This window comes from Doryrhamphus excisus, chromosome 18 (assembly GCF_030265055.1).
Source record: "Doryrhamphus excisus isolate RoL2022-K1 chromosome 18, RoL_Dexc_1.0, whole genome shotgun sequence".
Lineage (NCBI taxonomy): Eukaryota > Metazoa > Chordata > Actinopteri > Syngnathiformes > Syngnathidae > Doryrhamphus > Doryrhamphus excisus.
Genome location: NC_080483.1, coordinates 14,022,981 through 14,095,069, shown reverse-complemented (window position 1 = coordinate 14,095,069; position 72,089 = coordinate 14,022,981). Strand labels below are relative to the sequence as shown.

Here is a 72,089-nt window from a genome sequence, read left to right as displayed (position 1 = left end):
AATTAAGCATTTTCAGGCATAAAAAAGAGTAAATAAAGTAAATTACGAATACATTCTAAGGGATGGAAGGATGTTGATGAACTGTAGTCTACACTGGCCACTAGGTGTCGCTAATAACACAAACTAGACTTGTTTACTGTCAACAATTATTGTAGGTTTGAATGATGTCACATGAGGCACAAAAATAACAATAATACTAATAATCACCATCATAATAATAACATGCGGTATCGTTGTGGTTGTACTCCAACTAAAACTGAATCCCTGACATCACTTCCTGTCCACACGTCCGGGAGGAATTTACTGAAATGCCCATAAGTAATAATAAATGACCAGTCTTTAGTGGCATATTTTCTCTGATTATATGTACTATATTGGGTAATATGAGTCTAAAGGTTATAAACGGCGGTCCACGGTCCATTTGGTGCTGCTCCTCCTGGCGGATTCCGAGGCGTTCCCATGCCAATTGAGAGACACATTTTCTCCAATTTGTCCTGGGTCTTCCCCGAGGCCTCCTACTGGTTGGATGTGCTCCGAACACCCCTATGGGGAGGTGTCCAGGAGGCGTTCTGACCAAATGCCCAAGCCAGCTCATCTGGCTCGTCTCAATGCGGAGGAGCAGCGGTTCTACTCCGAGTTTCTCCTGGATGACAGAGCTTCTCACCTTATCTCAACGGGAGAGCCAAGCCACCCTGCGGAGTAAACTCATTGCGGGAGCTTTTTCTTTCTCCCTCTTCACCACAACGGCTGTGACAATAGAAGAAGAAACTCTTAGCATCTCCTCGTGTTCAAAGTTGTAACGTGTTGTTTGTAGGAGCTGAAGGGTTTGTTGCTGGAAGCCCAGAAAGGTCCAGAAAGCCTGCAGGAAGCCCTCAAAGTCCAAGCAGGAAACCACCGCTCCCAGCAGGACGAGCTGCGTGCCCTCATCGACACCCTCAGGGTCACCATAAATGACCCTAAGGGTCCGAGTCCTGCCTCACCCATCAGGCCTTCTTCAACCTTGAGTGAAGTCCGCAGTAGCAACCAAAGGACTGAATCCCTGATGCAGTCTCTTTTGCCACAAGTGGGTCAGCTCCAGCAAGGACTCGCCAAGGTCCACAACGAGCTTTGTGGTCTGAGAAACCTGCTGGAAACCGCACTGCAGGCTCGCAGGGAAACACCGGAGAGGCCGGTCGGTATCGAGAGAGCGGGAGCAGACGAGGTTCTGGGGTCGGAGTCAATGTTTCAGACTCTAGAGGACACTCAGAGGACGTTGGGGGAGCGTATCAGCCGCAGCACCCTCTATAACGCCACCTTCACGTACACGGCCACCGCTATCACCATTGCCGCCGTGTACATTCTCCTGCGAGGAGGCTCTTAGGCGACGTTCACACTGCAGCTCGATTCCAATATCAAATGTTTTCCCATGTCAGTGTGAATAGTAAAATCCATTTTTTTAGCTTTAGAGACCAATCAAACTTATTTAAATGATTTAAATGTGGTCACCATGGCAACATGGACCAAATATTACTGACATACTTGAACATATAATATCATGCTGCACTGAAACCATTTATGATCACATCATTAAAAAAAACACTGAATCTCTATGGCGTTACAACTGTTGTCTGTGCACTGGTTATTCCAATACTTGCCAACAGAGGGCAGCAACCACTTACATTTTTAGGCTTCAGTGAACCCAATCCTGCCCGCCACGTTTTCATCTCTAGTGTTTTCACCAGTGACATGCAATGAGGTTCATGGCTGGTGAGGAACAGATTCCTTAGGAGTTTCCTAAGGTTAATAAATTAATAGGTTAAGTTGGGGATTAAGAAGATAACTAAAAAGAGTTGCAAGTGTTGGATTTGATTTTCTATTTGCTAGTGCTTGAATTACATAGAATGTAGAAAGTCATGGTGTATAATAAATATTTCTGCAACATTATTGGCGACATGCTGACAAACAGAAACTGGCCAACTCAGTGTGCACACACGATGTTCTCACCTTTGGGTTCTTCCCTGTATTGGAGCAGGATATCTGCAATTTCCTAAATTTTCTATAAGAAAATATTTAAAAAGATAATAAATAAATATATTTTTAAAATAAATAAATAAATAAATAAATATTTTTATACAGTTAAATGGCCAAATATTAATGTATTTGGTGTTAGTACATGTTTTTATATTTTATAAAGTATTAAAAAAGATGAATAAAATAAATAAATAAATATATTAAAAATAAAATAATATTTTTACACAGTTAAATGGACAAATATTAATGTTTATTTGGTGTTAGTACTTGTTTTTATATTTTATAAAATATTTAAAAAGATGAATAAAATAAATAAATATAAATATATTAAAAATAAAAAATAAATATTTTCTATACAGTTAAATGGACAAATATTAATGTTTATTTGGTGTTAGTACTTGTTTTTATATTTTATAAAATATTTAAAAAGATAAATAAAATAAATAAATAATTATAAATATATTAAAAATAAATATTTTTATACAGTTAAATGGACAAATATTAATGTTTATTTTGTGTTAGTACCTGTTTTTATATTTTATAAAATATTTAAAAAGATAAATAAAATAAATAAATAATTATAAATATATTAAAAATAAATATTTTTTATACAGTTAAATGGACAAATATTAATGTTTATTTGGTGTTAGTACTCTGTTTTTGTATTTTTCTCTGCCTCACATGCCTCCTCTTACCGCACATGACTATTTTTTTTTTACACATCTTGTCAATTATTGTGGTATCACTTTCAATATATCAGCCTTTAGACTACACTCGGTCATCCACGGACGCTAAACTGTTTTTCTGGGAACATTCGAAACGGCAAATATTAATTCTTGTTATCCATTCCTTCATTCACTCACTAATTTACTTTTTACTGCCTACTGTCAGGCACTTAGAAGTAGGTTTTTTTTTTTTACATTTGTATGTACCTTGCATGTGTTTGTAAAGCCTCACCTCTCTGTTTGTTACCAAGCCGAGGGCGATTACAAGTTTTACATACTTTACATTTACCGACAACTCTTGAAAGAGACAGGGTACATCCATCCCGTGTCATTGAATTTAAGCACAGACTTGTAAATTCTCCAAACCTTTTGCAGGATGATATCCTAATTGAAATTTGTTATTAGAAATCACATAAAGTGGCTTTTATCTCATACAATCTTAATTGATTTTTTTGCAATATTACTTTTTAGTGATTAGAAATATGGAGTAACTTGTCTGTGCATTTATTCTGGAAATGTGTGAGGCATTATTGGAACTACACATGAAGTGCTTGATGTACACCTTGCAATCCAACATACCTCAGTGCGGCTCTTTTTGTCCAAGCAGAAGCTGTAGTGATTCTACATTTGATAAAAGTTACTTAATATTTGTCTGATCAAAAGAAACAGTTGTTCGGAATTGTCTTTACCCTTACTCACATAGTTGTATTTACGCTCGTTATATTTGGCCGAGGGCAGCACTGGCGGCAAGGACGTGTCTCGGCCAGGGACGCTAGGGCGATGAGTTGCAAATTTAGTATTATGACTTTTTACATTTGTATGCTAGTTAAGGTTTTATGATGGCAACACATGATTTATAATCCATTTATATTGCATTATTTCCCGTGGCGTCCCGTGTGTTTGACTTTTTAAAATGTCCACCTGAGTTTAACGCGACCCCTCCAGCATTGGGAGGATCAAAGACTCGGCTGTACAAACTAGCATTGTGGAGAAACAGGATGGATGTCGCTGCAGGCGACAAAAGAATTTCACCTTTCATTTCATCATCATTTGGCTGCGTTCAGGTGTCGGTATACTGTACGTTTGAACTTTACTTTCTGTCTGTGTGTGTGTGTGTGTGTGTTTGTGTGCACGCTAGTAAATCCTCTGCAGCAGCTGCTGAGTCTTTTCTTAGCACAATCATCATTCCATGCTCAATCTCTTTAACACACACACAGACACAGTTTTACTTTTGTATTTAGGGTGTGTTCACATTTTGAACAATTTTTAATGCTTATAAAGCAATTTGACGGATTTGAAAATAAGTGTTGACATGCATGTTTAGTTGATTATTTTCTTTCCCGTAACAATGCATGATATTCTTTACTGTTGGTGCAACTAGCACGTGAAATGTCTTCATCAGAAAGTCAATGTTTGTTTGCAAGTTAGCTTAGGGAAAGTTACAACAGGTCGTTAACATCACATGGAGGGGGAAAAAAAGAGATGCTTGATTTGCTTAACTGCACAGTACCGGTAGTTCTTTGTAAATGAGCAGTTATTAGAGGTATTTTGAATGCTGTGCTGTTGGAAAAACTGTTTATTTCCCTTTTTAAAGTATGAGGAACAAGTAATTATAGGCTCAGCAGCACCAATGAGTATGTGGGTGGCCAAAGTGCAAAGCTAATTTTTAATCTGTGCACATTCTGAAAGTACAATGTGTAACATTTATTCATTTTCTACCACTTGTCCTCACGAGGGTCGCAGAGGGGTGCTGGAGCCTATCCCAGCTGTCTTTATTTGATCTGGTGGCCAGCCAATCACAGGGCACATATAGACAAACAACCATTCACACTCACATTCATACCTATGGACAATTTGGAGTCACCAATTAACCTAGCATGTTTTTGGAATGTGGGAGGAAACCAGAGTACCCGGAGAAAACCCACGCATGCACGGGGAGAACATGCAAACTCCACACAGACATAGCCGAGGGTGGAATTGAACTCTGGTCTCCTAGCTGTGAGGTCTGCGTGCCAACCACTCGACCGCCGTGCAGCTTATTTTCACAGTTAAAGGAGAAAAAACATTATTAGAGCCCTCTAGTCATGAACTAACACCCCTATAGTCACCTTTACACTTGTAATACCAGATATAGTAGACATAATAAGGGACAGAAATAAGACTTGTGATCGTAGGTGTTGTTGTTGATGTTATAAATGTGTGAAATGTGTTATAAAAGGGAAGCGCGAGGGTGGAATTGAACTCAGGTCTCATAGCTGTGTAGCCTGCGCGCTAACCACTCGGCTAGCATCATATTCATTTTTACATAATAAAGAATGTCAAAATGGGGAGCTCCATTTAGGTTTTGTGTGTGTACTGCCGCAAAATTCCCGTAATTTTACTATGCTAATGTTAGCAGGTATGACACAAACACAAAGCTAACACGTTTATTATTAAACAAAGAGCAGTTACTTCCACAGGAATGCAATGGAAACAATGCAAAATGAATGAAGACTTGTATTATAAAGACAATTCACCGTTAATTTTGTGTTGCTTTTTTTTTACAGACCGAGTCGCTAATTTGTGTTGTGTTGCGTCAACACAAAAGAAGCAAGACAATCCAGGAAGGAAAAAGTTTGAAAAGGTGCGTCACCTCACATGACAGTGCAATTCATGTCGCCATCTGTAATATATTTACAACACCGGTAATCAAGTGAAGGTCATGTTTTTATTGACACACTTGGAAACAATATGGATCCTTTCATGACTTCCTACTGCTGTTGCACTCATTGGCTGTCAGAAAGAGCTGTGTCATATTTCATATTTGAGTGCAAACATGTGATGCCGGTCGCTCCCCGAGGCCTTTTTTCCGTTTCCATAATGTATGAATGTATGTTGTGGTGAATGAAAGCTAATTGGAGTTTCACGTATAAACAATCTGCGTTCAGTGCGTGCTTCAGCGGGAACCAAAATAGCCAGGAGCATTAAAAGAAAACAGGAATTACTCAGTACTAAATCCTTTTATTGGAATGTTATTTACTAAAGGCGGAATCTGTGGCCTAATATGTGATCTAAATATGATACGTTATATTACAATTTACTTCACACTACCAGTCAAAAGTTTTCAAACACTCTCAATTTCTCTGTAGGAAAAAAACGACCTAGCAATACAGCAACAAATAAGGTTTTGCAAAAAAAAACAAAAAAACGCATTTATTAAAAACAAAAATATTTTAAAAACTTCGCTTTGGTTCCAATTTTCTACAAGAAAATCTCTGATAAAACATTCCACTGTTCTCAAATATCTTACTTTTTATTTTTCTACACAAAATAAGATGAAAAATAAATAAACAAATCAAGAATAAAGAAAACCAATCAATCAGTAATAAATAAATAAATATAATAATAATAATAAAACGGCAAATAATAAAAACTTAAGAAACCACATATAGTTGGTGGGTAGACAAATTATTTTTTTCAGATTAAAATGAACAAAGCATTATTAGAGCCCTGTAGACATGACAAAACACGACTATAGTCACATTTATACTCTTTTTTTTATTTACAACATATTGCGCAACTGCAGGGTCTTGAGACACATGCTAACTCGCAAACTAGAGAGCTAGCGACCTAAACGGTAGCCTTCAAGTTATTTCCTTTAAACTTGCCTGGCCAAAAACTTACCACTTCCACACGGATAGGGAGGATAACTATTAACAGTTATTTAACCTTTAACATGAACATGAATCCAACGTAAGAATTTTTTCTGGGTACATGATACCATACAGCATCCATATCAAACATTAAACTTTCATATCATGGCGGGGGCCTCAAACTAGTGTCCTGCGGGCCACATTTGGCTCGCGGGGCGCGTGTTTGAGACCCGTGCTATAAATGCTCCAGAAGTGGGAACCCATGTAGGAATTAGTCGCACCGCCCGCCAAGTCTTGATCAGCCTCCCTTTGTGCAGAGCAGCTTTAAATTGTTGACCCAGTTTGTGATCCCTGATCCAGGCCGCTTAGCTTAGCATTTCAGGCTATTCATTGGACTTGAACGACTTCAGTTTTAATACATAACTTGGAAAATCAGCTAGTGTGCATCAAATATTATGTAAATATGGTAAATAAGGGGTATACAAAATATATATTTTAGGTAAATTAGGTAAATATGCAGTGGCGGAGCTGGGGGGGGGGCGTGTCACTCTTTGGCCACCCCATTGGCCATCCAGGTATCAACTTATTGCCCCCCCCCAATGAAACATTTCTGGCTCTGCCACTGTAAATATGTAAATATGGTATATTAGAGGTACATAAAGTGTGATGTAAGTATGGTACATAAGAGGACTAAATAACTAAATAAATAAGGACTAAATACTTAATACATAAAAATAATAATAGAATACAATATAAAAATACATAATTACATAATGAAAATAAATAAATAATTAAAAAAAAAAATTAAATAATTAAAAATACATAATAAATACATAAATACTAAATACATACTATTTTCTCATGCCTTTTGCTGTCTGTCTCTTACTGTCTTATTTTTACCTCTTTTTATTAGCTTATTTATTTTATTTTTTAAATAAATATAATAAAAATAAATATAATATAATATTTCTATACTGTACATTAGAGGTGGATAAATATGATAAAAATGTGATACATGATGGGTACATTAAATGTGATGATGATGTAAATATCATACTTAGTACATAAAATGTGACGTAAATGTAGAAAATTATACTTCCATTAATTATGGTGCAGGGCTGCACGGCGGTCAAGTGGTTAGCGCGCAGACCTCACAGCTAGGAGACCCGAGTTCAATTCCACCCTCGGCCATCTCTGTGTGGAGTTTGCATGTTCTCCCCGTGCATGCGTGGGTTTTCTCCGGGTACTCCGGTTTCCTCCCACATTCCAAAAACATGCTAGGTTAATTAGCGACTCCAAATTGTCCATAGGTATGAATGTGAGTGTGAATGGTTGTTTGTCTATATGTACCCTGTGATTGGCTGGCCACCAGTCCAGGGTGTACCCCGAAGAGAGGTTTTCAGTAAATGTAAACATTGATATTGTATAATATATGGATGATTTTGAAAGTAGCTGTACAGTAAATCCAAAAGTGATGGACAAAGACTCGTCATGTGTTTGAAGTACTGAAGTACCGTGAGGTCAGCAAGTTCAGCTGAGTGAAGGATTAGTGTGTGTGTGTGTGTGTGTGTATGTTTGACCTTCCTGCTGACACAGGGTCATGGGATCAAACATGTGAGTCAGCATGTCTAGACGTGTCCCTATATGTGTGTGTGTGTGTTCCTGTATCTCTACTTTTGTGAGGGCGAGTATTGAGGATTTAGCTGTGGAAATTGGGGGACATTTTGTCCTCACCATAAGGCCCCTGGGAAATTGCCTTTGAATAAATGCAGTGAGGGATTGACATAGTGGGGTGGGGGGGTGGGGAGAGTATGCTGTGGGGGGGGGGGGGGGGGGGTGATGCTGTGACACAAAGGAACTTAGACCAGCTTCTCAATTACCGTATTTTCCGGACTACAAGTCGCACTTTTTTTCATAGGTTGGCTGTTCCTGCCACTTATACTCCAGAGCGACTTATAAATGGACACCTTTTCTGTTCATGTTTATTTTTTGTGTAGCTGAATAAGCATTGTGTTAGCATATCTTACACCTATTCAGCCTGTTCTCTATTCTTTTATTGTTAGAACTTGCCTTCCAAGAGGACGTAATGTCTGTTTTGGTCAAGTAGTTAATTACCCGCAAAAAATGCGACTTATACTCCAGTGCGACTTATGTATGTTTTTTCTACAAATCATGCATTTCTGGCATAGAAAATACATTAAAATAAAATACATACAAAAAAATACATACAAAAAAATACATAGAAAATCCAGTTTAAAAAAATACATCCAAAAAAATACAAAAATACATAGAAAATCCAGAAAATAGGGTTTACAGTCAAGTAGTTTGAAAAGTAAATTACCCACAAAAAATGCGACTTATACTCCAGTGCGACTTATGTATGTTTTTTTCTACATAATTATGCATTTCTGGCACAGAAAATACGTTAAAATAAAATACATACAAAAAAATACATACAAAACAATACATGGAAAATCCAGTTTAAAAAAATACATACAAAAAAACAAAATTACATACAAAATCCAGAAAATACGGTTTACAGTCAAGTAGTTTGAAAAATAAATTACCCACAAAAAATGCAACTTATACTCCAGTGCGACTCCAGTGCGTTTTTTTCTACATAATTATGCATTTCTGGCATAGAAAATACGTTAAAATAAAATACATACAAAAAAATACATACAAAAAAAATATAAAAATACATAGAAAATCCAGTTTAGAAAAATACATACAAAAAAAACAAAAATACATAGAAAATCCAGTTTAGAAAAATACATACAAAAAAAACAAAAATACATAGAAAATCCAGAAAATAAGGTTTACAGTCAAGTAGTTTGAAAAATAAATTACCCACAAAAAATCCGACTTATGTATGTTTTTTTCTACATAATTATGAATTTTTAGCCTTGTGCGATTTATACTCCGGAGCGACTTTTAGTCCAAAAAATACGACATATCAATGACCTTGTTTGTCCTTAACTGTAATATGCATTCAATGGGACATTTACAGAGATCCTGAACAAACACTGATAACAAGCATGGTCGCCTAAAGTATCTTTTAACGATATTCTAATCCAGGGGTGTCTACGCTGAAAAATGAAAGGACATTTGGAAAATATAAAAACCCATATAGAATTCCACAGATGTTTTCTAGGTTTAAAGAAAAAAGCAGGCTGCATCTCCAAAAGCATATTATTAGTATGAACTTTTTTTTCTTACATTATTACATTTTTGTGCTTTTTTTTCCTTTTTTTCCAATGCTTTAAAAAAATTGTAAAATTATGTCTTTATTCTCATAATATTTTGGCAATTATAGAACTTTATATAGAACCTTCAGTTTGTGTAAGGAAGTCAGTTGGCTAAAATTTAACACCAACCCCCCCCAGTCAAACATTTTTAGAGATGAAGCGGGGTCACTGGGGTGCGGTGTCCTCATGCAACTGCAGCACCGCCAGATTTCATTCTGTGTATTTTACACACAAGCACGTCAAAGAAAAGACATCTGGAAGCCACATCCAGGGAGAGGCGTCCATTCATTCCGATGAAAGTCACTGAGTGTAACGTGACACAGATGGATATTTTTTCCATGTCCGCCTGCTGATGTTTAATCCTAACTGACAGTACTGGCAGGTGGGCCTGTACTCCTAGTTTGCCTATAGAGCACACGACCACGCATTTCCAGGTGCGGCCTCAAACACACCATCAACCACCCAGGAATGTCGGAACAATCCTGCTCTTTGTCTTTTTCTCCCATTTGTCAACGCAGTGAGTCCGCCCGCTCGCAGCTTGTGTCGAATTCGTCTTTTTTCTACTGTTGAACCCTTCAATGCTTCGCTCGTCTTCTGTTGACGGAGAAAAAGACTCGGATTTTCCTGCTGACTAACTTATGTAACTTACTGTATGTGTCATTACACTCATACTAACTTATGTAACAGGGTGGCATTGTATCCGATATGACAGGCTCGCACCATTTGTATGCGGTCATGGGAATTTTTTTTTTGATAATATAAGTATTAATATTTGTTCATTCATTCATTCATTTTCTACCGCTTATCCTCGCAAGGGTCACGGAGGGTGCTGAAGCCTATCCCAGCTGTCTTCGGGTGAGAGGCGGGGTACACCCTGGACTGGTGACCAGCCAATCACAGGGCACATATAGACAAACAACCATTCACACTCACATTCATACCTATGGACAATTTGGAGTCGCTAATTAACCTAGCATGTTTTTGGAATGTGGGAGGAAACCGGAGTACCCGGAGAAAACCCATGTATGCATGCACAGGGAGAACATGCAAAGAGATGGCCGAGGGTGGAATCAAACTCTGGTCTCCACGCTGTGAGGTCTGCGTGCTAACCACTAGACCGCCGTGCAGCCAAAACAACAAAACAAAAAAGGCAAAAATGTACCACTTCCACACGCAATAGGAGAACTTCTTTTCACTCTATCATGTTGGACATGCTGGAGCCTATCCCAGCTGTCTTCGGGCGAGAGGCGGGGTACACCCTGGACTGGTGGCCAGCCAATCACAGGGCACATAGAGACAAACAACCATTCACACTCACATTCATACCTATGGGCAATTTGGAGTCGCTAATTAACCTAGCATGTTTTTGGAATGTGGGAGGAAACCGGAGTACCTGGAGAAAACCCGCGCATGCATGGGGAGAACATGCAAAGAGATGGGTGGAATCAAACTCGGGTCTCCTCGCTGCGTGCTAACCACTCGGCGGCCGTGCAACACAAGTTTCCAACAGGTTCTACAAAATATCAAACACCGATCTTTTGCTGTGAATAAGAATACGGAGGCTCGTAAATGGCCCTGGGGCCGCACTTTGGACACGCCTTTGTTAACTGAATCAAACCGACGAGGCTTTCAAAAGGTTTCTGGATTTCATTAAGCGAATTAAATTTAGAGTCCTAAAATTTGGGCTAATTGCTTAACCTTCACATAGTTCTGTGGTTGAATAATTATAATGAACACTAATAAAATTAAGATTATAACCAGTAGTGATTGACATTAATCTATTTAGATATCAAGATGTCTGCTTAAAGACTATCACCGTGTTTTCATTCATGCAAGCATAAAAGTGACAAAGCAAAGTGACAAAGCATGTTTCTTCACTGTCCTTCAGTGGAAGAATACCAAAAGATAGATCCCTAATCATTAACTGCAAACGAGCGGCAGGAATTTTACTAAGTGATTGTAAAATATCTGTCAGCTGAGCGATAGCAGGAAAGTGGAGGATAGGAAGTCAGGAAAGGTCAAATCACGGCATTGAACAATGACACTCAAGCAGCCATTGTCATGTTTTTACACACACACAGCTGCTTCTGTAAACATCATTTTTAAGAATAAATAATTTAATAAAAGACACCTAAAATAAAAAAAATGACGTCATCACTGACTTTCCTCACAATGAGTGTTACATAAGCTTATTTATGTAATATCTTAATCCACACCATAGGCAACTCAGTGGTGGGAGCGGGCATTAATCGGGTCACAGCATCAGCAACATGGGTGACACGGAACTAAAACAAGCTTAGACTATGATACTGTGAGGTTAGTCACAAATCAGTCCAACTTTATTTGATTGGCAGCTTTCTTTAAAAAAAAAAAATTAAATTAATCTGTTCTATGGTCAAGCTGTGGTCATCATAAAACCTTCATTAACTGCACAGGCAATGTAACAAAGTCACATTTTAGTCATTATATAAGTGCCAAAAGTAGGATTACTACTAAATATGTGTTTTAACATTGTTAGAGTCTCTGGACATGAACTAACACCCCTATAGTCCTCTTCACACTCATATTACCTAATATTGTAGACACAATAAGAATAAATATGCCATTCAAGACATAAATAAGGGCTGCACGGCGGGTGAGTGGTTAGCGCGCAGACCTCACAGCTTGGAGACCCGAGTTCAATCCCACCCTCGGCCATCTCTGTGTGGAGTTCTCCCCGTGCATGCGTGGGTTTTCTCCGCCCACATTCCAAAAACATGCTAGGTTAATTGGCAAAATTCCAAATTGTCCATAGGTATGAATGTGAGTGTGAATGGTTGTTTGTCTATATGTGCCCTGTGATTGGCTGGCGACCGAAGACAGCTGGGATACATGACCCTCTTGAGGATAAGAGGTAGAAAATTAATGACTGAATGAATATGAGGCTAAGAAGTTATATACAAAAACAGCTTTATGTTATTAGCATCAATATTTTGACTTCTTATGTTACACATTGTGGGCTGCACGGTGGTCGAGTGGTTAGCACGCAGACTTTACAGCTAGAAAACCTGAGTTCAATTCCCTCGGCCATCTCTGTTTTCTCCGGGTACTTTGGTTTCCTCCCACATTCCAAAAACATGCTAGGTTAATTGGCGACTCCAAATTGTCCATAGGTATGAATGTGAGTGTGAATGGTTGTTTGTCTATATGTGCCCTGTGATTGGCTGGCCACCAGTCCAGGGTGTACCCCGCCTCTCGCCCGAAGACAGCTGGGATAGGCTCCAGCATGTCCCGCGACCCTCATGAGGATAAGCGGTAGAAAATGAATGAATGAATGAAAGACATAAATAAGACCCAGAAAGTGTCCTTGAATCACACAAAAAAAGCCAAATAACAAGCAAAGCACACTGCTCAGCTCACCAGATTTTCTGATATCACGCATGATGATGATGATTTGAACTCAAAGGCAAATTTTTGGAGAACATTTTGTACCACTCTTGGGGCGTTCCACTGTATTCTGAGAGCCCCTTTTATATGTGAATGGCCCCCATTGTCATCCATTTGAATCCTATGAGTTTACACATCCTGTATGCAAAAGAAGACTAAAACAGGATCCAAACTGAAACAAGGAACATAAGTAAAAATCAGGTACCGTGACATTCCCTCCATATTGTCCGCTTTTCCTCATGATTTCTCAAAAAAAAAAAAAAAATGGCGGGGCACCATGTTTGCAAGACCAGTTGTTGCTAGGCAGACTTTGTGGAGCTGTTTCAACACAGCAGACAAAGGATGCAAAGAGTTGGCAGGAACCCAGACAGACACACATATTAAGGACGGTATTAGCAACCGAGTCACTACTCTGCATTCAATATAAAATATGCATTTGAAGAAACATATAAAGTAACAAGCTTTTTATTTGTTTCTTTTGGCTTTTTCCTGGTTACCGAGTCGCCACAACGGATTCCAGCAACCTCATATGCCAACATGTGTACTCGCTGACGCAAGAGGAGTATGATTTACTTTGTAATCTCATTTTGCGTACTTTGAAACACTCGCTGTCGAAAGCAAGGAAAACGGGATTAAGGTCAAAGTGGACCAAGTGCCCCAAGACTTCTTTAGACCCTGAGAACATTGATAGTGGAATCTTCCTGGAAGAGTTCAAACATTTGCAGTCAGAGTACTTAAGTTACTGCAAAACAAGCTCATCTGGTAAAGCAGCTGGATTGGCCAGAATAAACTGAAGAGTTTGAAGTCAGGATTACAGGAAATGTTCCTGAAAAGAAATTCAATTAGATTAGAACTTGAAAACGCCTTGATGAAAATCAAATGGAAAAGGATGTTTTACTTTAAATAAAGTAAAAAATACAAATACAGTAGAAGGCATCCTGAATGTGCATTCAAATATGCTGTAAAAAAAACCCATTGCTGTACCAATGGGGGTTTGCGTACCCTACTTTGGGAACACAGAGTGTAGAGTATTGTTACTGCACTGTTGACTTGATCGCCACACCAACAGGATTTTATTGTAGGTTTGAAATATCTCACAAGAGCCCCACAAAAATCCCGAAATTAAAACTCAGGCTACTCTTGCTGCTCACCTCTGAACCCCGATGTCCACCACCGCCCGTCCACCACTCAGAACACATTTATAACAACACCTACGATCACAAGTCTTATTTATGTCCCTTATTATGTCTACTATATCTGGTATTACAAGTGTAAATGTGACTATAGGGGTGTTAGTTCATGACTAGAGGGCTCTAATAATGCTTTTTCTCCTTTAACTATGAAAATAGTCTGCACGGCGGTCGAGTGGTTAGCATGTAGACCTCACAGCTAGGAGTTCAATCCCCCCCTCGGCTATCTCTGTGTGGAGTTTGCATGTTCAGTTAACAAAGTGGTGTCCAAAGTGCGGCCCCAGGGCCATTTACAGCTTGTTTTTATTTGCTTGTGGCGCATTGTAGAAGTAAAATAAAAAAAAAATGGGAACAAAAGAGCAAAGGAGCCTAAGTATTGTTATTCACAGCAAAAGATCGGTGTTTGATATTTTGTTGGAAACTTGGGTTGCACGGGCGCCAAGTAGTTAGCACGCAGCGAGGAGACCAGAGTTTGATTCCACCCTCTGAATATTATAATTTCTCCGGGTACTCCGGTTTCCTCCCACATTCCAAAAACATGCTAGGTTAATTAGCGACTCCAAATTGTCCATAGGTATGAATGTGAGTGTGAATGGTTGTTTGTCTATATGTGCCCTGTGATTGGCTGGCCACCAGTCCAGGGTGAGGGAAAAGCAGTAGAAAATGAATGAATGAATGAAAAAGATAAACGAGGGATGACGGACATGTTGTGTTTACACCACTAGCAGGGTAAATACCAGAGTACCCGCTGCTCCATTGTCCTAGCAAAACGTGTTCAAACGTGGATACCATCACCTTTGTTACCAAAGAAGATTTTTTTTCCTTCCCGGGGAAAACAGGAGGGTTGACTAGGGTTGCCATATCTATTGTATAAATAGATATCCTAGATAGAAGGATAGATAGACAGACCATACTTCCACTGTCCTCCTGTCGCATGTAATGTTTCTTTTTGACATATTAAAATGTCATGCTATTTCTGAAACATGATCACATGATCATTACTGTCCATCCAGACAAGTCGGTGCATGTAAATGTTGCCTGAAGCTCAGGCAGCCCAGTACTGTACATTCTGTTCTGCTATACTTACGTTTCAAATCCACGCCATGACATCTGCATTCCATTAGGTCTTTCCAAGACCGAGCATATGGATGCTGGCGCTTAGATAGCTAGCACCAAGCTAATTCCCGCATTCACTTAAAGACTTTTGTTCTTCCTCAGAAAACATAGACTGATTTTAAACATAAATACACTCCAATGATGTGGTCTCATGACTTGTTTCAAGCACACTCTGATTGATTGGCGGGTGCACGCTCTCATGCTTTATTCATGTTATGTGTTCATTGAAAGGCTTTTAGGACTGTTTGTTGTTTTGTTGTAGCGTACATTACAGAAGCAGCAACTGTAGCTCAGCTGACTAGCCAGAAGGCTGCACTCCGAAGTTACTCCCTGAATTGGGGCACCCTAGAGACAGTGAATGTTGGAATGCATTCAGTGGAAAATTGAGTGATTTTGAACTAAATGTACAACATAATAGCACATATTGTTCTTGGTGTTATCAGCCAGTCATGTGGCTATAAATGCATGTGGTCATTGCATCGCAATCCAAATCAAATTCATTGTAAAGGAACCCAATTTCCTTGATATCCTTTGATGAAAAACATTGAAAAGCTTATATATAATCAATCACACATGCAGTATCATGCATGGAAGATAATTCATGCCTTTGTAATGAAATAAAATACAATCCTGCGCGTCAGTGTTTGCATGACCGGAATTTATGGGGCATGACTTTATTGAAGCACTTCTCTGCATTAAATATAAAATTACATTTGAGAGACATATACAGTAACTTCTTCAACCTGGTGCCATCTACCGCCCAATTTGCTACTAATACTAAATCTAAATTATTGAATTTAAATTACAGAAATAATTGTAATTTACTCATGTACAATTGTAATTGTAATTTACTCATGTTATACTGTGTATAAATGAATGAATGTTGTATTTTAACGTATCTTTTACACTGTTTACTTGTTTTTACTCCATTTTTCTGTAAAGTGTCTTTGAGTATTTTGAAAAAATAATATGTAAAAAAATAAAAAATAAAATGTATTATTATAAGATAAGAGAAACTTTCACCATCATTTGTCAAAGCAAATGCTGTGAAAATGACATTGACAATGGCACTTAAATAAATAAAACTAGTATTTTTTATGGCTTAATTATTATTATTGTTATTATTTAATGTTTCTGCGTTTAAAAAGATGTCATAGTTTGTCACGAGGTACGGATAGATTGTGCAAACAGGAAATGGTTATTATTTTTGCATTGTCTGGTGAGTATTGTATTGAAACCGCCTTCTCTTCACAGCGTCGTGGAGCTTCGGACTCTTCCCCGAGTGTGGACGATCTTCGTCACCTTGGCAACACAAAGGGGCGGGCGCGAGGAGGCGGAGTGCGGGTTCCGGAGCTCGCCGCTGATTGGTCGCCGTGACGACAGCTCCTTCTGGGTATATAATGTGTGAACGTGCAGCGGTGAGCGGCACCTTCACGCCTCCTGTCCAAAAAGCAAGAAAGCCAAGCCCGATATGAGCGACTGAGAAGCCGGGAGACGACAAGATAAATCCCGGTCGCTTCTTTGTGGAGAGTCTCTTGTTCACCGGGAGCTACGTTGGACCAGGAAATACCGGTGAGTGAGTGAGTGTTCTGTGTTTGACTGTCATGTCTGTTGGGGGTGCGCATGCGCAAGGGAAACTTGGTGACTGACAATGGAGTCCAATGCACGTACATGCACATGCAGCCGAGTGACGCAGTGAGCCGGCGTTTTGGCTCGTGAATGAGCGCGTGCGTGTGCACATGCGCGAGGGGGGCCGTGGGCTGAAGTGTCGAGCTGGCTCCTCTCTCACATTCCGCTAATACACTTTTTTTAGTAACTTTAGTAACTCATTTAAAATAATAACATGATACAATAACGCATTATACACGTGACTTGTGTACACTTTAGCATAAACAAGCGGTATATTATATTATAGCCTATATGATGTATGTGGAGTTGGAATGTCATGGTTATGTAACTCCTGTATCGTCCAGCACCTTATATATTTGCATAAATGCAAACTGCTTAGTGTTTACATACATGCTTTTAAGCATAAAATCATAATTTTATGAAAAAATATTTTAATTCATTATTTTTAAGGATATCAAGTTTCTTAGTGGATTCACGCCCAGCAAAATTTGGAGGTCAACGGTCTCCAATTTTTTTTGCGCTATGACAGCGACTTTGCCAAAATGAAAACATTTATTTGATTATACTTTTATTTTCAAATAAAAGCCACACACACACTTGAAAATGATCTGAGAGTACTGGAAAACTGTTACAACTAAATGACAAGCTAATTTGTTTCATCATTCCTTATGAAATTTGCTATCTGAAATAAGGTCATGGTATGTCATGTGACCTAAAACATTGCCAGAGCACATTTAAAATTGTTTTCAAATGACAACAATTTTGGAAGTCACACCGCAACACAGTCACACCTGCATCCAAAGGCATGAAGCTAAAAACCGCAGCCGGTGTGTAATCAAACACCTTAGTTGCATGCATTGGAGCGCCGAATGCAAATCGAGAAATTGTCCTAAATAAACCCAGAAAACACAAATCCTATCATAATCTTTGTATTGTCATCTGATTTCTCTTGCGAGTCTAAGACAAAATAGTCCTTGAGTTGGAAAGAGAAGTCAAAGAAGTAAACAGCACCGCTTGATATGCGCCTCAAGGCCAAAAGGCGAATTTGTACTTGAATAACCAGAAGGTCCGTTTTGAGTCATATCGCTGCAATTCCAGACCTGATCGAAATCTTAACACCAGTTGAAAAATAGCTTGAATTCATCGCTTCATTCATTCATTCATTCGCTTCAACATCTGCACACAACCGCTCGCCGTTTGACGACCATGCACCAACTGAAGTGCAAGCGTTCCACTTTTTTTTTCCACCTTTCAATGTCCCGTGTTTGATGCTCCCTGGTAAAAGTCTTAACGGGCATTTTTGTGGCATTGAAGGAGACGAGGTCTTTGAATTATTTTTTTTTGTTTTTGAAACCCTTTTCCCGCAGATGTCGTGTGATCAGAATCAGATTCAGAATTGCCTTTATTGTCATTGTATTGCATACAATGAAATTTGAGGATACATTTTGTAGAAAATAAAAACAGAACAAGGAAAAGAATAAAAATAAAACGAGGAATAAAAATATAAATATAAAAGTGGCAGGTGTTGTTCAGAATAAATGTAATTGCAGTAACCAAAAATGTGGAATTGCAGTAAACAAAAGGTAGTATTGCATATATTATACCTGAGTTTAATTTGAATGAATGAATCGATTTCACATAAGGCCCGTATTGCCCATTTTGAAGCTTATTGTACATAACAGTGAAGTCGGCAAATTAAGGGCCTTAATTTGGGTGGAGGACCTCCCTGTGTCTTGACGGACAGCCAATCGGATCCTCCGACTTAGTGCAGGTTTATTTTTTTGGGGTCTACCACTTGACTTTTTTGTTCCTCAATACTCAGTAAAACATTTAGAATGACTGATATCTTACTACGTCCAACCTCAGCAGCAATGGCACGCTGCTAGAGTCCGGTAATGAATGATTGCTTCCATATGGACAGCTGCTTTACGGGCCTAATCGGCACATAATTCCAATCTGGCTATCCATTGGGCCCAGACGAGGATGGCAGGTGGGCGGCAATCTGCAAGACGGTGTTGGGAAATAAAGCATATGGAGGAGTGTCGCCGCACTTAAGTACCCGCAGGACGTCAACAAATACTAACTTGGCTAAGTCGTGCTACCGACTCGGTTTAATTGAACGACTCTGAAGAGTTGCAGAACCAGGTTTTGACACAGATCAGTTCTGTTGGACGTGGCCAACAAAGTCAAACTTGTCAAGGCACGTTCATGGAAGTTGACGATGGGGTCATTTCTCTGGGGGGGGTCCCACAGAGAGAGTATTTAGACAACGCACTCGGTTACCAGTTTTGGACACTTTTCCAGGAAGTCATTCATGTCAACATGTAGAAGTTTTGTTGGCATGACCTTAGAATAGTGGAATGCATGTGCGAGTGCAATCAGACAATGTTAGCTGAAAGATGTCAGATGGTATCGGTGTTGCCACGGAGACCAATAATGAGCATCCTGACAAACTCTCTCTGTGGTCTTTGTGCTCAAAAGTGGATCACTGGAACTTAAAATAGTTTTTTTTGCCCGAAAGGGAAAAAAAGAATGTTCTAGAATGTTGAGCTATCTCCTTCAGAGCCGGGCAGGACATGACATGGAGCCCCATGTTTGAGTGACATCCAGGTGGACGAGAGTTGTATAAATAAAGGGGGCGGGGGGCAATGGCAGGCAAGCTCACAGATGGACGGCTGCCAAGCGCTAGAACGGACGGGCGCCTCCCAGTGCCCCCCCCCCCCCCCCCTCCCCCCAGCTACAACGCCCCGCCTGGGATGCCTGCCAACCGCTTATGCAAGTCAACTTCTTTTTCCCCTCAGCTTAAATCAGGTCATTAGTTCCTCTTGGTGAGGAACTAAGTTTTTTTCTTTTGCTGCAACTTCAGTTTCTGCTATTTCAGCTGGAGTCTGTCAGCATTTGTCATGCCTTTTCCTTGATGAGGTCGGCGCTGTTAGCATGACTCAACAGTTTATCCAAGACGCTACAATGAATGTAATTACAGATCATTTGTTCGCCTTCAGTGTTTAGTGCTCAGCAGTAATAAATAAGTGAAGAATATATGATAAAAAAATACTGGATTACAACTGTCAAACATTATATAATGAATATACAAATGCAGAATATATTATAAATATATGACATCTATGTAATATAATTTTTTTTATAATTTAGTTTGCTTTGCGCATGCGTTTAGTATTTAGAAAATATTTATTTTCCACTTGATGAATAGAGAGAGACCTTGAGTATTTATAAGCAACATTGTGGATTATCCTAACTGCCTTTTTATGCAGTACAGTTAGTGAAATGGTACACAATACTTTAGTAGTATTAGTCTAAACCAGGGGTCTCCACTAGTTTGAGGCCCCCGCCTTGATATGAAAGTTTAATGTTAGTGCGGCCCACGCAAGTTTGATATGGATGCTGTATGGTATCATGTACCCAGAAAAAATTATTACGTTTGATTAATGTTCATGTTAAAGGTTAAATAAATGTTAATAGTTATCCTCCCTATCCATGTGGAAGTGGTAAGTTTTTGGCTATGTAAGTTTAAAGGAAAGAACTTGGCGGCTACCGTTTAGGTCGCTAGGTCTCTAGTTTGCGAGTTTGCATGTGTCTCAAGACCCTGCAGTTGTGCAATATGTTGTAAATAAAAAGAGTATAAATGTGACTATAGGCGTGTTTTGTCATGTCTACAGGGCTCTAATAATGCTTTGTTCATTTTAATCTGAAAAAAATAATTTGTCTACTGACCAACTATATGTGGTTTCTTAAGTTTTTATTATTTGCCGTTTTATTATTATATTTATTTATTACTCATTGATTGATTTTCTTTATTCTTGATTTATTTATTTTTCATCTTATTTTGTGCAGAAAAATAAAAATTAAGATATTTGAGAACAGTGGAATGTTTTATCAGAACTTTTATTGTAGAATATCGGAACCAAAGCACTAAAAAAAATTGTATATTTTTCTGTTTTTAATAAATGCGTTTTTTTTTTTTTTGAAAACCTGATGCGGCCCTGCCTTGCCAAGACCCTAGCTCCAGTGGCCCCCAGGTAAATTGAGTTTGAGACCCCTGGTCTAAACTGTCAAAATAGTGGCACCGTGGCGTATTTTGGCGAGTACGTAAACATTCATTTGACCCCTCGGTTGCGGTTACTGTGTGGAAACTCTTTGAGGTCAGTGGGTGAGACCAGTGGAAATGTACCACTGCTTGCAGGTAAGCGCACCAACAAAGAAGCGGCTTTCTCTGTGTGCTCGTTAGCTGAGATCACAAAGAAGATAACGATGTCGTCACTGCTGTGTTAATGTTCGAACTAATTCTGACAACTCTCTCTCTCTCTCTCCAGTCAGCATGGAGCTTTGTGACAAAGAAATAGTTTCTGGAGAGATCCTGCCTGTGGTCATTATTGGTAAGAAAATCACATTAATTTTGCTGTAATTTCACAACAAATATACATAACAGTATTCATGCATTTGAATGTTTTACAGTGATATCTACACTACCGCTCAAAAGTTTGCAAATGTCTTTGTTTTCCTAAGAAAAACACATTTTCATGCATTTCACAAACATCAAATGATTTTCAAAGAAGGATGTACATTTTTGCATAGAGGCCTACTATCAACAACTGTCAGTCCTCTGCATCAATCTCCTGGTATGGCTGCTAATCCAAGTTCATCATTTTATAAGACTAATAGATTATTAGAAAAGCTATTTAAAAATCTAAACTAAAACAAAAATCTCTTACCATGCTTTTAACTACTCCCTTCAGAGAGCAGCACAAACTGGGTCTAACAAGGACAGAAAAACGCTGCACAACTGTGCAAGAAGACAAATATCTGAGAGTGTGTAGTTTAAGACAAAGACGCCTCACAGGTCGTCACCTGGCAGCTGCACTAAATAGTATCTGTCAATCATCAGTGTCAGTATCAACAGTGAAGCGGCCACTTCAGGATGAAGGATGGACTTCATAGCAGGATTGCTAAAAAAAAAAAAGCCATATCTCAGACTGGACAAAAACATTTCCAAGTGATCCCAAACTTTTGAGTGGTAGTTTATATAAACAAATATTATAACAGACACATTTGTAGGCGTACATGCACGGGCTAACAGATGGTGCTATATCACCTGAGTGGGAGAATCTGAGCCAATCAGAAGCCTGGAGAAAAGGCATTTTCTGCCATAAAAGCCATAATAACCGTGAATGCAGGAATAATTGATTCATAGTGGCTTACTTTGCATCATACCTGAATTAACAATAACAATAATGCTAAATAAACAATAAAGATAATAGTACACACAGTGACAAGACCAGACAAAGAATACAGTCTAATAATACAGTGAATAATAATATAAATGCATATAAAATCATGTGCAATAAGCACATTCCTGTGCTAACTAATGTCAGGTTGTGTTCCACAAGAACACGTGATGAAAAGGAGCTGCACCAGAAGGTGTGCCGTGCCACCTTCTGCTGTGTCATGCTGACTATATCAGATTGCTGCTTGCCTAGTGTTGTTTTGTTATATTCTGCAAAGTCTTGTTTGAAGGAGGGATAGACACTTTAATAATAATAAAAGCTGTGTTTGTGTGGACATAAAAAGTATAATTTTAGCACCATCCCGACAAATAAAAAATATATCCAGTGTTACTTCATCAGTGCTACGACGTGTGTGTAATGTATGTAAATGTTGACATTGGCATCAGGTATGACAGGATAGTAGTACCAGTAAGTACATGTGTGCGTTCACGGTGACGGTTATCCTGGTAATGAGGTGCCAGAAGGTGACATAAGCGTAAGGTATGTAAGTAGCAGCTTATGAAGGGTTCTGGAATGTGTGGAAGGTACTCTGCTATCATGTGCAAGTGTTTATTTACATTTGCGTGTGCACGTGTGGCGTAGGTTTCGTTTTCAAGCGTGCTCAGTCATGGCTGTGTGGGGATATTTGCTATTATGTTGTTTTGGTGTTGTAATCGTAATGGTTGGGTTTAATGTGCATGCATGCTATATTTATGTTCACAGTTTTGAATTTAATTAGTTTTAATTCACATTTTAATGAGTTAGTTTCGAATACAAGCGAAGAAATAAACAGTAAGAGTCTGTCCTGTCTGTGTGAAATGCAACACAACAATGGCAGCGACTGACACCTGATCTCTCCACACCGAAACTCAACTCTGCTCCCTCCCTGCATCTCCTAGGCAACGGCCCATCAGGGATCTGCCTGTCCTACCTGTTGTCGGGCTACACCCCCTACCTGTCACCCGAGGTGTCACACCCCAACCCGCTGCTGCACAGCAAGCTAGCCGAGCAGCCTCGCCTGTCGCTACTAGAGCAGGTACCTTTCCATCGTGCATTGACTTGTGGTCAAGGTGCGGCTGCACTCACCTGGGGCTGTCTTCTGCAGGACCTGGAGTACCTGTGCGAGGGTCTGCAGGGACGGTCGTCCAATCCGGTGGCCGTCCTTTTTGATTCGCTGCTGCTCCCTGACAGCGACTTCGGACTGGACCATACGTCTCCGTTGGAGTGGCGATACGAGCCCGAGCGTGCAGTGCCACACTTGGTGTTAGGGAAAGGTCCGCCTGGAGGAGCCTGGCACGTACGTTTACCCCCCCCCCCCCCCCCCCCACCCATGCTAGCTTTTTATGCTACACTCGGTATTTAAAACAGATAATGACGGTGAGGATTTGTGTGCTGCTTGCAGGCGATGGAAGGCTCCATGCTAACGCTGAGCTTGGCCAACTGGATGGAGCTGCCAGGACTCAAACTGAAAGACTGGATGAAAGACAAACGAAGGTCGGTTCGGCTATGCTGCATTCCAGAAAAATCGGAAATTCTGAATTCATTGCATTCAAGTCAGTTCACAAACAAGCTTCCGTTGAGTTGTCCTCCAAAACAAGCTTTCCCAGTTAGGAATATTTGGAATGATTTCAAGCTGTTGCCGCAATAAAACCTTGGGTTTTTAAATAAATACATATTATTAATACAGTATATGTTGCCTATGAGAACAGAGTTCAATTCTTTCATTTTAACAAACTTATGAAACGTATGAATTATTAATGTCTTCGACCCAAAGACATGACAGATGGGTTAAAATACGATTCTAAAACAATATATCTTAAAACACAACAATTCAATAGGATTCGATAAGGTTGACAGGCGGCTGCACGGTGGTCGAGTGGTTAGCGCACTGGCCTCACAGCTAGGAGATCCGAGTTCAATCCCACCCTCGGCCATCTCTGTGTGGAGTTTGCATGTTCTCCCCGTGCATGCGTGGGTTTTCTCCGGGTACTCCGGTTTCCTCCCACATTCCAAAAACATGCTAGGTTAATTGGCGACTCCAAATTGTCCATAGGTATGAATGTGAGTGTGAATGGTTGTTTGTCTATATGTGCCCTGTGATTGGCTGGCGACCACCTCTTGCCTGAAGACAGCTGGGATAGGCTCCAGCATGCCCGTGACCCTCGATAAGCGGTAGAAAATGAACGAATTAATGAATGTTGCCTATGTATGTCAGCCATTATTTAGATGAAGTACACTGAGGTCAGACGTAGTAAATCCTAGTCTAATATCTCAGTACTCTGACAAGGACACTTCGGAGCAGTACTAGACTGCACTCGAACCTTCTCCACGTGATGCTCTACATTTGTGGTTATTGATGCTGATGATTTGCGTATGCATTTTTTTTACATCAGAAACGTCCGCAATGACCGCGCCACACCGGCGGAGATCGCCTCCTACTACGAGCACTACGTCTCCCAGATGTCACTGGAGGACAACTTTGCCTGCAGGACCACCGTTACCTCGGTAACCAGGCAGCCCAGCAGCCAAGAGGGGTCACCTCCCTGCTGGAGAATAAAGGGACTGCATTGCCATGAGGGAGAGGAGCTTGGAGGTAAGATGAAGGAAGACGATGCTAATGTGGATGTGTAGATAACACGTGTTGCTTCTTCTCTAGATGGTTCCACATTAGAGAAGGTGCCTTTCTCCTTGTTGGCCCACAACGTTGTCCTGGCGACCGGGACTCACGACATCCCGGCCAGACTTGGCGTGGAGGGAGAGTCCCTGCCCTTTGTATGTCACTCCTTCTGGGAGCTAGAGGCTGCCATCTCACGCGGCGAGTTGGATGAGTCCTCGGACCCGGTGCTGGTGGTGGGGGCGGGTCTTACAGCGGCCGACGCCGTGCTGGCGGCCCACCATCTCAGTACACCTGTCTATCATGTCTTTCGCCGCTCCGTGACCGACCCTGGCCTCATCTTCAATCAGCTGCCCAAAATGCTCTATCCGGAATACCACAAGGTAATGGACTCATGCTGTTTAGGAATTTCATCAAGCGGTAACTGAAACATACAGAGAAATATAATAAATAATAATATATAAATAATAATATAATATATATTATAATATATAAAAATAATAAAAAATAAAATAAATTCCAATACTGCTCATGTTGCAGGCTAAACACACATCAGCTAACAGTTAGCTAACACACGTACACCAACTGCAAATGCAAGCTAGCACTAGCATGAAGTTAGCGAACTTGACAAAACGAGTTCAAGTTCAACTTTTCAAATGGAAAATGCATCTATGTAAGTGCTTTATACACCAATATACTTACAAATACGATAATTTCCCAAGAAACAACCGTTTAGAGCAACTTTCAGTGTGTTTATGAGGTTTATGTGTTTCGTTTCTGCCGTGAGGCCAGCTAGCTTTTCACTGAGAGAAAAACGACGAAGCTGGTTTATATGCGAGAGCACTCACTCTCTAGTGGCCCAAAACGATACTTTCTAGAGAAGATGTCTCACTCTGTAAACTTTTTAACCTTAGCTTTTTTAACAATATTTATTAGAACTTTTAGCTATTTATTACTTTCATTTTAACTAACTTCTGAAACGTATGAATTATTTATGTATTTGACCCAAAGACATGACAGATGGGTTACAGTATGATTCCGAAACAATATATCTTAAAAACACAACAATTCAATAGGATTCAATAATGTTGACAGGCAGCTGCACGGCATTTGAGTGGTTAGCGCGCTGGCCTCACAGCTACGAGACCCGAGTTTAATTCCATTCTCGGCCATCTCTGTGTGGAGTTTGCATGTTCTCCCCGTGCATGCGTGGGTTTTCTCCGGGTACTCCGGTTTCCTCCCACATTCCAAAAACATGCTAGGTTAATTAGCGACTCCAAATATGAATGTGAGTGTGAATGGTTGTTTGTCTATATGTGTCCTGTGATTGGCTGGCCACCAGATATCTGGTCCCCCACACAATTGAGTGTACAGAAGGTCTATTTGTTTCTGCTGCCGTCTTGTGGCGACTGCAGGGTATTACAGCCACGTGTTTGTTTTGGCTGTAATGTAAATTAATTTTTCCATCCTCTCTCTCCTTCCTCTGTCCTCCAGGTTCACCAGATGATGATGCAACAGCAGCACCAAGCAAGTTCTCCTCCTCAGGAACATCTCAACTCCTCATCCCCACCCACGTCCTCGTCCTACACTGGCTACCTCAGCTTTCCCCGTCACAAAGTTGTAGCCTTCCGCCCCGATCGCAAGTGTGTGCTGCAGTCGGACTCGGGCCAGTCCACGGTGGTCCAGGTTTCCAAAGCGTTGGTCCTGATTGGGGCCCACCCTAACCTGTCTTTCTTGCCCGACAATGGCCGTGCACTGGGCGTCTACCCCGAGGAGCCAATCACGTGCCGGAGGAACCCGATCGACGTGGACCCATTCACTAATGAAGTAGTGGCAGCCGAGGGTCCCGGCCTGTACGCCATGGGCCCGCTGGTTGGCGAGAACTTTGTGAGATTCCTGAAAGGAGGGGCCCTAGCCATCGCTAGCGACGTCGCCAAGAGACAGAAGCAAGAAGACACGGGGGGGAGTTTATTGTCCTCAGACAGATTAGCGTACAAAATGGTGGACAGACGCCCGCACGCCGAAATCGCACATTCATAGCAACTTTTCCTGGACAGTAACGTTGCATCCTGTACTCGAGCTGCATGGTGACGACAAATTCCAATGGGGGACGCTTTGCCTTGTTTTAACATCTATGACTTTGTTACCTTTTATATGCTGAGTCATCTAATGGATGATAATCTGCTTTTTTTACATAGCAACAGCTAAATATGGACCAACTTTTATCAACATCACTGTAACGTTCCATAAAATGCAAACCTCATCCTCCGGTCATGTCGGTCCAAACTGAGCAGCAACACTGCAACTACCAAAGTTTTTACAAATATTTAACTTTATTCTTATTAATATTCTTTCTACATGTACAATTTTTTTTTTAAAGACCAAAGTCGTGGTTTTGACTTTGAATGGCACATTTGTACTGTTTTATCTGTGTTCATTTATAAGATCACAACAACAACAACGATATGTTACTAGTATCTTCTCTCCTACACTTTTCGCCTGAAAAGGTGCCATCTCCAAGTTGGGAATGAGATCCTGATCCCAATGAATCATTTAAGTACCTCTGGGTCTTGTTCACAAGTGAGAAAAGGATGGTATAAAGACCGAAAGATTAGTGGCTGGTCTCCCCTTTAGAGATACCTGGGCCTTGTCTGACCGGTATAGGGGGCCACGATGAAGACCCAGAACATGTTGGAGAGACTCTGTCTCTCTGCTGGCCTGGGAATGCCTCAGGATATTCCGGTCGGAGCAAGTCTGGGCTTCCTGTGACCCGACCATGGATAAGCAGAACAAGATGGATGCATGCATGGATGTTCTCTACTCCAAAGGTGCATCAAACTGTTAACTCCTTAAAGGGACAGGCACCATATTTGATTATAACACTTTAAGGCAGTAGCTCCCAGCCAATCAGCAAAGAGAAGTTATAATAATACCTAGTTCTGAAATATTTCATGTAATAAAGGGAGAGTATTTCTAAATATGAAGGGTTATTGAGGTAAAAATATTTCAGTGGGTGTTATAATAAAATACAATCTTGGTTACTGCTTTAACTAAAAAATGATAAATTACCTGAACGGAATCAACTAGACAATAATTTCGGACCTGAAAGATCATGGACTAAAAGTAAACAGGAATAAACTGTGCCAAGGGACAAAGGGGAGGCTAACTGCGATTAATGATTAATTTCGCTTTCTTTTTGATCATTCCGACACATGAATACAACTGTATGGTCATGTTCAAGTGTGGGTCATGTTTGGATTCAAACGTTTGAAATTATTTGGCCAAGCAAAGAAGCCATCGGTGCCTTCCAAGCCTTCTAAGAATTATGTCAACCAATCATTTTACATCAAATATTAATAATACAATTGGTAAAATGTACTGTACAGATTGGTCGGGCATATGTTTGTATCTGCTACTTGAAGTCGGATCATGTCAGTTCCTATTAAAAGTTACACTGTGCACTACACGACCCTTGTGTCATTATTATTGTATGAGAAAGTTCCTTCAGTTTATTAGAGCAGTTGTACATCTGACCACCAGATGTCACTGTTGCTTCAGCAGATGACTGTCTTTCAAATCTGCCTGTGTCCTTGAATGAAAAATAAGTGCAAACAGCTGCAATAATACATATTCCATGTTGCATTTGAATAATTATTGTTCACTGATAGAATTAAAATCATAGTATCATCTATCTTGGATGCCTATTCTGTACTGGAGTTGGTAACCTAGGTAACCAGATTGGGATTTGTCAGACAAGTGGTCCTAGTGATTCAGCAAAACTTCCACATGCAAAACATGGTTGTCATGGTGATGGACTGTGAGGGAGACTGGTGGAGCGGTGACTCAGCAAAACACACACACACACCACCGGTCCACTTTATTGTGTGTCCTTCCTGTTTTGATACAATAGGGGATTTGATCATAATAGATTAGTGGGGGAGAAAGCTGTTTAACAGTGCATCATAACAACAATGCAATAATAATAATAATAATATGGTTCATGTGTTTTTTACAAGTTATTTTTTTGCATTGTTTATGAGCTATGTATATCCAATGGAGGAATGTTACTACAACTACTACTACTACTGCTGCTGCTGCTGCTGCTACTGCTGCTGCTGCTGCTGCTGCTGCTACTACAACAAATAATAATTTAATCTAAGTACAAAAAGACATATAATGTCCTTTGACCAAAAACATTTATGCCCTTCAGTCACATTACAGTGTAACCAAATCCGCCCCACCGGGACGCCTCTTGTTCGTCGCCCCACAACAAACATCCACCATGCATGGACACGCAGCACCATCAAGCTAGCTGGACTCAGTCATGACCGGATGCTATATCAAAATAAAACACAATTTCAGTCCTCATTTGTAAACAATAGGGTTGAATTACACAATGCAAAACAAAAAATAAACTAATCTATTCACGACAAAGAGACACATTATGACGCTCAATGAGGAAAATAATTTCCGATGATGCAATGAAAGACTTTGATTGTGAAATCCATACCGGATATGAGGTTAGTCAACAGCAGCGGGGGTTGAGCTTTGAGGACACTCTCACTTGAGGTGAGGACTCCCTGTTGGAGACACTGGAGAACTGGAGGCGTCAAAAAAAAAGTCATCATAAAGCAACGTCAAATGTGTCCTGTATCCACCAGGAGACGGTGACGAAGGCGGTCGAGTACCGGACGAGAGCCGTACGAGTGACTTAGGCGACTGTTGATAACGGGCTGTGTACAAACACATTCATAGTTTACAGGTTGCTAGCGGACTTTCAGGCTCGCCTACGTAGCCGTGTTAGCTAGCTGCGGTTATGCTTCTTCCGTCGCTTTCCAGCGACTAAAGGCTTCTTTTGGGGACAACTTTTAAACCGAAAAACACTTTCCTCCGATAAGTTGTTTATTAATTCCGTCGCGATGTGGTGTTTTCTGGGATATTCATCAAGTTGGCCGGCCGGTAGCATCGGCTGACCAAAGCCACTTTGCTCCACGGTGTGTTTTTTTCCCGTTACTATAGATTTCGTTTTTTTTTTTTTTAAGCTGGACTTTGACCTCAAGATTTTTTGTGAGCATTTCACAAAAACTCTTTTCAGTTGGAGTAGTTAAAAACTACTACTTTGTTAAGAGTGAAAAGTTTTCTGGAGGATTTCCCCCCCACACACCAACGGAAAATGGATGCGGGCATAGAGAAGGAATGCAGCGCCTTGGGAGGGCTCTTCCAGCTCATCATGAACGACATGAAGGTAACGTTCAAGTCCTGTCTGCCTGGCATGGGTACTAAACTCCACAAAGTACACAAAAAAGTCACATAGTCGGGATTATATGCTCTGGGGGGGAGGCTTACTGTGAAACAAATGAAAGACAGGATCCAATTTCTAAACAAATTACGAGAAAAGGGAATGTTGGTTATTTAGGATAACTTAGGATGTTCTGGATCAGCTGAATCTTGTCATATTTGAATGTTTTAATGGGTTGAGAAATGTAGGAAAAACCATTGTCCGTATCAAAGAGACTTTGACGTACAGTTGTGGAGTTTTGGGGAAAAATCACTCATTCATTTTCTACCGCTTTTTCCTCACGAGGGTCGCTGGGGTGCTGGAGCCTATACCAGCTGTCTTCGGGCGAGAGGCGGGGTACATACACCCTGGACTGGTGGCCAGCCAATCACAGGGCACATATAGACAAACAACCATTCACACTCACATTCATACCTATGGCCAGTTTGAAGTTGCCAATTAGCCTAGCATCTTTTTTGGAATGTGGGAGGAAACCGGAGTACCCGGAGAAAACCCATGCATGCACGGGGAGAACATGCAATGGAATTGAACCGTGGTCTCCTAACTGTGAGGTCTGCGCGCTAACCACTAGACCGCCGTGCCGCCCGAAAATAGGAATTATTTGCGTGTAAAAAAAATTAGTAGCCTGAATGAGTCCAACGTTTAGCACATGGAACTGTTCCCCATCTGTTGAATCTTTGGGCTGGAAAATATGGAATTACATTTTTTTTTAATGTCAAACATGGATCCCCAGAATAGGGTGATTGTTTTGACATCGGATGGGTTAGATTTGGTTGATGGAATGGAATGGCCTTTATTGTCATTATACAAGATGTACAACGAAATTGGAGAGCTTCTCTTTTCAGTGCAGTACTCAAGTTAAAAAAAACAAAAAAAAGGATATAAAGTAGAGTAAAAAAGACAATTTAACAAGATATATACAATATATATACAGGATATACAAAATATACACATAGTATTGCACAGGAGCAGATATATTAATTTTAGTGCAATGATCAATGGGTCATAGTGCAAATAATGACTGGATAAAGTGGGGAGTTTTTTTTGGGGCGCTGGATGTCCCGACTAAAGTCAACATTTTGTCCTTGAAATCTTAGACAATAATTTCTCATAATTCCCACAATGATATATTCAGATCATGTCCGGCTATCCATGTAAAAAAATAGGTTTGGGGAGGGGGGCTAACAAGGTTGGATCGGGTGGCTTTGACCGCCTTTTGATGTTTGTTTCCGCCCGTCTGCTTTTCACCACAATCAAACTCATCTGTTAGCACATAACGTCCATTAAAGTTTGCCAGAATCCGAACAAGAGTTTTGGGACTTAGCATCCACGGATTGAGATTCAATGGAATATCCCTGTGACAATCTTTCACAAAGAAATGGAGGCATCCACCCAATTTGGCACGTGACGTCTCATTGTTGGTTTGTGTTCTCTTGATTAGGACATGATAAATGACTCAGATAACATTTCAGTTTTGAGAAACCGGGCACTGTTGCGTAAGAGCCCATCCTCTCGTGACTCACCGATATTCGCACCAGCGCGGGCGTGCTTTAAAGCGACATTATCGGCCGTGTTTCTCATTTGCAAAAAAACCCAGCCTGACGTCCCCGCCTGGGAGCTGTCAGATGGGCCAATCTGCAAGACAAAGGAAGGAAATGAAGCCGTTCAAGTTTCGTTCTGAAGTAAAACAATTAGTTGCTTACCTGATAGAACTTGTGTTGTGAGACGTACACATGAGTCACATGTACTGGAAGTTAACTGGGAAGAGGTGTGTGTGTGTGTGTGTGTGATTCACACCTTGTGGCATCACTTCCTGGTGTTTTTTTTTTTTTTTTTTATAGGCTGCCGTGGCAGTAACCCAACAAGGGCACTCCTGCCATCTGTTTGACTGGCATGCATGGACGCCATGTCTAATTAATCAGTGTTTCTGTCGGATAAATCTCTCCTCGGGGCGATGTGACCTGCTTGTTAGGGGCTTTCACTCGGAATAAGTCAGTCACACAAGCTGCCGTAGACCAAAAGCACCAAAAGTCAGTTGATATGTCTGATATGTGCCGGCATTGTGTGGCGTGTAGTCATCGTGTGTGCATCCTTGAACGTCTACACCTGAGTGTTTGGACACGGGCAACAGTTTGTGGGCGTGCAGAGGAAAGTCTGTGAAAGTCCATGTACCTCCAGCGTGTTTACACCCCCTTAGCCAGAACAGTGCTGCGTCTTAAAGGGATGGAGGGTTTACTTTTTACATCATCAGACTATTTTTGAATACCGTATTTTCCGGACTATAAGTCGCACTTTTTTTCATAAGTTGGCTGTTCCTGCGACTTATACTCCGGAGCGACTTATAAATGAAAAAAGTGTTTATGTTACATAAACACTGGACACCTTTTCTGTTCATGTTTATTTTTTGTGTAGCTGAATAAGCATTGTGTTAGCATATCTTACACCTATTCAGCCTGTTCTCTATTCTTTTATTGTTAGAACTTGCCTTCCAAGAGGACGTAATGTTTGTTTTGGTCAAGTCGTTAAAATAAATTACCCGCAAAAATGCGACTTATGTATGTTTTTTTCTACCGAATTATGCATTTTTGGTCTTTTGCAACTTATACTCCAGAGCGACTTATAGTCCAGAAAATACGGTAATTGTGGTTTCTGCCAAACTCTTGCTCCACACTTCAGCCCAGGAGTTGACATTAATGTACTAATGAGCTAGTTTAATAAAATGTAAGTCTATTTATGGCAGCATCGGACAAAGTATGTAACTCTCTTTGTCTCTGAACACAACTATGGTGCTTTCAATGGCTGCTGGGAAACACTCTGAAACATAATGAAACAAAACGACATGAACATGAAAAAAAACGCATGCAAAAAATGTCTTTGATACCCCTTTTCAAATGTTTTTGCTTTCAGAATTGTCCTGAGAAGGAACGTCCAGGACTACACTTAAAAAAATCTATTTATAGTCTCTTTGAAGTGCAATTAAAACTGGATTTTAAATGACTTTTTCAAACCTTCAGATTATGTGATAGTTCTAGTCAGGTTAAAACGGTAAACATGCAAAAGGTGCCAGGAGAAGACAGTAGCTCTTGCAAATAGCTGCATGCGGCCAATTCAGTTTGTTCTAATATGACGTAACGGGACAAGCAGAAATGCCCTGCAGCTAAACAAGCTGAAAAAGGACCGATCGTTCCGGAGCATTGTAGCGTTTACCATTTGCAGTTCCCTGCCAGATCAAGATCTCTGTTGCTTTTGACACATCGGACAAAAACAGTTGATGTGGTCGTATCAGTACTTATCAGCTGGGCCTCTTGGGAAGCACAGCAGACGTCTTATTGATCAGTCTCTGCGCCACATCAGCAGTGACCTTTTTCACTCCTCTGGCCATCCCTCTCTCGTCTCCTTCACCCTCTCCTCCGTCCTTGTGCAGGCATCTGCTTACTCCCCCCCACACCGTTCTCCCCAGCGTCATTCCACTGCTTCACGAGGATTCAATTAGTGGTTTTCTTCTTGTTAACTGTTTACATGAAAGGAAAATGTTGCGCCAAACAACAGCAGCCCTTGCTTCCTCTTCCTCTCCGCCTGGCAACAGAAATTGAAACCGTGTGCGCGCTCGGACTGTCACAAGATCTCGTGACGCCACATGTGACGAGATTTGGAGATGTGGAGAAGAGTTATCGCGCAAGAACAGGGCAGCAAAAAGCCAATCAAGACTGAACTATGTAGGGTCCTATGAAATCTGTTTTTTTTTTATTCCATATTAATGTTTTTTTTGTAATTTTTTTTTAAATGTAGTTTTTACATTTTACACTTATTTTACTAGTACAGAGTGTGTAATTTTGCTATACTAAATAAGATATCCGCTTACGTCTGTCACAATAAAGAACAAATCAATTAATCGCACGATAAATAAATACAAGAGCGTTCATGGACGACAACAATTAAAATACGATTACAGGAGCTATATGTTTTAACAAGGATACTAAAACGCTACAGCTGAAAGGCACCAGGACTAGCCGTGAAAATTGGACTAAAATTTGCACATTGAGTTACTCAATTTCAGTTTCAAATTAAAATTACAGTAAAGCTGTGATTGATAACCATGCTTTGGTAAACCGATGACATTGCTCATTTTCTAGAGAAGCAAAAAGATTCATGCAGCTGTCACTTTTTTTAAAGCGTAAAAGGAAGTCAATCTCTGTCTAACAACAGCTCACTAAATATGTGTTGCAAAAAAGCCACATGACATTCCGGAGTACACATGGGGAGGAAGGAGAGAGGGATGGATGCACATGAGTCAACAGGTAGTGATACGGGTGAGTGACGCTCAGTGGAGGGTGTGGTTCTATGAAACACACACTCACACACACACACACACACACACACACACACACACACACACACACACACACACACACACACACACACACACACACACACACACACACACCAGCTTAAAGACTGTGGCTTGTAGATTTTGAAGTGGTTTTGCATATAGTACATATCCAGTGTAGTGTCAGTTGGTCGTTTGTGCAAATTGAAGCTTTTAACTGCATGGTTGGATATTTGTCCCATAAACGCAATTTCTCTTGTGGCCGTTTTTTTAGGGCCATGGTGTTTGATTGCGGTTTCCATGTCACATTTCCTCATAGTGCATGTACTGCACGAGTGCACGGTGTAGTATACCATGCTTCTGGAGTCTTCGGCGAACCGTTTGTTCACAACTGCAGCAGTCTGTGAAGCAGTTAGGAACCAATCTACTGTATAACTACTTTAATTAAAACTTTCCTTTGATAAATACTTAAGTATTAAATTACTTGCTTGCTAACAGCAACGCAGTTAGTAAATTATTCATGCCTTACTATTGAGCATTCACACACAATTGGAACCTCCATGCGGTGTGTAATTCCTTGACTCTGTTTCAGTCAAGGTTCAGTCAAAACTGTACAGTTTACAGTTGACTTCAGTTTGAGCGAACGAGTAAATGGAAGCCACAAAGTGGATGGAACAAACGGAATCCTCCGTGAGGATCATGTGACTTGACTTGTAAAACCAGGATTCAGTGCCACAGGGATTCAGATGATCCTTTTTTCCACTGTGATCTTGATGCGTACGGTCGCATCAAAGCCGAGATTAGTTTGTGGGACCTCATTTGCATACAGACCATGCAGAAGATCTACCCTACATTTGTGTAATTTATTACTACAACCAATACCAATAATATATTTTGCCAAGGTGATTTAGTGGAAGTGAATTTCAGCAGTGCTGAGATGGACAATGGCAATGTGGTCAAGGGCACTTGAATTGAATAAGACTGTGTGGGGTTGGCCGCCATGATGGTGAGCAGAATCCAGAAACATTGCATTGTAAACATGCCCTGGGCTCAGCCATTTATTGCTCTAATAGATGTTCCAAATGACCACATTTGTCAAAAACAAAGACGGGTATGTGTCATAGAAATGTTGTATAACACTGGTTGTTGTAAATAAACTGGACAAGACAAAGTATATATTGAATCTGACTCCCACACAATATGAGTCTACAGCTGAGTTGACAGTCCTATGCACTTCTTGTGTTCTTGAGTGTGGCCAATTAACAAGCTGATCATTTTGCAGTATACACAGGTTCTTCCATACATGACCTTCACTGAACAAACCATTAACCTGTCAGCTGTCTGCTTTCTCCTTCTTTATCTTCTGTGACTCAGTCAGGGCTGTTCAAACAAACTTTCAACCTGCTATAACGCTTGAACAGCCACACCGATGTCTTTCCCACCCACGTTTTCCCGATCCTCCTGGTCTTTCCTCCTCTGTATCCCTTTCTGTCCTTTCCACTCCCTGGCTGTAACGCTCCCTGAACTTTATATATTTCCTACAATGTGTCAGAAACAATATGGTTGACTGTCTCAAGATCTGGAGGGACGTCGAACTGTTCAAGGATGATTTACCGCCTGGTTTCTTAAACAGTGAATTTATGACAAGAGTTCATTTTTGCCTTGGCTCCTTTTCTGTAAAGAGTAAATCGCCAGATAGTACGCTGGTCGACTGCTTTACGGAGCGGATAAATAAAATCGCGCCTCCAGGGAGGTCAGCAGGGCGTCATTGTCACTTTCCTCCGATGTCACCTCTCCGTTTTTTGATGGTCACTAGAGTAAAGACCGATTATGGAGGTCATACTGGAGAGGCTGACGGCAGGTGGCTGCAGACACACAGACTGAAGTAATTAATAGTGAACCATAAGCTTGTTGGCGGTCTGATTGGATAACAGCTTTGGATAACAGCAGACCTACAGTTGTGGTTCTAGTGGATGTCAGTACATGTACAGTTTTAGGGTGGTACACTGGTTTATTATTAGCTGTTGTCAAAAAACTGATCAAGTGTATTTGTAGAATCACGACAGCTTCTGCATGGACTGAGGCAACTGTTGGAAAAAATTATGGAAAAAAAAGGGTCTTACGTCCCAGAAAGCGCTAACACGTGACACTGGGAACATTGAGTGGTGGCAGGATTGCAATGTTTGTTGTGTATATTTCTGTGTAAATATCCAGTGTTAACATGGACTCTTGCAACTTATAGATAAGTGTGGCCTATAGTTGCACAATATTTGCTTACATTCAGGTGCACTCCAGAGTTTACAGTAATGCCTAAAGCAACTTCAAAACCCATCCATCCATTTTCTACACAGTTTATGCGGTTCAGGGTTGCATGGTAGATGAACCAAGGTGGATAGTTTGCAGGCAGTTTGTAATACACACCACTGGCATCTGCAGGAGAAGAGTAAAACAGTGGATATTTCAGGTAGATTGGTAAACGCTTTACCCAATAACTTAATATATTTATTATAAATGATTTTCAGGATTTTTGCAATATTCGTTAAACGCACTCAAGCATGCCAGTGACCTCAGCTTCACAGTGCAGGTCCCATCACAGTGCTGGACCGTCTGTAAATGGATGTTACATTCCTGGCAGTTGCAGTAAACCCTCGTAGAATGTAAAAGTTAGGTGAGAAGTGGAACGGGAATGTGAGACAAATAAATATTGTTGATTCATCAAATGTGGTGCCAACTTTGCATCATTTGACATGAAGCTTTGTTACTCTGTAATGATACAGTAATAGTTTTCTTGTGATCATCTTTGGTTTTGGCCCAGCGTTAGTATCAGCTGATAGCCAGCAGCGCATTGCTAAACCGCATCATATTTAAAAACTAGGTACTATGGAGTTTCGCAACCTTGGTTTACGCTTGTTCTATTTTTTTGTGCCTTTTGAAGCCTCTCTAAACAAAGTTCTTGTAGGCAAATCCTCAGCCTCAAGAGACCCGTTTCCAACAAACTCCACCTCGGGATATGGTACCAGTAGGTTGCCAATTGTTTTTAGTATGCAACGAAAAACTGCTTCATGCTACATTCACCCTTGGCTAGCACTAAAGCAAAGTGCCAGCTTTAGTAGTTTGGAGCTGAGAGGCTAACAGTCGAGTGGTAAGTCTTAAATCTGTATTCTCACCAGCTGACCTGCAAGCAGAGCCAGCAGAGGTCAGGTAGGGAAAAACAGGGCTTGATAGTAGTTCTGCTGGACCTCACTTCAGAGCCCCGGCCAAATAGTCTCTGCTCTCAGTGCCTGCGGTACAAAGCAGCCTTGGATTACGTTATCAATCAGCTGCTGTGAGACAAATGGGGTTTTACACCCTCAAGGAAGGCCATTTTCCAGATGACAACACTCTGAACTATCACAGCCTATTCCTGATCAAAGTCTACTTTCCTACTACAACACGGAATAGCATAATTGCAAAGGGATTACTTTTGCTTGGAATCAAAGTTGGCGGAATCTCCTCTTACAGCGCATTTGTTATCTTAGTTTAGCACGCTCATGTGGTTGTGTGTACGCTAGTCTGGCAATCTTTACAATCTTTGACTATATCTTCCTTAATGACGAGCACGGGCATTAACAGTTTGTCGAAGATGTTGTAGTGCGGAGAGGCTGACATCGCATGAGAAAGGTTAGCTAGGCTATATCCATTTCTCACTTACTTGGCAAAATTTGAAATAAATGATATAAAACAAAATTTGGGAAAAAATAAAACAGATTTAATTGGGCCCTACTATCCACATGCATATGAACCTTTTTTTCCATCCCCAACCAGGTTATATGCTCTGCTTCTTTATTAGTTTATATATTTTAAAGGTATATGTGCATATCCTGATTCTAATCCCTGAATGTAAAGATGTGCTGATGTTTGTGTTTCTGCAGGCCAGTTATCCAACATGGGAGGACTTTGTCACCAAAGGAGTCAAACTTCAGTCGCAGCTCAGGTAAAACACCGCGCACTCACACATTTCAGCAGACAATATAAACCAAATGAAAGCATACATTATTTAGAAGCCCTACACCGCCAATCATTCAGTCGTTCTTCAAAGATGAACAACAAAGAATCTGGTTCTGCAGGCTATGGCGCTCGGACCACAAGGTCAGACGTTTTTGGGCTGGACTAGCGACAATGAATGTTAAACGAGCAGGAGCCTCGGTCCTTTTAATTGTATCATGTTGACAGGTTGTTGGCCATTTCATAGAGAAGTTAACATTTTTCATTTTCAGTCTATTTACTTGTACTGTTCAGGTTGCTGAGAATAATGCAATGACATGAATGAATGCGAATATTCACAGACATAAATGTAATAGCGTTGAATATTCGGTGAAATAATCCATCCGAAACTGGTTTCATTGCTGTAGTTCAACCGATACGGTGAAATCAAACATTTTGGTGTCCTTTTTAACCACTACATAAAAGCTTGCTACCCACACTCTGTGTCATCTGATCTTCTTGGCTAAGTTTACAAGAGTAATGGCTGTGCATGTGTGTATGCACACACACACACACACACACATATACACTCATACATAGACACAGTCAGACAATAGGTCCATTGATGATGATAATGATGTTGCTTCAGAGGGTTTCAAGTTGCATTGCTGAACTGGCCATTGAGGGTCACTGGTCTGTCATGTGGCTTTTACCAGTCAGGTGTCCAATGACTGCGTCAGAGAAAGAGTTGGGTTGGTGAAGGGGTGTATGTTTATGTCTCTAGCAACTCTCTGTGATTGTTCTGTCGCCGTGTTAATTTAGTCAATTACGTGTTTTTGTTATGTTGTTGTAGGTCCAAATGTGGAGTGGTATGGTTTATTTGTTTCGGACGTGGTTCACAAATTACATTGAGGACTATCACATGATTACGTAGCATCTGTAGATTGGCTAACCTAAGGCACACCTGTGCTGTCTCATCAGCATCTCGATATGCCACATCTGTGAGATGAATAGATTATGAATCGTTAATGCTAGTTAATATGGATTTAGACTAGGGCTGGGTTAAATGATTATTTTTGTAATCGATTAATCTAGAAAATAGTTTTTCGATGCATTGATTAATCTAACAATTCATTTTTTAAACCGATTTGATTCGATTTCGATTTGACTATCTCATTATTTGACATATATAACAATTAAAGCTAATTTATCTCCATGAATAAAACCAATATATTTTTATTAACAAGTTCAAAAATGAACCACCACTCTCACTCCGTGTGTGTGGGTCTACTCAGGTGTATGTTTGAGTGGGCACATGCCCTGTGTGTGCGAGGCTGGAGCACAAGTTACGTGGTACGGTTTGGATGAATGACGGGGTTAATCATTGCAAACAAGGAAAGAAAAAAAGCACACGCAAACACACAAGCAGCTCCCGGGTGCTGGTGCATCGCGGTAGTGCTTTTATGGTACGCTATCTCCATTTTGCACAGGTCACCGACCAACGAATCATACTCCCATTCTTTTGACATCCTATTGCGAGATCTTTTCGTACTCCCCGACTCGCTGCGAGGTGATGCTGCGGCGACCGCCGCCATTTTTAAAAAAAAATTCTGAGTGCATCGACGTGCAGTTCTTGCATCATCGTATTTTTTGCGACAACGTCATCCCTAATTTAGACATACTTTATTGGTGAACAATATTTTGCATACATAGCAAAACATTTAGATCTTTGTGTTCAGCTCATGACAAATGGGATTAAAGTGTTGCATTTATGTTTTTGTTGAGTGTAACTTGTAAATTTCACAGCACTCTCGGTTCTTGCGCGGTGGTTGCATGCTTTGTTGGCAATGTCTGCGTTTTGTCAGATGCTGGGTTCTGTCTAAAAGGAACAGGCAAATAAATGGTGTAATTATAATAATTTTGTCCAGCTTTATTGTTGGCTTTGTCACTTGTTTACTGCGTTGACTTCTTTTTATTCTTGTATAATCGGTACTAAAGATTTCATGATGGTCACTGTTGACCCCGGGACAGAATTTTCCCCCATTATTTCCAAATAATTGTTCCCAAACACAAACGAATCAGCTGTGTCAGCCCGCATCAATGCATTGTGTGACCTCTGAGATCCCGTGAAGGGATTATAGTTCTGCTGTTTGTGGATGGCGTAATGGCCTGTTAAAACAGGAATCAATGAATGAGACGTGCAAGCAATGTCTTCTCCATCAAGCCTTCCTCAGCGGAATCTTTTTACATTACATCATGCAATTTGTTCTTATTGTTATGTATCACATCAAATTCCTCAAAACTTAAGATTACACTTACCTTACTAAAATGAGACAATTTGCATTAATAAGCAAATATTTCTTCATAGTCTTTTCCCTTAAAGTGCAAACATTACCTTTTAATATATAAAAGTCACACACATATAAACATCAATATTGCATCAAAGTCTGGAGCCAAAACGACAATGTCTATTCATCAAAGACGCAAAGGCACCAACGAGGGGGAATATTGGACTGATCAAATATTAATGTTAATATTGGACTGATATTCCCCAAACATCATATAAACAGACTTTAGTTATTTCTAAGCATATGAATACTTCTCACATGTATTTTATGATACTCGCAATGAGTACTCACCTGTTAAAACAGGAATCAATGCCGCCGTGCAGCCTGTATTGCAAGTACATGAGTAAAATATCATTGCTTGGTAAGTAAAGTTATTTTTTTAATAATTTAGAAATCAGATAGCATTTCAGTGTGAAACGAGGTTGCGATTACTGTCCCTGTTGTTGTTGTTGTTTGTGCAACTAATTACGTGTCTCCGATTCAGGACGACCATCCTGATGACCGGAGCATTCCTGGATGCCTTTCAAAAGGTAGCAGACATGGCGATGGGAGCCAGAGGTAAAGAAAACTACAACTCTCTGCATGTGTGTGATTTGTTTGTTTTCCATAAGCATTGGTGTTCTGTAACAGAGTATCACTTTGTAAATTCAGTGTCGAGGTTGCAAGTGTCTCTCCAACTACTTGTGACTGGAAACATTTAAATCGTGCACTACTTTTACTATTTACCAAGGAGGCCATTGTTTATGTTTTGTGGTCATTTGTCATTGAATGAAGACATTAAGTCTGAATTCAACAGATACAATAAAAACCGAGTTGAAGAAAATCTTTGGTGAGCTACTGAAAACTATCTGGCGTGCTAGGAGACTCCTGAGATAGCATCACCATCATTAGGCTGCACACACTATGTTTATGTTCAATAAATGGCAGCAAAGTGTTTTGAAGACGAGACATAATTAGAATCACGACAACAAGACAGTTAAGTTGTTCACTGCCACTTAAAAAAAATTAGTAGTAGGGCTGGGCGACATGGACCAGAACTCATATCCCGATATATTTAGGTTTAAGATCGATATATACAATATATATGCCAATATAATAAGTATAGAATAAGTTAATCAATAAGAATAAGTTGTTCAATCTTCAGTGCAATCATGCCGCACTCACGGTAGTCTCTCTGCAGATCAGAAGCTAGGCTAATAACTAGTTACCTTCTGCCAACGTAAAGTACAGCCAGTCACAGTGAGGCAAAGCATGTAAACAAAGATGCAAAACTGTCCTAGGTTTGTTAAGGTTGTGATCAAACATGTTGGCATCGACTGGTGTAACCCGCAGCAAGCTCAATAACAGGCGTGTCATTGTCATTTTGTTGGCAATCTTACATGACACAGCAGACGTAGGATTTCATACGATGATCGTGTGTTTTTTTTTTTATTTTTACAGAAAGATATTGACGGGTGGCCGATCAATCAGAGAACTCTATATTTGTGTATAAATCCATGGCAGTGCAGGGATCTCAGTGCTACAGTTGCTCTGGGCTTTTAAGTCGATTGCTATGATTATGTAAGAGCTGAATGCTGTTGGTATTAAAGGGAAATGTGTCACATGGGAGGGAATCACGGCCGCTCCCATCCTTGGAAGCAGCAGCAGACCTGCTCTGTCATGCCTGCCCTTGATTGACAGACATACTTCTACTGACGAAAATTTTGAAATTTGCTTTTACTTTCCCCGAAATGAGACTTGATTTTTCATAATTTTGCTTATGAAAGCCAATGGATTCTGGCGTCCGCGTGATGCTCTAGTTGGAGGACCTAAATGCAGTTATCTATGCAGAGGATCATAAACCTCTGTCATTAAGAGCACTGAACAGTGGAGTCTTTTTTTTTTTAAATAATGTTTACGTGAACACATCGACTTCAGGCACTTCCCAAGTCACATTGTACACAACATGTGTGATCACGGGAGGCTTCTCTGAAGAAATATCACCACAAGGTTTCACATCACAAGATGGGCCCATCAACCTCAACGTAAATATGGAATTAACCAAGATAGAGACGTACAAATGAAAAATGGAGACTTTGTTGCTGGTCCACTGAGTCATTATCATAGAAGACAAAGAAATGATTGGCAGGCCGATGTAAATTTATGATATGTTTTCTGTTGTGATCTTGTTACACAGCTAACTCAGGGGTCCTCCATGCCTTTCTCCAAAGTGATTATGTATTTTTTTTCCTTTTGCTTTGCTTTAGCATAGTACGCTATAAATGAAACGATCCAAAACACGCCTTCCATTTTTTGTTACCAATACAGTCATCTCATAATAATGCTGTGCATTACAGTGGCTGATTCATCTATGGATTTATTGCCGTGCAAACAGTCACATGCTGTACTACAATGTTAACTATTCAAAAGCATAGTGTGATGTGCGGACCTTGAATTGTGCTAGTGTATCTAATGGTAAGTTCTGTAGTTGTAGCGTTATGAGCAGGAGCGGTATTAGCTTGTCAAAGCTGCACCTTATGGTGACAAGAAATGTCTTAAGACTGTAAGGCTAATAATACTGTAGGTCAGGGGTCACCAACATTTTTGAGCCCAAGGTCCCTGCTCTCGGCTGTCAACCTTGGCAAGATGTACGGCATGCAAAGGAGCCTGGCAGTAAATACAAACATATAATAAGTATAGTAATTTACAACAGCGATTGAATAAGGAAGTCTCAAAAATTGTGTGGTTCCATCATGATCTACGAGTTGACGTCCTCTTCTTTAGGTTATCATGAAGTGTTGGTAGTTGTGTGTTTCTGCCCCCTTTTTCAGGTCAGGCCATTACAGCAACTTCGGTGTACAGAGTTTCTCTAGCTGCATCAGCCAGATAGATTTGGATTGATTCAACATTCAAGGCAAATAAACATGGCTGCAGGGTCAAATAGATAACATCTGCAACATGAAGTTCTGACTCAACCTTCGTTCAGTGTCATTTAAACAATATCAGTCTTTGACATGACGGTTGTCACCCTGAAAAGTGGGCTTCGGACACCGTGTGCTGGGGCTGATCTGGTTTAGCCCCTCTTGGAAACGCAACTATTGCCATCTGTTAGTAGTTAACTAAGTGTTAGTTGAGATAATGGGGGCTTTTACACATGTATACATGTTTGACCAAGTGCATTCCCCCACCTGTGTTGTGACAGCTGCCTCCTCCCCCTCCATTCTGTCATACACTACTTTAGCTGTCAGCTGCTTTGTGTGGGTATATTCAGTACACTTGAGACAAATAAGACAACAGCTGACTTCAACAAGGTCAACACTTTTTACACCCCTTATGGAGTTTTCACTGGATATTTTGGACCCCCAAAAAGGCAACACGTGTGTTGGCATTCTTTGTTTGTGGACAATAGTATGTTCATGGCTTCAGTTATCGAAGATTTTAATAATGGCGTTTTCTACTTCAAATGTATTGGATTAATTTCTCTCTTGGTGATTAATAACGTATTTGTGTATTCAAGTAATCGGATAAAAAAAATTTTTTTGGCTTGTTTAAAGAGCAATTATAAATACTCTAGACAAAATAAAACATTTCACTTTAGAATGAACAACCAGTTGATTTCATTTTTTATTTTTTTAGATAAACATTTATGGTAGATTATTATCAATACATGAGTTTTCCTCCGGGCATCAAAATCGTCAAACCGGATATCTGGTTGCATCGGTGTTTCATTACACAGTATTTTCTCCTGGAATGATGAGTTACTGATTTACTGAGCTAAAACATTTTAGTGCAGATGAAATAAACCTGTATGAAGTCACTTTTAACCTTTAAGGACAAACCATGGATAGTATTCATAATTAAGAGATACCTAGCCGTGGCTTATGTTATGTTATGTTATGTAATGCTACGTTACAACATTAATTTGAGTTATATTAATTTCACTATGCCTCAGTCGGGTTTTTTGCGACATTCTGTGTGTCTTCGGTTGCAACATCAAAGATGTGCTGTTGTTATGTGTCACTATCGCGTTATAATTGATACACGTTATAGTGTTAAACTTGCTGTTTATTCAGAAACGCACTTTCAACATTTTCTTTTTTTCATTTTGTTTTCCTTCTCTTTTGTCATTTTTGTCATTTTCGTCTGACAATGACAATTCGTCAAAGTTTTTTGTAATCCAAATAGTCAACTTACTCAAGGAATCTTACATATACACCATTTTAACGTAAATATGATGACTTCAGTTGGAGTCATTCAGTTTCCACTATTGTTTATGGGGAAATATGTATGTAGAATCTGAACATGGTGATGCACAGCCTCGGAGAAGACCTTTAGCTTTCAAAGCTGTTCTCTATGAAAAGAGATTGCTGATCAGTACAGATGGCAGACAACACACAGAAAGAAGCGAGTAACAGAATAATCTGCTGATTTCAATAACATGTTCCCCTTCTTCTTCTTCTCTGTGGTGTTCACATGTGACTTTGTCGCCCTGGCAACCAAGGAACAGTTGACGTCTTTGGTATCATGGGGCTTTCAAAGCTTACACACATCACAAGATGACCCGCTGAGGTGCTGACTAGTCATAATGGAAGTTTCCTGAGGTCACTCGTATTTGCTAAAGGACGGCACATGTAAAGAAACTAACTGGTCAATGAATCAATAAGTGGGTCATTAGAAGGAGACGAAAAGACGGATGAGAGTCGCTGTTGTTGCCGTGTCACACTTGGCCTGTTGTCACGGTGAAAATGTTGTATTCGACACCCGACACAGACAAACCGATTTCTGCGGAGCAACCCAGGATCTAAACACACTCCCTTTGAATGAGCCACATTATTAGTAGTGGGAGAGTGAGGCTGGAAAGTCTGGCTTCAGTGGGGAAGGTGAACAGTTTGTTCTGTGTCTCACAGGGAGGCGCCACTTTGGATGTTGGAGGGAAGTTAGAAACGACGAGTGCAGCTTATTTTCCTTGAACCTTTCCATAGGAAAAAAAAAAGAGTGCAGTGTCAAAATAATGTCTGAAATTGTCAATGATTTCTGCCTTCTCTTTTTTATCACCACTTGGCTGCATGTACACAATATGCGAAAAAGTCATTACAAAATTGGTGATTGTAGATACTGTATTAGTAAGGGGTAGGATTAAATAAACTCTGCTTCTTCCTACTCCTTTTTGGCGGAATTGTGGAACTGTGAACATCTGATGGACTCCACTGTATCCTTGTATGCATGTTCCGCCTAAGAATGTGGACGTGACAGCGGATTTCAGATGATAACCCCGTCGCTTTATACCAGAGAGTGATGTTCGACTGAAGTCTAGTTCCTTGTGCACATGGCGGATAAAGCTGATTCTGATGTTTGTGCTGTTTTATCAGTGCTATAATGACCATCCAGATTACAATTAACTAAAATGACAGAGTCCTGTAGTCCTGTAAGGTCTTCTCACTTGGCCCCTTGCAAAGTCACGCTACAAAGTTTGGAAAAAAACAACAACTTTGAATTGTATATGTCCTACCATGTATTGTTTTACTATGACAAAGACTGTGAAGAACATCATTAAAACGAAGATAGTGGACTTAAGACCGGAACTGCCGTATATAGCCTCACCACTGCTGATATCAAATTCTTTGTGACCGTAATTGCCTCAAGTGCCAAATGTGTTTTCCAGACTACCAGACAGGATTTGAACACACTCAGAGAATGTTGCGTTACACATGTCTGCGGTCCTGCAGTTTGAAGACGTTGACGGTAGTGCAACAGGGAGGGAAAGGCAAATAAAGCAAACACACCTTGCCACACCTTATCAAACCTGGCTCCGTGTGCGTGCACACACACACTAAACTGAACCCGAAGATGAAGAGCCAGTTAAGCCCAGTTAATATGAGGTTGTACAGGAAGTTGTACATATGTGTGACCACAACTCGCAGTACTATCACTTCACCAATCGGACGAAGCCTTAATAGCAGCAGTTCATTCTTAAACAGGTTTTATTGGCTGACTTCCAGCTTGTGGTGATGATGTTTTGTTTTGTTTTGATTTACTTGCAGGCGCTACCAAGGAGATTGGTTCAGCATTAACCAGAATGTGCATGAGACACCGCAGCATCGAATCCAAACTCAAAGTCTTCACCACGTAAGGAGACACTTACATGAACACACGAACAGACGGAAGCGGCGTGCGTATAAGCACCTGAAGGGAAGGCGAGGAGGGGTTTGACAGATGACAGCTTTTAACTCAGTGTGGGAATGTCTAATGATTACTCTTAGCCGACATAGCGTGTTCATCTAAGAGGCAGTTTGTGTTTGTGTGCGTGTTATTGTTTTCTGTCTTTACATTAGCTGTCAGTCATAAAACTGCGTTATGAAACTACATGGCCGCTCTGCTATTAAAAACAATAACAAGATAATCATCAAGACATTTGTCGTCGTCCCCAGAGCTCTCTCCGAAAGTCTCATCACACCATTAGAGCTGAAGATGGAGGAGTGGAGGAAAGCGGCGAGTCAGCTGGACAAAGATCACGCAAAAGGTTTCCCAGAGTCCCAAGCAGACGCATTTGATGTACACAATGCAAACACGGCCTTTCTAAGACATGTGTTTTTCTCATTCAGAGTACAAAAAGGCGAGAGCAGACATCAAGAAAAAATCATCAGACACCGTCAAACTGCAAAAGAAGGTGAAGAAAGGTAAGAAATCACGGGTTATTCACCCCTTGGGCCAACTAATAATAATAATAATAATACATTGTATATGTATAGCGCTTTTCAAAATACTCACAGACACTTTACAGAAGAATGGAGTTGAATAAAAGCACGTAAACAGTAAAAGATACATTAAAATACAACATTCATTCGTTAATACACAGTTAAAACATTAGTAAAAGCGGGGGCCGGGGCACCGCAGTCAGATATAAAAAGTTAGACATTAAAAACAGATTTAAAGAGGTGGGTTTTTAGTTGTGATAAATAAAACTCATCTATCGATAATTCATTTTATTTCAAGGCAATAAGTAGCATTTTACACCGCAATGGCGCTAAAACTCTGCGTACAAGCGACACGCCCCTGTTGTTGTCATGGTAGCACCTGGCCACACCATCCCCAAACCCAAAGATTACCCCTTGGCAGGAAAAGACTGCGCGCAACCTTTCATATGGTCTTTGCAGGGGAAGGGAAGGGAAACACCCACACACATGTTCAGACATAAATTCACGCATGCACCACCTCCTCGAGCCCGATTACAAAATACAATATGTGTACACACATCACATAAGCGATGAGTCTCACTTCAGACCCTCCCACGGTAAAAGCTCCACTCGTGGTTTTAACATCTCTCAACATGTTTATTTTCTCTTTCCTCATTTGGCTTCGCACAAACACACATTCCATCAATCATCATCCGCTTAAATATGACTGAGCATACTGAACAAAACAAGTAATTACTCTTTGCAGTATTTACCAGTCAGGCTTTAATGCCCAATCCAGTCATATAGTTGTCATACATTTCACGTTGACTATACTGCGTTTTAGAGAGGCCCCCCCTTTTTTTTGCTGCAATTATGTTATATTTAAGTTTTGCATGCAAATGTCCAATTTCTTACCCTTTGTGCCTCAGTTCACTTCAGTTCATTCACGATAAGTTGGTAGGGTATGCCTCAGTGAAATGTAATTACCAATCATTCCATGATTTTGGGTGCACGTGTGTGTGTATGTGTGTGTGTGTCTGCACACGCTCTATCATTATGTGGTGTGCAACCACTTCAGATCAGTGTCTCAAGTTGCATGGAGCGAGAAGCAGATGATAGGAGGAGTCAAGGGAGCGCACTCCAAATGTGGTGATTGCCAACTTATTGTATATGGATGTGAAGGAATAGTTTGTCATTTTAATTCAAATTATGTGTATTTCAATTAGTCAGATTGAACTACTGTCAAAAATACAGAGAATGTATTGTCCTTCATTGAGCGCAGTTGTTTTATGAAGAGGGAAATTCTCAAAGGTACTTCAGTTGGAGAGCAGCGTCCATCTTTAGCTAAATAAATGTTTGGCATTTAATTGACGTGCATAATGGTTATTTATCCAAGCACAGGCCGTTTGAAATAAGTGGACTGAACCACAGCAGAGTCACCCACTGGTTTGTGGACTACTGTCTTCTATTTGGATTAAACTGAAAGGTTTCTGAGCAAGGCCTTTTGTTCACTTGTAAAACAAGAAACAAGGTAAAACATGGCTGTAAGATTAATGACCGTTGACCTCCAAGAAAGTCAATAAATTGATCTTTCTGATGATGTACTTTTTTTTGGCTATTGAAACCAAGTCAGTTTTTCATCACAGGTCATTGAACCTTTAATGAGTAAAATACGAACCTCCATTTCAAAATTTCATGGGCACAGTCCAAGCGTGTGATAGTGTTAAAATTGAATTTAAGCATTGATAAATGCCGAAGTGGTCATTGTGACCCCTGAGGAACCCCACCATGTCATTATTGAGCGGTGGAAATTGGTGAAGTTGCCACGACGGTCCCGTTTTGTCACGTCAGCTCCGTGCAGACCAGAGCCTGTCCAGCATTGTTGTGATGTGGTGAATGTGATTTAAGGCAGCCTCAGGCTAGCTTGTACCCCTGCGAGTGTGTCAGGAATGCAAACAAACTGGTTTACGGCCAGAGAAAGTGCTTCTAATGAGGTTACCAAGCACGACTTCTTGCTACTGGTGTTTTTGTTCTTTGACTGTTCAATGCTGTTTACGGTCTTTATCTGGGAGATTGAATATGCGGTTTACTGCATTGTCTACCACATACTATACATTGCATACAACACATTGCGGACCAAACCCATTATTGTTTCCACAAGTGGGATCTCAGCGCAGCGGCTTCATCTTAACTGTTGACTGCTCGTAAAGGAACCTAGTCACATTTCTTCTTGGTTCACATCGTCGTGCCGCTGCAGCGGTGGAGCCACAGCCATACAGTACATTACTTGTGTGTTTCCATGGAGGCCAGACGTCGGGCAGATAATAAGTACGCCAACACTGAGCTTCTGTTAGTAGTGTGAAAATGATCCTGCTGACCCACCGGTGCTCTCACGCATTGGCTGAGTTTAACTTTCTGACACAATGTCTGCTCTGTGAGTGTTTGTGTGTGTGTGGTTTTTGGGACTGTTTGACTTGTGCTTTTTCTTGGTCCCTTCTTGTTTGAATGATACCGATTTCATTTTGATATTGTCAAATGCGGTAAGAAATGTGCTTGACATAATAAGACAGCAGCTAATTTTATGATCTCTGGTGACCTTGGCATCCCATTACCTTGCAGCTCAGCATCAGTATCAGGGAAGCTTAATACTACTTATGACTTACTATTTATAACCAAAACAACATGGCTGAATTTACTCTTGTGTGCTCCTTTATTATTTGAATGTCAGAAAAACTGTAGCTTAACTTCACACTTGGCATCTGGGTTTGTTTTATGTGTAAACACTAGTCTTGACTGCCCCCTGTTGGTAGCAACACGTCTGAACTTTTTGAAGTAGAATTTAGTACAAATTAACTTATGTAAGGTTGATGATATCACATGGTGTGAAATGTATTGCCATGCTGGATTTATCAATATATTTTGTCAATTCAGGCCATGTAGGACATTTTAACGTTAACACTTTTGCCTCTGCTTGTCTTTAGGCAAGGATGAAGTGCGTGGCCAGCTGGACAGCGCACTGCAGGACGTCAACGTGCGATACGCTGTTCTGGAGGAGACGGAGAAGAGGGCAGTGTGCCGAGCTCTTGTCGAAGAAAGAGCTCGCTACTGCAGCTTTGTTAGCATACTGAAACCCGTGCTGGTCAGTCAATAGTATATAAATAGTGTTTTATTAACTAAAGAAGTAGTACACATGTTAAGTCACCTTGTTGCTACCTGCTTTCTCCTATTTAGGATCATGAGATAAACATGCTGGGTGAGGTGACCCACCTGCAGACGCTCCTGGAAGACCTCACCATCTTGACGGCTGAGCCCAATAAACTCCCACCAGCCAGCGAGCAGGTAACCTGCTCTTCTTTTACCTCATCTTTTCATAACATTTGCAACTTCAAATGGATATTTTTCATTGTGTGTCCTTTTTCAGGTGATTTTGGATCTGAAGGGTTCCGACTTCAGCTACACCTACCAGACGCCTCCAGCCTCTCCTAGCAACACACTGTCCAGGAAGAGCAGCATCAGCAGGTAAGGAGTCAGGAGTGCTTTGATTGGGTGAAATCCACATGCACACACATACTTATTGTAACTCTTTGCGTTGTTGTGCTGTCTTAGCTACCAGTCTGGATCAGTGAGGCATGTTCCTTCATTGGACTCCATCAGCTTTGCTGTGGATGGAGTGCACATCCAGGTAACTCTGCCTGTATACTTTGTACACGTGTTTCACTATGTCCCGAATTGTTTAAATCACACTACTACTTCAAGACTGATGAGTTCTTCCCTGGGTACACACTGCTCTGTTTCACTCGAGTGCTTCCAAGCCCCTCCAAAATAAAAGGCTGTCACGCTGAAAAGGACCGTTTTGATTTTCTCCTGTGTATATAGCACGGTTCCTCCCCATTTCTGATGATTGGCTGCGATGAAAGCGGTCGGTCCCTCAGTGAAGGGAACTCCCCTTCTCGCTTTGGCCGCCAGGGCGCCCGCAGTCGCTGCGGTTACGCCTCTGGGCCCGGTCGCCGCCCGGCACTTGGCCGCCGCGTGAGCCGCAGGGATATGAACACCGTGAGGCAAACTCATTTCCTCTCTCATGTTGTGTTTGTGCATCGGTGTTAGATGGACGCCTCATTGCATCTCGTCATTGTTTTACTGTTTCATCGGTTGACTCCTCAACGTGTCCCTAGTATTGTCTACTTTGAAGTCCCTTTGAAACCCAATTTGGCTTTCATTCCCTCCATCCTATTGTTTTATTTAGTGTCCTTATAAGTTTACTTGCTATATTTGTGTTACATTTTTAGCCTCCTTTTTTTTGTGATGCCTTTGAGCCTTGTTGCCTGTCTGCTGTGTTGTCAGTATTTGTGTGACTGTCAGAGTGACACCTGATGTGATGATCAGTTATTTTAGTGTTGAAGCTGTCAACAATTTATTAGTTTATTCTATAAATTATTATTACTATTAGTATGAAAGTATTACACACCAGGTAAGGAAATGTATTCCCATGTATAGTGGCTGAAAGGTGAAGAAAAGTTAAGATAATAAGAAAACCTTTAGAAAATGTCAAAATATGTGCATTTCATTGGACCAGCAATACCACATATTACAGTTGGTTGTCACATTTAAAAAAAAAAAAAAAAAACCCGCTCTAATACTTACTGTCCAACTCTTTACTAAAAGTTCAGCTGAACAGATGACATGTCTTCTCAGAAGGTGGTGTGGTTATGATGGCTACACATGGCGGTATAAGATGTCATACTCTATTTGGGTTGCAACATATCTTTCAGTAAATTATGTTAACCTGACGATCAATTAAGAAGGAAGCCACTATAATGATGTGGGAAATAGTAAAAGGTTTGTATGTCTCTGTAAAGTACTCAGCTCATCACAAAAATGTAAGTCTAAGGGTATATTCTTAGTAGTATTACTAAGATGGGCTGTAATGCTGCTTCGGGATAATGTGAGTGTTCACTGCTCAGGATGTCATTTGAAAGAATATTTGTATAGTAGCTGTGATGATGCCCACTGTGGCTGTCATTCTTCAAACTGACGTCTCTGCTGTCACAGGATGCAGTCGCCTCCACCAATCAGATCGCTGTAATGGGAGCGGCAGGTGAGAATGGCCTCCTCGTCCCTCCTCAAAGTGCTTACACTCAACATGGGGAGAGGGTTCGTGCCATGTCTGCATCCGGCAAGGTAATGCAAAAAAAAAAAAACACTCTTAAAGTCACTTGGACGTCAAAGTCAAAAACTTTGTCCTAAACCCCATCTCTCAAATAGTCTTGCTCTGCTCGGGATCAGCTGGCCCTGACTCTGGGCGTGTTGAATTCGGATGCCCCACGGAGCAGCCGGGACTCGCTGCACTGCTCCAGCGGTTACAGCACGCAGACGACCACACCGTCCTGCTCTGAAGACACCATCCACACACATGGTGAAGCACACATGACATCTATCAGATCAATGCATTTATCACATTCTTCTTATCTGTCGATTGTGGATGAATTCATCCAATTCCAACAAGGTTGTGTGGCGTCATCACTATATCCTTCAATACTTGGCAGCAACCAGCAGAGGGGGTAATAATTTAAGACATAACAGTTATATGCAGCTCTGCAGATAGACATCCAGTGTTGTGGGTAGTGTGCCTGCATGTATATGTATGTATTGTATTTTTCCACTGGACCAAAATTTACTTTATAAAATTAAGATTATAACGCTTGCATAGCCGCAAAACAGGAAACATTGAAAAGCGAGGACCACCTGTAGTTAAAAAAAAAGTAATGAATTTGGTGTGGGACAGTCACACTAAAAAAATAAACTATATTATCTAACTAAAAAATATTTGTTGTCAATATGTCAGTAGCGTATACAGTAAGGCTATAACACAGAGTGACGTCAAGGTTTGATGGCACAATCATTGCATTTGTACTTTAGCAATTTGTTTTAGTTTAGTTTAATAAGGGTTGTTAATGATTTATTTAGCTCATTGTTGCAGGGCAGCTTCTCTGGATTCAATGCTTCACTCTGGAAACATACATCCTTACATCCTTTCTTCAGTACATTTCCTGCAAGTGATGCTTTGACGGGGGCACTTGGTGTAGTCACCCTTCTGACATCTTCCAGTATTCCATCCACCTGTCCCATCATCTCAAGTCGATTTTCTTCCAGTTTTGCTGTGCATTGGTTGTTTTCTCTTAGTGGCTTTCTCTGCTAAACCTCCTCTCTTCTTTTTCCAGCTCTAAAGAGAGACCCTAACCTCTATGGTAGGTCTCTTGACTGACTCTCCTCCTTTCTGCATGCTCCATCTCACTCCCACTTGCATCCTTTTCTGCTTCCCCTCCTTGAAATACATAAGCTTGTCTGCTACTGATTCCCTTCGTAGATATCTTAAATCCTTGTATTGTTTTAAGTCACCTTTTAGTACAGTTATACAAGTTAACGACTGTATTGTGGCTGTGCCCAGATTCTAGAATAGTGTTTTTCACCAATAGAATATTAACAGAGGTTGTGCTACGTTGCTGGTTTCAAACAAACAGTGCATCCTTTGTCCGTTCCACAGAATTGAGTTGATTCCGACTCAGCAAGCAAGTCACTTGTCACTCATGTGTCCTTTTCTTTCTGTCTCCAGTCGACTACGAGTCCATTTCCCTCCATGGGGACACTGACTCCATCTCCCTGAATCACCTGTCACACAGCAACAGCCAATCAGATTTTGACAAGTCTTCCACCATACCAAGGAACTCTGATCTCAGTTTCCAGTATAGGAAGTTTGCTCAGTCCAAGCGTCCCGCCTCCACTGTCAGCCTATTGGCCGACACTGAACTCAAGGGCGGGTCTGTCCACCACTTGCAGTCCCACACGGCGACAATCAGACGCAAGCCGTCAACCAAGCCGGCATATCGCAGAGGCACCATCAGTGGAGGGGTTCCCATCCCCATTTCCACGCCGCAGGTTCCTCTCAAAGCAGTGGCGGGGAATGGCGGCAGCGAGGAGAACGTCTTCATCGTCCCCTCCGCTGTGGGAGTGGGAGGTTTGGGTCACAATAAACTCTGCACCTCGACGCAGAGCCTCAGCGCCCTGCCGCCGTCCTCTTCCCCGTACTACCAGCTGGTGCCAGGTCAGATGCCCATCCCTGTGCCCGTACCCACCGTGCCATCCGTGCCACCCGAGGGCGGCTTTGCCAAGCAGCAGCAACAGAGACAGTACCAGCAACATCTTCACATCCAGCAACTAAACCAGCAGCAGCGTCACCAGCAGCAGATCCACATTGAGCAGTTTCATCACGAACAGCAACTCCAGAACCAGCTTCAGACCCAGACCCAGAACCAGCAACTGAACCAGCAGCACAAACAGAAGCTCTTCCAGCAGCAGCATCAAGCCCAGTTTCAGGCCCCCTTTACCCAGCGAGAGGACTCCGGCCTGGATTACAGTGCTCGGAACCAGGTCGCTCCGCACTCCAGCCCGGACCAGGACCAGGACCTGGACGTCCTGACACACGAAAGGGGCGAAAGAGACATGCTGAACCTGATCAGGGGCGTAAAGCTTAAAAGGACCCTCACCAACGATCGCTCGGCCCCGCTACTGCCCTCGCCTGGCAGTCACAACTGAGGCTGGACGATAGAGACGCCGGTTGTCTTCTTCTTGTGTGGTCGACTCGTTTGACATTCAACGCGAACTTTGGACTACTTGCTGGAACTTTATTTGCTTAAGTCAGGTCGTGCAGTGCGCATTTTGTTCCTTCGGTATAATCTCTAGCTGCCTTTATTTGCCTATTTTGTGCTTATTGCTTCATGTTTGCTTTTGGATTGTGGCCACAGTTTGACTCCAAAAAACGCTTTTGTGAGGAGTCACTTCCTGTGGCGATATCTGAAAGGAAGCTGTAGATGTGTCAGATCCTCTGCTGGCCCGGGTGTGTTTGATGCGCTATTTTCCAGACTCCCGGACAGGTGGAGTTAATTGTATAGGAAGTGTTTTGGTTTGGCCGCATCTCAAACTGGTGCTGATCTTATTACTGAGGGATGTGGCTTATGCTAATGTGGGATTCAAGGGGGGGGGGCAAGTGTGATGCTGTCCAGACCTCCTCGGACAGACACTTCCTCTGGAATGTTGAGTCAGCGTTTTTGGATGGAACAAGATAAGTTACTGTAAGCAATGAGCTTACTGATGTGGAATGGAAAACGAATGACAGAAGCATATTGGCATTAGAAAAGCATTTTTTTCATTTTTAATTTTAATTTTGTTTTATTTGCTTATGTCATAGCGGGCTATGAGAAATAGAACCAAAGTGAGTCAGGTCCCTGGTGTTGAATTCTATAAGCACCAAATGTAAAATTCATTTGCTTTGACGTCTAGATAGGATTGGTGTGTACTCTTGTACCACAAGAGGGCGCGCTTGGCTCAGCAGCTGACTGTGTAGTTGAGTCATTTTGGTCAAAATACATGACAGAGCAGGAAGTAGAGATTGTAGCATCCTATGCTATACTTTGACAATATGAGAAACTACATTTGGAACTCTTTAGTACACGTGACAAGGAGACAGACCTGTATGAAAACTCTAAAATGCTAAATTAAACGTCTTTCTGCTGCAATCCATGCGAGGTTTAGCTTTAAGGAAAGTTGCTGCTTTTTTTTTTGTTTGACAGTTTTAATTTAGCAACCCGTGGGTTTGATTGGCTGTCAGTCCAGTGGGCGGGACTCTAGTTTTGGATTTTGTCTAATGTTTTGCCACAAGAAGTTTATAATAGATTCAAATGCTGACATACTAGGAGCATCCTTCTGTGGTTAAGGCTCCGTTGCATGCTGGGAAATACATTGCTGGCTTTTCTTCTCCGTACTGCTGATTGATTTTTTTGACATTTTCTATGTTTGATCAGATTGTACATAATACCGATTGAGACGTCTACGGAAATTTCTGTACACATTGTGTTTTTTGTGCATTTGACCATCAGATGACACTCTGCAACCGCCGTGCATTTTAATTTTTTTTATAAGAGCTTTAAACATGTTGGGAGGACACAAACCAACAGAATGTACTTTTTATTTCTTCTTTAAGTCTTCTTGATGCTGTCATGCTCCTTGTGGGACCAGATAATTATATTGACAGTGATCATCAATCCACTGGTGTCGTCTTTTCCTTGTTGAGCCTTTTTGGCCAATAAGTATATCCGCGTTGTGTTTACTGCACAAAAGTTGCTTTTTGTGTAAAGATGATTCAAGTTTACAAAGTCAATCAAGATCTCATCTGCATTGAATGAGATCCTGAAATGCCTTTACAAAGATGCGCGCAGGAAGGTGTTTGAAATACTTTCTAGAATGTTTAATAATTCATCCCTTGTGTTGCTAAAGACAAAAGAAGTATAATGGAATATCAGGTTCTTAGCATTATCTGTAACGTCAGTGTTTTATGCAGATATTGCATTACATGGTGCAATATTGACTTTCTAGAAAGATGAAAGGAGCAATGATCAACAGGTAGAGCAGTAGGTGAGTGACTCATCTCTCCTTTTGTTGACAATCTCTGACTCATATCTGCTTCATTATGCCATCAAACACACACACACACTTGACTTAACACAAGAGTATTGTTTGTAATCTTTCTTAAAATAGAAATAATCACATTCTCTGTTAAACCTCTAGAACCAAGGCCCCGGTCCAAAGTGGTCCCTGAAGATCGGCCTCCATCCTTGAAGTCACATGGTGGAATGTTGAGGTCAGATACTTTGTTTACAGAGTGATAATACACACACACACACACACACACACACACACACACACACACACACACACACCGGTCCATCCAGCATGAGTCACCACTGGCCCAAATTCCACTTAGTGCCTCGTGACTCACGCCCACGTCACAGTGACTAGGCACAATTGCTAGGGCAGGTGTCTTGCAGTAGGATTGCACCAGCTGCACTTCCCCTGTTTCCCCTGCAGGGGGTGCGGTAGGCCACAACTAACCAACCTACTACCATTACCGTTTAAAGACACGTGGCACAGGGTCCTAGTAAGGACTTCAATCCATGCTTTATTGACATTGTGATATAAAATGTATATTTATATATGTGTTATTTGTCTGTAAATAGAAATTAACTGTTCCGGAGTCAAACGCTTTTAACAGTATAGGCATGGTTTCAAGTCACGTAACATACAAGTTGCATATTAGCTGTCATAACGACGTAAGAAGATTAATAGCACAAAGTACACAACAACATTAACAACATCAATCAACATTAATGTGTGTCACAAAAGTTAACCAAACATTAAAACTGTCTATATTTGATCCATGTCAAAAACGCGACTCACGAAACTAATTTGTCAACAATCAACACGGATTTTAAAGTCGTATTTCCCCCTCCCACGCCGCCATTCATCTCTATCTCTAGCATACGTCCAACTTTATATACACACACTTAAATATATTTTATTATGGCGTTTCCGTTCTTGTAGTGTTTGCCACCATAAAACACTCCAGGCCGCTTTGACAAGACTTCCATAGTGCCGCCTGATCACAGCCGAGCTAACGAACTCAAGGTTAGAGGAGCCCCTGCTGGCCACGCCCACCTACTATCAAAAACCAAACAGCGGCACAACAAAAGGAAGCGGAAAGGCCACAGATAACGGAATAACGACCACTAACTAACTGTGGCATTTTGATGTAGTTTATAAAAGCGTTCATTTTGCATTCAAGTCTTGTATTGGATCTCAGGTTAGGTTGAACATGGGTGGTACCAACTGTTGTAGCCAGCAGGGGCGTCACTAGGTTCTGAGGACAGGGGGGGCTTAGCCCCCTGGAGATGCACAGGATATGAATTAATGTAGTAGGCATTCAAAAAAATCCCCCAAAATCCAAAAACCAAATAAGGAACAAGAACCGGGATCTAACTTTCCCACTTTTGTACAGATTTAGTAGAGATACTCAATAGTTTTAGGCCACCATTGAATGTACACAAGTACACACAATCTACACTGCAAAACTACTGCTCAAGTTCTGCAACCATTCTGTCCAGTGGACAGTGATCAATTATATCATAATCATTATTATATTATTAATTAGCCTAATATTATTATAACTATCCTCATTCTTCTTCTTCTGATTATTACTAGCTAGTATCAGCCTGCTTATTGGTATGTTTATTAGCCTGTTTTTGCTCTATTATATGAAATTTGTCTGAGATTTTTTTTGTAATTTTTTTTTATAAAATTTTTTTAAATCTATACAAAAAATATCAAATTATTTCAAAAATATAAAAAAAAATCAAATTCTTTTAGGGGGGCTTAAGTCACTGTACGTACTGTAGTGAATAATGCATGAGCTGTCTTTCTATTCACACACAAATACACTCCGTGTGTGTGTTGACCTTTCACCTCACCCTTGGTGTGAATTCTACGACGTCCGGTCAGGGGAGGCACATGATGTCCCATCATGTTGGACTGTGGGACATCATGTTAAGCTTTAATCACGACCCCACCAACATTACTTCAATGGCGCAAAATGATTGACAGGGATGTTTCCATCAGGATTTTATACTGCTAGTATGTAGTAGTAGGCTAGTATTAGCCTGTTTATTGGCTTGCTTATTAGCCTGCTTTTGCCCTATTTTATGAAATTTGAGATTTTTTAGTAAAAAAAATTGATTTAAAAAATCTTTACATTTGCCAGAGGTTTTTTGTAAAAAAAAAAAATATTAAAAAATCTATAAATTTGCCAGAGATTTTTTTGTAAAACAAAATCAATAAAAAAATATTTAAATTTGCCAGAGGTTTTTTTTTGTAAAAAAAAAAAAAATTAAAAAATCTATAAATTTGCCAGAGATTTTTTTGTAAAAAACAAAATCAATAAAAAAAATCTTTAAATTTGCCAGAGGTTTTTTTTGTAAAAAAAAAAAAAAAAGATTGAAAAAATCTATAAATTTGCCAGAGATTTCTTTGTAAAACAAAATCAATAAAAAAATCTATAAATTTGCCAGAGATTTTTTGGAAAAAAAAATCAAAAAAAATCTATAATTTATTTTTTTTAATCTATAAACAAATTATTTAGGGGGGCTTAAGAACATTTTAGGGAGCCTAAAATAAGCCTAATGACGCCACTGCACTGGTTGCCAGTAAGCAAGTTTGGAAGAGCCATTTTTCATTTACAATAAACGAACATTCATCAAACGCATTCACACACTGGAGAAGCACACACTTCCCGCCAAACCTGTCCTCTTGGGTCAGACGTCCCCCCTGGGAGAGCATGCCGCATCTTTCAGTGGGCCCTCGCCATGGCAACCATCCGTCTCATGTTGCCAGCTCGTCACCTCAAGACAGTGACACACACACACATACACACACATTGGTTGTGTTTGGTGTCTCTCTTGTCGTCGTCCACTTCAGCCATGTTTCCACACACTAAAGCAAGTATTACTATGTAAAACTGGATGGGAGCTTATCAGGAAAATGTTTACAGCCAAACTTTAGCTTGAAATTTTTAATCTAAGATCAAACACTGAGGTCATATTTGTCCTGCAGTACAGCTCCATGCCTGAAGTGGCAGTAGTGAGTCACTGCTCGGAAAGTTAAAAAGTAACAGGAGTCACATAAGATTGCAATAAATCTAAGGATTAATAGTGAGAGATTAATATAGACACTTCATCTGCAAAGGGTATACGCTGCCCCCTGCTGACTTGGAGAGCGTAATACAATCATGTACCTATTTTGTCTTTATAAATGTAGTTTTTGGAGTACAATGTACCATCAAAAGTTAAACAGAATCCATTCTATGAGGCTTTTCCACATTCGATTTGTTGGGATTATGCTATATTTTCCTCATAATGGAAATATAGTTGTGTATATCTATGAGTAATATTAAAGGGAACATATTATACTCATTTTTCCACCCTTTGCATTGAGTTGTGAACTCCTATAGAGCAGCTACACACAATAACCCGCACAGAAAACTTTCTAGATCTTCCATAATCTGCACCTAATTGAAAACTTTTCATACCTATGGACAATTTGGAGTCGCCAATTAACCTAGCATGTTTTTTGGAATGTGGGAGGAAACCGGAGTACCCGGAGAAAACCCACGCATGTATGTGGAATTGAACCCTAGTCTCCTAGCTGCGAGGTCTGCGCGCTAACCACTAGTCCACCGTGCAGCCCTGTTTTTTTTTTATTATTATTAGTGTAAAACACTAAAATGTATAGCAAATTATTGTTCCTGTGTTGATGCCATATTTTGGATTTATTTTGCCATTATTTACCATTATTATATTTTTTATTATTATTATTATATTTTTGCATTTTAGGTGAAATTTCTATGACTGTTTCATATTGGTATTATTTTAATGCTGCATTGTTTAATTACAATTTACGGTACATTATGAAATGCTATTAATGTGCTTTATTTCCGATTGGAGGTCTCTATGACCAAATATGGTTCCTTCCTGTAGAGTGACCTAGATAGTATTAACCTATTACAACAATATTCATAGTGATGATGAGAAACATGCAAATATTTTTCACTTCAAAGGTGACATTTCCAGCTAGTCTTGCTAAAAACTTTCACGGTTTGAGACCGTAAGCTTAGATTACATTCATTTCCACTTTTCCCCCCGTCTTGTCTTTCCAGAGTGTCTTTTACTGTAAGCGGCGGGTGGGAGGGTTCCACCCTGCTGAACTTTTGTACCCACGTGTTTCCTCGCTGACGCCACAACAGCAGTCACGAGGAGAGGCAAAGCCCGCCAACCATACGCGGACCAATCAGGTACCGGCGGAGGGGCAGGGCCTCGAGAACGGCAGGGAAACACAGCAGCTGGGCGTGCGTGTTTGCGGTCGCTGTAAAAAATGACTCAGTGCCATTGAATGTGCCTGACTTTGTTTCTGTGTGGGATTCATGTGTGGGACTTTACACAACCAGTGGATACGCTAATGGATCCATCATGGTGGACATGATGTCGCTTCTTGCTGGTTTTATGTTGTGATACCATATACAATACACACTACTTCTTTTTATGTTTATTTTACTCTATTTTCACTTGGCAGTCTACTGGTTAGCGTGCAGACCTCACAGCGAGGAGACCCGAGTTCAATCCCACCCTCTGTGTGGAATTTGTATGTTCTCTCCAGGATTTTCTCCGGGTACTCCGGTTTCCTCCCACATTCCAAAAACATGCTAGGTTAATTGGCGACTCCAAATTGTCCATAGGTATGAATGTGAGTGTGAATGGTTGTTTGTCTATATGTGCCCTGTGATTGGCTGGCCACCAGTCCAGGGTGTACCCCGCCTCTCGTCCGAAGACGGCTGGGATAGGCTCCCTCCCACATTCCAAAAACATGCTAGGTTAATTAGCGACTCCAAATTGTCCATAGGTATGAATGTGAGTGTGAATGGTTGTTTGTCTATATGTGCCCTCTGATTGGCTGGCCACCAGTCCAGGGTGTCATACCCTGCCTCTCGCCCGAAGACAGCTGGGATAGGCTCCAGCACCCCCGCCACCCTTGTGAGGACAAGCAGTATGAATGAATAATTTCATAGGCACATCATTCATTCATTCATTCGGTGGAAAAAAGTGGTTAGCGCGCAGGCCACACAGCTAGTAGACCTGAGTTCGATTCCAACGCATGTTCCCCGCATTGTGTGGGTTTTCTCCTGTTCTCTCCTTCATTCTAAAAGCATTCATGCTAGGTTGGCTGGCGACCAGTCCAGGGTGTACCCCGCCTCTTGCCTGAAGACAGCTGGGATAGGCTCCAGCACGGCCTCGACCCTCATGAGGATAAGTGCTAGAAAATGAATGAATGAATAATTTCACAGGCACATCATCCATTCATTCATTCATTTATTCGGTGGAAAAAAAGTGGTTAGCGCGCAGGCAACACAGCTAGTAGACCTGAGTTCGATTCCAACGCATGTTCCCCACATTGCGTGGGTTTTCTCCTGTTCCCTCCCACATTCCAAAATAATTCATGCTAGGTTGGCTGGCCACCAGTCTAGGGTGACAGACAGCTGGGATAGGCTCCAGCACGGCCTCAACCCTGGTAGAAAATGAATGAATGAATGTTGTAAAGCGATTTTATCTTTCCTGTCAACATGGCCGCTCCATAAATTGTGTGTCCTTATAGTCTATTGTCAAAATAACCAATCAATTCCACTTTTATTGTTTAATCGGTCGTAAAGATTTAGCTGTGAGATTATTTTTAGCCTAACCTCCGTATGACCGCTGCCAAAGAGGGCAAACGGAACCAGAAGGTTTGCTGGATCCAAGCCCAGTGCTGGCTGGCCCTCCACCACTGGTTACACATGGCCCACATTACAGTGCGGTGGGCCACCTTTTACAGTGTAGACACATTGGCGTGTGATTTCCCGCCACTGGGAAGTGTTTGGCCTCCTGCCAGCAACACATTCCTCTGAGAGAGGAGGGCGCTACAATCAAAGACACCAAACGAAGCGAGGAACCACACCGACACGTTTTCATTCACAAATGACTGTGTGTGTGTGTGTGTGTGTGTTAGCCATGAAAGAAACATTTATTACTGAGGGAACAGGATGTTGCAACGCTTACAGGCTTTTATTTTGACATAAATATGCAGACTCAACATCACATGGTGCCACATGATTCCCCTCAGACATTTTATTAACATTTTTTTCAGGCTTTGTGAGAACTTTCACTTCAATCTTAAAGGGCAAACGCAATCATTTACAATCGTAATCTGTACCTCGGACAAACCGGCTATTATATTGATTCTTAACATGTGACATGACGCAATCTTGGTAATGGTAATGGTTTAATTTCATTTGAACATGCATCAGATTACAATTGAATGCATCACATAATCAGTTCACAGTTCCACATGTCCAAAAGGAGTAGGAAGAAGCAAAGCTTATTAAATCCTACCCCTCCATCTGGTACTTTTATAATCAGTAACTGTTACATTTGTTCACTTCCTGCTTTCCAAATATAGTTTAATTTTTAAAAGTTTGAAAAAAAAAATATTTTAAACATTTTTTAAATTTTATTTTTGTCACTTGCTCACCATTTAAAAAAAAATAATTTTTTTTTTATAATATAATTTTTGTCACGTACCGAAGTACGAGGTGACATGACCATACATTTTCACTTGCTCACCACTTAAAAAAAGTTTTTTTTATTTTTAATTTTTTTTTAATAATTTTATTTTTGTAATGTACCGAAGTACGAGGTGATATGACAATACATTTTCACTTGCTCACCATATTTTAAGAAATTTTTTAATTTTTAATTTTTTTTATAATGTTATTTTTGTCACGTACCGAAGTACGAATTGATACGTATGACCATACATTTTCACTTGCTCACCACTTAAAAAAAAATTTTTTTTTTTAAATGTTATTTTTGTATTGTACCGAAGTACGAGGTGATATGACCATACATTTTCACTTGCTCACCATTTTTAATTTTTTTTTTAAAATTTTTCTTTAACAATTTTATTTTTGTCACGTACCAAAGTACGGGGTTATATGACCATTAAGTTTCACTTGCTCACAATTTAAAAACATTTTTTTGTAATTTTAAATTTTTTTTATAATTTTATTTTTATCACATACCGAAGTACGAGGTGATATGACCATTAAATGACATAATGGGTACCATAGTAAGTGTCAATATCTTTGAATGATAATATTCATTCTTTTATTGGTTTTAATTAAAGTCGAAATTATTGAGTATTGGTTGATAATTAATATCATAATTAAGCCAAATGAGCGAGTTATTAACGGTTTTAAGGCATTTTTAACATTCTCATTATGCTGTTTTTGTACTCAGTTTCTACTTCTATGGTTATCGTCATCATATTTTTCCTCTTTAGATGAGCTGATGTCTCATTAGATTTCGGTTCAAACTCCGTCTGACCATCCGGGCGTTCACCTTTAAGTCAAAGTGTGTTGCACTGATGTTTAAACTGCTCAGTTCTTGGATACATTACCATGGCAACCATAGAAACATTTCTATGAAAAGCTTTTGAATGTCCTGGGTCCAAAAGTTAAAGGCCCAATATTGTGGCTTTTAAACATGGTTAGCATGAAAACACACACACACACACACACACACACACACACACATAACAAGGAGTGGAGGTATAGATGTAAATCACATAGAATCTCTCACACAACTATAGCTCTGTGTGTACGCGTGTGTGCGTGTAAAGTGACACCACTACCATAAATACCTGTAACGTCCTCTCAGCAGCAGACTGACACATGTTCATCTGCTCACATGTTCTCTCTCTCTCTCTCTCACACACACACACACACATGCACACACACATAGGTATTTTGGGCCAAAGCACAGTTGATGCTCTTGTGTAATAACAGTAGCGAGGTTGGGTAAGTATTCAAATTTGAAGCTGCCATTTCTTGGAAAATGTCATCTTAAAACATGGGAAGTCTTAAAGGGATTATTACAATTCATTTTTTTTAACTAAAAAAAAAATATAATACCTCCACTGGATTGCATATATTATCAATAATGGTTTAAAAGTGCAGATTGTAAAAAAAAAAAAAAAAAGTAAGTAAGGAAAGGGATGTCGTGCCTCTTTTAGAAGTCGTGAACATGGGGTCAAAGGTCAAACGGAGATCTGAGACCAGGGTGTCGGGAAGAGTGAAGTTCAAGCGGCTGACTTCCAACAGGAGAAAGGGAAGACGAAAAAGTCAAATAGTTTCTGCCTTTTTTGATGAAAAACCTGAAGAACCTTCTCATTAATTCTGTCACGACCACATACAGTAATTAATACTAATAGTAATCCTATTATTATTTCTACCATGACTATAAATACCACTATAGTCACCAATACTACTAGAACTAATACTTTCACTGCTAATATTACCACTACAATCATTATTACATTTACTATAACCATGCCTGCCAACTACGTCTACTGATAATACTACTTACATTGTAATTATTACCACTATTAATGCTAATTATACTTCATGTTGTTATGATTATTATTAGTATGATTATTATTAGTATGATTATTGTGGTTATTATGATTATTATGATCATTATGATCATTATAATCATTATGATTGTTATGATTGTTATGATTATTATGATTGTGGTTATGATTACGGTTATGATTATGGTTATGATGATGATTAGTATGATGATGATTAGTATGATTATTGTTAGTATGATTATTGTTAGTATGATTAGTGTGGTTATTATTATGATTATTATGATCATTATGATTATTATGATTGTGGTTATGATTACGGTTATGATTATGGTTATGATGATGATTAGTATGATGATGATTAGTATGATTATTGTTAGTATGATTATTGTTAGTATGATTATTGTTAGTATGATTTGTGTGGTTATTATTATGATTATTATGATCATTATGATTATTATGATGATTATGATTATTATGATTATTATGATTGTGATTATGGTTATGATGATTATGATTATTATGATTATTATGATCATTATGATTATTGTGGTTATTATGATTATTATGATTATTATGATCATTATGATCATTGTGATTATTATGATTATTATGATTGTGATTATGGTTTTGATGATGATTAGTATGATTATTATTAGTATGATTATTGTGGTTATTATGATTATTATGATTATTGTGGTTATTATGATTATTATGATTATGGTGATGATGATGATTATTATTAGGGTTGGGTGATCAGCATGTATCAGGATTTTTTGGTGATGTATCACGAGTCTTGCATAAAAAGCTACAAACTTCCGGCATATAAATAAATAAACTTGTCCCAAATCGTAAAACCTTCGGTTACTGTTTCTAATGATCCGTGCTGTGATTGGCCGGTGCACCGAATAATTAATTCCCCGCATGAATATTCCTTATCCTCCCGATTAAAAGGGTATAATTCCACGAGAGGTTTTATCTGAAACACACACACACGTAGTGGCGTATCATTGAACCTCATTAAGGCGTGTTTATTAAAGTTCCAGGGAAGTTGTTCCCTGCACGGCCAAATAAGGACTTCCTGTTCCTGCTGCTCGTGGGAAAGTGCAAAGATGGATGGTTGAGATATTGAAGATTGCATCTCCCAGGTGAGCGTGAAAGATTAACACCAGCCGCCTTTGTCTTCATGGCTCTTCGCGGGCTGGCGGCTACACGTTGAGTTAACTCTTAGCCACCGCTAAGCCCCGCCCACCCGTAAGACAGCACTGACACCTGCAATTAAAACTCTTTTTATTATTATTCTACTTTGTGCCACTATTCTGTCAATGCTGTTGACATAGAACATCCACGTGGGAAAAAAAGGCTCGGTAAGCAGTTGGAAGTCAACATGCTGAGTCATGACGTTTGTCAAGTTATGTGTTGTGTCCGTGAATGACGCACACTAAAAGCATACTCTTGCTCGCCCGTGCAGGCCTGCACTCCCACGGAAAAACTCCCACTGAACGCATCAGCTTGTTTGTTTGTCCTATGACATCTATTTTATTCCCGTTTATTATTATTGTTATTTATTTATTTATTTATTATTACTTTTGTGCAGGCTGCACGGCAGTCTAGTGGTTAGCGCGCAGACCTCACAGCTAGGAGACCCGAGTTCAATGCCGCCCTCGGCCATCTCTGTGTGGAGTTTGCATGTTCTCCCTGTGCATGCGTGGGTTTTCTCCAGGTACTATGGACACCACAAGATGTAAAGTTTTGATTTAGTTTAGTTTTATTTAGTTATGTATATGTATAAGAGTTATCCTTTTTAAAAATGATTAAAACACTGTACAGTTAATAAATATTAGGCATCTCTCCGTGCATGTGTGGGTTTTCTCCGGGTACTCCGGTTTCCTCCCACATTCCAAAAACATGCTAGGTTAATTGGCGACTCCAAATTGTCCATAGGTATGAATGTGAGTGTGAATGGTTGTTTGTCTATATGTGCCCTGTGATTGGCTGGCCACCAGTCCAGGGTGTACCCCGCCCTCTCGCTTGAAGACAGCTGGGGTAGGCTCCAGCATGTCCAGCATGTCCAACATGTCCAACATGATAGAGTGAAAAGAAGTTCTCCTCCTATTACGTGTGGAAGTGGTATGTTTTTGGCTTCTTTGTTTTGTCTTTGGGCTGCACGGCGGTTGAGTGGTTAGCGCGCAGACCTCACAGCTTGGAGACCCGAGTTCAATCCCACCCTCGGCCATCTCTGTGTGCTGTTTGCATGTTCTCCCCGTGCATGCGTGGGTTTTCTCCGGTTCCCTCTCACATTCCAAAAACATGCTAGGTTAATTGGCGACTCCAAATTGTCCATAGGTATGAATGTGAGTGTGAATGGTTGTTTGTCCCCTGCGACAGTTTTTTTTAGTTGTCGTTATCATTCTATGACTATGATGTGCAATCATGCTGTTCCCTGATCTGGTCCACCTATTCCAACTAGGCCATGCTTGGACGCTGATTAGTGTGTATCCTACTTGAGGTGTGACAAGGAGCCCAAAATCACACATCACACAAAAGCTCGGATTATATGATTCACAATGGTTCTGGCTGTTTAAACTTAAAAAAAAAAACAAAACAAAACAAACATGGCAGGTCCAGACCCATCCTCACCTCCACATCATCAAGCTTACAGGTGACGCATCAGAATGGAAGATAAGGTATTCATTCATTCATTTATTTTCTACCACTTTTCCTCATGAGGGTCACGGGGGTGCTGGAGCCTATCCCAGCTGTCTTCAGACGAGAGGCAGGATATACCCTGGACTGGTGGCCAGCCAATCACAGGGCACATATAGACAAACAACCATTCACACTCACATTCATACCTATGGACAATTTGGAGTCGCTAATTAACCTAGCATGTTTTTGGAATGTGGGAGGAAACCGGAATACCAGGAGAAAACCCACGCATGTACGGGGAGAACATGCAAACTCCACACAGAGATGGCCAGGGTGGAATTGTCTCCTAGCTGTGAGGTCTGCACGCTAACCACTCATCCGCCGTGCAGCCCCGGTAGTGTATTTAATTGTGGCTAAATATTACCCCTCCTCATGACCTTTAACCCTGAAAACACAGCCCCCCAGAATCCTCCCATGACACACACGCTATCAAGGAAATGTTCTTTTCCTGTTTTCACTTGGTTACTCACACAAAGGGTAACGAGAGGTCGATGCTGACTCCTTTTGTTGCGGATCATTCAGCCTGAAAACACAATTGTGTCTCCTTTTCTTTGTGTGTGTTGAGGGAATTATACTACCAAAATAAAAGTTGGCATAATGGACCACCATAGCCCCCCCACCCCCCCTTCTCTCTTGGTCCCCTCCCTAATCCGGGGTCCCGCTTCATGTCCAGACATGTCCTCTACATTTACAGCCATTATGTCATCATGTAGTGCTGCCATTACTTTTACCAATATTCCTATGAGTCATTATTTATATTATATTATATTATATTATATTATATTATATTATATTATATCATATCATATCATATCATATCATATCATATCATATCATATCATATCATATCATATCATATCATATCATATCATATCATATCATATCATTCATTCATTCATTTTCTACCGCTTTTTCCTCACGAGGGTCGTGGGGGGTGCTGGAGCCTATCCCAGCTGTCTTCGGGCCAGCCAATCACAGGGCACATATAGGCAAACAACCATTCACACTCACATTCATACCTATGGACAATTTGGAGTCGCTAATTAACATAGCATGTTTTTGGAATGTGGGAGGAAACCGGAGTACCCGGAGAAAACCCACACCGAGGGTGGAATTGAACCCTGGTCTCCTAGCTGTGAGGTCTGCGCGCTAACCACTCGACCACCGTGCCGCCTATATTATATTATATTATATTTAATATTTATATTATATATTATATTATATATACATACAGTATTTTATGAGCTATAAGAAAACTAACAAGCTTATCAACCCATCCGAGGTTGTTACTCGATTTAAAGGGGAACTGCACTTTTTCTGGAATTTTACCCATCATTCACAGTCCTTATGCGATACATGAATGCATAAAATTCCCAAACTTTAACACTCCGACTCACTGTGTCATCTTACAAAGAACACTAAACTCATCACACAGCAACTTAACACTCAAAAGGAAGCTAAGAAACACACAAGACAGGTACCAATACGAGTTCAAAATGAATAAAAAAAAAACTGTAACTTTTTAACTTCTTCACATGATGCATTTTTCCCAGAAGAGCCATTCATTGGCCGATGACTACCACGGCCACCAGGGGGAGCTGATGAGCTCATTTTGTTTATATGTGCCAGTCCGGTGTGTCCTGCACTGTTGCCTGAAGTCAGCTGGGATAGGCTCCGGCATACCCCCAAGATCCTAGTAAGGACAGCTGCATATTGATGGCTGGATGGATGAAAAAATCCCAGAATGGATGATGCTCCATTGTCATGTGACTCCCTGCAGGCTGATGATGTCATGGTCGCCATGTAAATGTTGGGTGTTGTAGGAGTGACATATGTCCAGTGGGTCCAGTGGGTCAATGTTCACTGCTGACTCGGAACATTCCACACCAAAGCTGAGATGCATGTGTGTGTGTGTGTGTGTGTGTTTTGCAAGCGTTGCTGTTTTAGCTGGTTGGCCTAGTGATAGATGGAGCTCATGCCCCCCATCCCCCCTGCCCCACCCCCACTAGATGACCCGTATCTGGGCACCGCCCTCTCATGATCCTCTGTGGTCATTCCCAACCAGCACTTTGTCATTCGCGTCACCTGAAAGCGTCTTTTTTTTGGGGGGGGGAGACTGTACTGATATTCATGCACATGCAGCAGATGGACCCCCGGCCCCCTGGCCCCCCGGCCCCCCGCCATAGTGCACCATCCATCTTAAAATCCACTGACAATGTCCTTCATCACTCAGGTGGTCTCAGGGGAGTCTGCGACTATGGTGACAAAAGGTTGATGCCTTCCTGATGTTGCTGCTGCATGCATGCACTAAACGACCTCTTGACCTTCACATTTGATAATATTGTCAACATTTTAATCTATAAACCGCCCCTCTGACCCTCCCTTGGGGTCTCAGTCCTGCTCTTTGTAGTGGGACTTTTGTAGCATGCATTGATGTCACTATGTGATGTATTTGTGACCAAAATGCTAGCACAGGCAACGCAGTAGCGGGTGCATGTATGAAGTAATACACACTTGTACTTGTACAGTACACAGCAAACATACCAGAGCCACTGATTCACTCCTTCACTTTCCCATGCTGGAGGAACGAGTGGGCGGGGGCCACATTAGTTTCACTGCCACACCCACCTGATTGCACACCTTTTGTGTGGCGTTGTACACAGTAGAGTAGTGTGTGTACAATAAGAGAAAATACTTCATAAGCAGAAGTTAAAAGTGATGACATCATCAGAGGAAAAAGACTTGGAGGTTTAAATGAGAGGGAAGAGGAAGGAAAGTTAAGGAAAAAGGAACCGAGCCGTAAAGAAAGAAGGAGGCAAAGTGCCTGAGGGAAAAGAAAAGGAGGTGTGGAGAATGAAAAGAGGCCCTCTGCTCTTTCTTCTTTTACAGTCACAAAGTAAAAAAAAAAAAAAAAAAGTGAAAAGAACACGAAGAGAAACGCTGCTGAGGAATTCCATTCAAGCTTTTCTGAGAAGGCTCGGGACTTTCTCGGAAAAAAAAAGAAAAGCTCCGGTGGGAGGAGCAATAAAAGTTTTTTTTTTTTTATATTTGCACCACAAGATGAGGAGGTTTGAAATGGTCCACGTATCCAACGTACAACAACGTAACATTAAGGAGTTGGATAGGAGGACACAAATGTTAACAACACTAGCATAGCTATGTGAGCTACAATGCTAATATTATACTATACCTTTTAAAAGCATTATGGTGCTAGGTTAACAACACTAGAATAGCTATGTGAGCTACAATGCTAACATTTAGGTTAACAACACTAGCATAGCTATGTGAGCTACAATGCTAACATTATGCTTACCTTTTAAAAGCATTGTGATGCTAGGTTAATGACACTAGAATAGCTATGTGAGCTACAATGCTAACATTACACTTACCTTTTAAAAGCATTGTGATGCTAGGTTGACAACACTAGCATAGCTACGTGAGCTACAATGCTAACATTATAACATTATACTTACCTTTTAAAAGCATTATGATGCTGGGTTAACAACACTAGCATAGCTATGTGAGCCACAATGCTAACATTATACTTACCTTTTAAAAGCATTATGATGCTAGGTTAACAACACTAGCATAGCTACGTGAGCTACAATGCTAGCATTATACTATACCTTTTAAAAGCATTATGATGCTAGGTTAACAACACTAGCATAGCTATGTGAGCTACAATGCTAGCATTATACTATACTTTTTAAAAGCATCATGATGCTAGGTTAACAATACTAGCATAGCTACGTGAGCTACAATGTTAACATTTAGGTTAACAACACTAGCATAGCTACATGAGCTACAATGCTAACATTTAGGTTACCAACATTAGCATAGCTACATGAGCTACAATGCTAACATTATACTTACCTTTTAAAAGCATTGTGATGCTAGGTTGACAACACTTGCACATGAGCTACAATGCTAACATTTAGATTAACAACACTAGCATAGCTACATGAGCTACAATGCTAACATTATACTTACCTTTTAAAAGCATTATGATGCTAGGATACCAACACT

At 40.6% G+C, this 72,089-nt stretch overlaps 3 protein-coding genes across 6 annotated transcripts in view; all 3 read left to right on the top strand.

Moving 5' to 3' along the window:
• ccdc51 (coiled-coil domain containing 51) overlaps positions 1–1,587 on the top strand; it is a 3,947-nt gene extending 2,360 nt beyond the window's left edge. Inside the window, exon 7 of the mRNA XM_058054974.1 lies at positions 815–1,587. Coding sequence (XP_057910957.1) covers positions 815–1,360 — 546 coding nt within the window. The 3' untranslated portion in view covers positions 1,361–1,587. The remainder of the gene's footprint in view (positions 1–814) is intronic.
• A 15,172-nt stretch (positions 1,588–16,759) lies between these two features.
• osgn1 (oxidative stress induced growth inhibitor 1) lies at positions 16,760–28,326 on the top strand. The gene is made up of 8 exons (XM_058054973.1): positions 16,760–16,919; positions 21,308–21,370; positions 23,158–23,294; positions 23,364–23,555; positions 23,661–23,752; positions 24,652–24,851; positions 24,915–25,255; positions 26,367–28,326. The coding sequence occupies exons 2-8, from the start codon at positions 21,313–21,315 to the stop codon at positions 26,910–26,912; spliced, it is 1,566 nt and encodes a 521-aa protein (XP_057910956.1). The 5' UTR covers positions 16,760–16,919; positions 21,308–21,312; the 3' UTR covers positions 26,913–28,326.
• Positions 28,327–29,413: 1,087 nt separating this feature from the next.
• Positions 29,414–56,557, top strand: mtss1 (MTSS I-BAR domain containing 1). 4 transcript variants are annotated; one of them, XM_058055024.1, is made up of 15 exons: positions 29,414–30,117; positions 38,410–38,471; positions 41,294–41,367; positions 46,830–46,914; positions 47,217–47,308; positions 47,391–47,465; positions 50,444–50,601; positions 50,694–50,801; positions 50,884–50,981; positions 51,069–51,144; positions 51,339–51,515; positions 52,512–52,640; positions 52,725–52,875; positions 53,681–53,707; positions 54,073–56,557. In XM_058055024.1, exons 1-15 carry the CDS (start codon positions 30,046–30,048, stop codon positions 55,050–55,052), a joined length of 2,364 nt encoding a protein of 787 aa, XP_057911007.1. In that variant the 5' UTR covers positions 29,414–30,045; the 3' UTR covers positions 55,053–56,557. The 4 variants fall into 4 exon arrangements, with proteins under 4 accessions (XP_057911007.1, XP_057911010.1, XP_057911008.1 ...); XM_058055027.1 differs by lacking the exon at positions 51,339–51,515 and having other exon boundaries at positions 29,415–30,117; XM_058055025.1 differs by lacking the exon at positions 53,681–53,707 and having other exon boundaries at positions 29,415–30,117.
• The last annotated feature ends 15,532 nt before the right edge of the window (positions 56,558–72,089 follow it).

Bases quoted from the DNA above. Each gene is read 5' to 3' on its own strand.
- osgn1 (XM_058054973.1), top strand. From the start codon at position 21,313: ATGGAGCTTTGTGACAAAGAAATAGTTTCTGGAGAGATCCTGCCTGTG. The intron at 21,371-23,157 runs GTAAGAAAATCA...TGCATCTCCTAG, and splicing joins CCTGCCTGTGGTCATTATTG to GCAACGGCCCATCAGGGATC. The intron at 23,295-23,363 runs GTACCTTTCCAT...TGTCTTCTGCAG, and splicing joins GCCTGTCGCTACTAGAGCAG to GACCTGGAGTACCTGTGCGA.
- mtss1 (XM_058055024.1), top strand. From the start codon at position 30,046: ATGGATGCGGGCATAGAGAAGGAATGCAGCGCCTTGGGAGGGCTCTTC. The intron at 38,472-41,293 runs GTAAAACACCGC...TCTCCGATTCAG, and splicing joins AAACTTCAGTCGCAGCTCAG to GACGACCATCCTGATGACCG. The intron at 53,708-54,072 runs GTAGGTCTCTTG...TTCTGTCTCCAG, and splicing joins GAGAGACCCTAACCTCTATG to TCGACTACGAGTCCATTTCC.